The following is a 72,089-nucleotide window of genomic DNA, read 5'->3' on the forward strand; positions in this document are numbered from 1 at the left end:
CTGCACTGCTGGGGGGTGGGGGTGCAAGGGGACATGAGTTGGTGTTCATTAGTTCAAGGAGACATGTGCCTTTGCTGGGGGGCATGCCCATGGTGGGTGGGCTGCCTGCGGGACATGACCAGGGATGCAGGGTAGTCCCCTGTGGTGTGGGCTGCCTGCAGGGGCCGTGGAGGGTGTACAGGGTACACCTGGGAGGACCCACACTGTCAAATCACATGTGGAACTTCCCGCGCACCCCTGAAATACACGCGCCCAGGCTATTCGCGTGTGGGACTTCCCGCGCACCCCTGAAATACACGCGCCCAGGCTATTCGCGTGTGGAACTTCCCGCGCACCCCTGAAATACACGCGCCCCCAGGCTATTCGCGTGTGGAACTTCCCACGCACCCCTGAAATACACGCGCCCCCAGGCTATTCGCGTGTGGAACTTCACGCGCACCCCTGAAATACACGCGCCCAGGCTATTCGCGTGTGGGACTTCCCGCGCACCCCTGAAATACACGCGCCCAGGCTATTCGCGTGTGGAACTTCCCGCGCACCCCTGAAATACACGCGCCCCCAGGCTATTCGCGTGTGGAACTTCCCGCGCACCCCTGAAATACACACGCCCAGGCTATTCGCGTGTGGAACTTCCCGCGCACCCCTGAAATACACGCGCCCAGGCTATTCGCGTGTGGGACTTCCCGCGCACCCCTGAAATACACGCGCCCAGGCTATTCGCGTGTGGAACTTCCCGCGCACCCCTGAAATACACGTAGCCCGCTCCCCCAGACCCGATCGCGTGTGAAACTTCACGCGAACCCCTGAAATACACGTAGCCCGCTCCCCCAGGCCCGATCGCGTGAGGAACTTCACGCGAACCCCTGTAATACACGTAGCCCGCTCCCCCAGACCCGATCGCGTGTGAAACTTCACGCGAACCCCTGAAATACACGTAGCCCGCTCCCCCAGGCCCGATCGCGTGAGGAACTTCACGCGAACCCCTGTAATACACGTAGCCCGCTCCCCCAGACCCGATCGCGTGTGAAACTTCACGCAAACCCCTGAAATACACGTAGCCCGCTCCCCCAGGCCCGATAGACGTGAGGAACTTCACGCGAACCCCTGTGATGCACGTACCCTGCTGAAATCGCGTGTTAGACTTCCCGCGCACCCCGGTATACACGCACACGTATTTTTAGTCAGCGGGTGTCCGTGTTTGTGGGTACCCCTTTGCACGTCATTTTTCCTGGAGGGCCACAGTATGGGACATTCATAATGGCAGTATATAGGTGCTATTTGTTGGCGCACCTTTTGGCGCACATTTCTTACAGCCGCAGAGACGCTACCGCCTGCTTTCTTGTGGCGGTCGTGTTTGTGCCTGTGCGCTGGTTTGAGCGTGCGCTTTTTTGCACTATTCTATTCCATGAATACGTGTTGTAGGCGAGCGTGTGGGCGTTCCGCGCACTTGTGCCCTGTACTTCCCCCGTGACGCCCACGTTTTGGCAAGTTGTTCCCCATTCCGAGTGTTACGCCCGTGTTCCGCCTACATTTGTTGCGTGCGCCGCGCTATGTGCGAATTTCGCTGTGGCCTGTGCGATTTTCGCTGTGACCTGGCGCACGCTGTTAGATGGCCTGTGCGCCAACGTGCGCCGCGCACTTTTTTATCGCACATCCGCTGGTTTTTTCGCGCACGGCCTTCCATGAATCGACGTGCGCTGCTTTTCGTGCGATTTTCGCAATTGCACTGCGATTTTCGCTATTCCACTGCGATTCGCACGTTTTTGCCCACTTGCGCCGCGCTAATTATTCCATGAATAGGCCTCATAGTGTCTTCATGACACCTTCATTTTGGTTAATTACGGACATTCCGGACGCTCGTGCAGTCCACGGACACCTTAACTGCCTTTTTAAAAAAAATAAGACACAAAGGACTAAATTAAAACACACATATTATTTTTTTATTATATACAGATATACAATTTATGAAAGAGACAGGGAAGCAGAAACTGACACAAACACAGGGGAGTTAGGGATTTGGAGAGGATGGATGGGAGGGGATGAAGGGATGGATGTCTCATCAAAACGTTTTTCTTGGTGTTGAGGGTTTGGGGATAGTTGACTGGGACATGAAGAGGGGGAACAGGTGCATGTGAGACAATGATATTTATTTTTTTTCTTTTATGTGGTCCTCCACAAAATGTTTCAAAACATTTAAATGTTCCATAAGCATGTCCATTTTTTGTTCAATGCGCTGCAGAGTATTTTCTAATGTCTCTTTTGGTGTATTATTTTCAATGTTTGTATGGTATGTTAAAATATATATATATGTTAAGTACACATAAATTAATGGTTATTAATTTGCTTATATAGAGAAGTGTCTACCATTACTATCACCAAATACAGAAAGTTTAGAAATATATAAGAAAAATGAAGTTTACTTACTAGTTTCTGGTAAGTTGTGTTCTTACAGTTGTGTAGGTCTGCTGTTGCTCCAAGGTGTGCAGTTTATGTCAGGTAATTATGTTGGAGGCATATCTTTTTTGTTGTGGTATATTTCATTTTAGTACATATGGTATTTAAATGGATGGTTGATGTATTACATATATAGGTTCCATTTTTTATTTATTATTAAAAATAATGTGTTTATGTGCTGCTTTTTGAACTTTTTTAGTGCTTATATAGCATGATAGAACAATCTAAGATACCCCCTGAGTTTTTGGATAGGGTTGATGTTGTCTGCTTCCGTCCGTGGACATTCGCATGGCCCGCTCACATCAAAATCACTAGGATGGGGTTCAGCATGTTATATGTATTTAAAGTAAGGGAATCCTAGTAAACATCTATCAAATTCACACTATGTATATGTGTATGCAGGAAAAAAAAAAACTTTGATAAAGGGACATTAAGTTGTGTTACTAAAAACCCATGAAATTCAGTAAAAAAACTTTGTTAAAGGGACGTTATTGTAAAGTTGCACTACTAAAAACCTATGCAATTCAGTAAAAAAATGCTGTTAGTTTTAGCAATACATGGTGGTGGCACGAGTTATGGTTGCATAGCTTACCATAACTGGCGAATTTCAGGGGTTTCTCAGTTTTACTTGGAACCATAACGTCCCTTTAACAAAGATTTTTTACTGAGTTTCATCAGTTTTTAGTAGCACAACTTAACCATAACGTCCCTTTAACAAAGTATTTTTACTGAATACTATTTAAACATACGCCAACTAATTATTAAAGACACATCTGATCTGTATCACACACATGTCAATGCAGCGAGCCAAGGCCAGCCAGGGGCTGACTGTTTGTATTCACCATAGATCAGGTGTCTATGCTGCAATAGCAGGGGAATAGCCAATGGAAGCACCTCTCTTGTTATCCTTTTTGAGGGTGGGTAAAACCTCTCTCAAGTCGATAAAGCTCTCATAAGGAACGGCCTGAGAAGAAGGCATTTAGACGGCACAACCGAAAAAAAGGACTATCCGCACACCAGGGTGGTGCATGCCAAAGAGAATATGATGCTATTGACCTGAGAAGGGGAAGTGGTTCCGGTAGCTAGAAGGAGCTCAGCATAGTTGGGAAAAGATTCCACCATCTTGCTTTTCTCTTCACCTCTCCTTCCTACCAGTTCCCTATGTGTCCTTTAGCAAAAAGTACTCTGGGTATGATGCATTAAGGTAAAGACAAACTTGTCACAAGGATGCACATTGGACCCCTTGATGCATGCTTGTTTTCCTCTAAACCTGTGTGTTCTTTTGCCTATATTAGAGGATGTCCCACCTCACCTTGATTCATTTGTGGACTGAAAGAATCATTCATTTGGACTTCCTCTGGTAGACTTGTCCTTTCCAAACCCCTCAGCTATGAAGGTGAAGCAATGTTTCAAGACAGAGGGAAGCTTTATTCTCTACCATTTCCCAGGATACATCAGGGTGTACTGCTGCTGGAGCACAACCTGCCTCTTTGCTAGCTACACTGGTACCTGGGACCACACTAAAGGTGCAAGTCTCTCACAAGTTTAGCCAATTACCCCGGGTTTGGGAGAAATCGAACAAGGACGTATCTTGTCATGGGGATGGTGTACGACGGGAGGATCACCTGGGAGGAGACATGACCAAGTAGACACAGTATTTGTGCTGTCAAAGGGTGAGACTTTCAAGGTTACCAAAACAGGAAATGGGTTGTTTTCTTTATAATGTCCCTGAAACACATATAAGATCTGTGGCTCTAGACACAAGTACTATACCATCTGAACAAGCCTCACCAACAGAAATACCCTTCACGTTATTTCAAGATAAACACCCTCCTTACTCCCAAAGGTATAGTGTAAAGAATACTAGAAATATTGTCTTAAGTAACTTGTCTTTCCTTGTAACAACAAATTCTGATGGTTAATTCTTAAATGATGTTGAGGGAAGTAAATATACCCTTAAAATCGAACAGTCACTTAAAACAACTACATTTGTTGTTGGGGACTACAAGTCACATAATCCCTTGAGTTCTGGGACAAGGAAGAGGACTGGAGAGATTAAGCCTAACAGCCAACACCTAAAGGAACCTTGGAGGCATAAAAGGCCCCCTCAGTTGCAGGCAGTTAGGAGGAGCTGGAAATGTGGCTGGAGTGCGTGCTGTAGTGGCAGAAGTAGAAAGAAGAAGACACAGCGAGCCGACGTGGCGAAACTAGAGGAATGCTGAAACATGAAAGCAGCAGATTTCACCTGATTCTTCTGAGAGCGCCCTGTTCCCCAAACTCTGAGGTGCAGTGGTTGCGCAGTGGAAGACATGCAGAGAGGCTATCTTTCACCATGTGAGCCTGATTGCAGTGGTTGCTGTGCAGGAAACGTGTCAGGGACTGAGTCAAGGAGCTTTGGGCGAGCCGTGCGTCTCAAGAGCAAAAGGGGCCCTTAATTGAGTGGCTGGACCAGAGACACATACAGAGAGCAAGGGTGTGGGTCCCTGTGCAGCCCGAAGCAGGAACATTTGTGCCCAAATTTGTGTCAGTCAAGCAACCTGCAGAATAAGGATCGCAAAAGCCAGTGATTCAAACCTGGCATTCAGATTCCTTGCGCAAACACTTCCAGCAACAGTATCCAGTCCAATCTTCACTTGCGTAGAAACAGAAGCAAGCTGAAGTTGTTTGTTACCTTTTTTACAAGGGAACAATGGAAAGTTGCACTCACGTTTGATTGGAAAAATCTATTTTGCTTGCGTAAAAGCAAACAGCACCGAAAACCATTGTTAAACCCTTCAACTTAATGCAGTTGTGTGCCTCCCATTAAGCAGAACAAACTTTGTGGAAACTCATTGTTCAACACATAAACCATGTAACTTGAACTTTACCTTTTTTCAAACAAACAACCATTGTTCCTAAAAGAAGCCAAGTGTTTAACATTGTATGTGCAGTGAGAGCGTAAGTATTGGCCAAGACAAGAGTATTCCCTTTTTAAAATTGAAAGCATCCTTTCTCAAAGCCATAAAATATTCCAACAATCACTGTGAGCCCAAAAGAAGTTCAACCATTATGGAGTTACAAGCGTGCAAGCATTACCTAAAGCGAAGAGAGTGGCACAAAGGCTTCTGGTTAATTATTTGGCTAACAGCAGGCAGAGAGGTGAAGGCAAAGTTTAGGAAGGTAAACCTGCTGCTTATGAATATTAGGAAGAGAGAAGTGGGTCCTAAAGGCAATCTTAGGGTTTTGTTGTTGTAACGGGTAGACATGGAAGACAAAGAAGCTACCTGCCTTTTCAGAGGAAGAGTGCCTTGTCTACTTAAAGGAGTTGATGTGCCCGAAAGGAAATCTTGTTCTGCCTGAAATAAAATATTGAAGTTTTTGTGGTTGTATAAAGACAAGAGAGGCAAATAGGCTGTCCCTTTTGAACAGAGATATGCAAAAGAAGAGTTTTTTGGCTATATGAAGGTGCTGAAGTACCTTAAAGTGAATCTTGTCAATATCTGTCTTGAATTACAAAGTATTGAAACTCTGGTGTTATAGTTGGTTGTCAGTAGATGCAAGACTTAAGTATTCCAAATAAGTGGAATACTATGAGGCAAAAGATAAGTTCCTCATAGCAAACTCTAGTAGAAGTGAAGTTGTTAAAGTAGAAGCAGAAGCACTGTGAAGGCATCCTGACAAATGCACCTGATGTGAATTCTGACCTTGTGAAGGGATATAGTAACTGTTAACCAAGACTGGTTGTTTCACTAACATTTATAGATAAGTATTTATTTTGAACTGTGTCAAGTCTTCTTGGATAACCGGAGGTGGTGGCAGGGAATGAAAGTTATGCTATTCTGAGGAAGTGGAAAGTTATTATTTCACCAAGAAGAAGACCTTTTGTTGTTGCTCGAACTTTGGTTAAAAAAAACAGTACCTTGAAATTTGAAATTTCAATAACTGAATTGAGACTTTGCTACCTATGCGGATTTATTTCTTTCTTTTGATGAACATTGAAGTTGAATATACCCTGAATCCTGGTGAAGGGAATTCTCCCTGGTTAGTAAAAGGGTATCAAGAAATTGTAAATATCATTGTTGATGTTAATTGAATTGCCATATATTTTCTTTTGTATTTTGAAGTTTAGTGTGAGGGCCTGACCTCCCTGTGTTAGAGTGTTTCTCCTTAGTTTTGTTAGTCAGGTAAATCCTCATCAGAGTAGGGACAGTGAGCCATTTGATATAATTTTACCTTAATAAAATGGCATATTTTGACCAAACATCAAACAGTTGTCCGTCTTGCATTGCTGACCCCTCACACATCACACAGTGCAAGCTAAGCATGGAATTGCCTCAGCTTGAACCAGAAGCTCACTGCTGCAATAGTCTTTGAACCGTTGTCTCTCAAGAGAGCACCTCGAGCCTCCAGCATCTTTGACTTTGGCCCAAAATCAACCATCAAGCTAACCTCTGTGACCCCATCGACCCAATTCATTAGAATCCTGCATTGCACGACAAGCCTCATTCTGAACCAAACTTGATGAATGCCATCTGGGCCAGCTGCCCTCTTCAAACCTGATTTTAAACTCTCAGACCACAAGAAGAAGCCTGTTTCTATGCTGTCAAACAGCCAAGAAATTAATACGGTACTGTTGGAAGGCTCCGGCCCCCATGGCCCATTTGTTGGGATCCTAGAGACTAGTTAAGACCTATTTTGTATCTTCTTCCTCAAGAAACATATCCTTTTTGAAAATTGGGATGATTTATTGTCGTTTTCTCCCTACTAAGCATCCAGAGTGTTTGCATCATTACATTCTGTATTTCTCTGTTTTCCTTTACAGGGTTTTGTTTTTGGGTTTGTTCTATTGCAATTAGTGTGCTTGTATTGCACTTGATGTGCTTAATAGATGTACATGTACTTTTATAGGACCTTGATTGGATAGTCCTTTATGGTGGACTGTTGTACACTTGATGTTTGGGTCACTACTGTATCACATTCACACCACTCTTAGTATCCATTTCACCATGTAAGGCTGAGGAGGTATAGCTCTTCTCTGTGTCTGTTTAACCTGTGTGATTGTCATCACTGTTGTTTTGTAGGTGTGTGAGATTTGAGTAGGCGATTTAGCTGCTCCTCTTTCTTGTACTCCTGAGGGTCAGAAGTCATTTTGTCACACTTGCAGCATCTCCAGGGTAGCAAGGGACCGAAAAGACTTGAATCAGGCAACTTGGGCAGCAGTGAAGCATAAAGCAGATTTTCCAAATATGGAGAGAGGCAGACACAAAACATCACACTGAAAAAAGGAGTGCCACCCTTGAAAGAATTGCAAATGAAATCTTGTTGATGCTGCAAGGACAAGTAGAGTGCAACCAGGGGCACTGCAAACAGCCTCAAGACGAAACATTATTCCCAGGTGTGTGCATTAAGTGTGACCAGTTTTTGTGAAGTTTGTCTCATGGCATGGAGCTAAAAAATAAAGGACACACAGATGGCAGTCTTGTTATTCTCCAACGTGTGGAGTCCATTTGAGCATAATAGTGGACTTTTCTCGAAAAGTCATAATGGCGCATTATAAACTTTATGTGCTTGAGCACATGTATGTATGCATACATGGGCTTAGCGGGGGTCAAGTACAGTTATATTACAGATGTATTACGGTGCCTGTTCTCTACCTGAGCTTGTCACAAACATGAGTGGACATGTAGAAATAAATGGAAAAAGTAGCCTGAGTGCAAGAATGGGGTGATGTGGAGGTGTAAGAGTTGGGCACCGGAGTGGAAGATGTCCTGCATGCCAAACACCTGTTTATTAGGGAGCAGCACTGAGAACCTTCATCTACTTCACCAGCATCTCGAAAGGCAGTCACAATTGGAGTGGTGTGTGAGTGGTTGCATAAAATACCACCTGCATGTTACAAGAGGTTAATAATTGAGAATTGTCAATCGTCAATTTAGACTAAAATGTAATTAGTGGCTCACTGGTGTCAGACTGTTTCAGAAGTAAAGGCTCACCACTGAGAACATTGCCCATTGTGTTTGGAACAAGGTACTTGGAACATCTGGCCATATGTACAGCACAAATAGTTATTATCATTTTCTGTGAATTTTGATCAACACACATTCATGACCAAGTCACAGAGAGCCTAATTTACAAAAAAAGGTGCTCACTTTGTGCAAAGTAGTTAGTGCGAGAAAGAACATTGTGTGGATCAAAAGAATAGCACTGCAGCAGATTAATTGAGTCAAATGGGTAGAGAAACCTGCAGCGCAAAAAAAAAGAAAAAACAGAGTGATGTCAAACAAAATTGTCTACGGACCCATGGAAAAAGGTAATCAAGGATTACTTACAAATACACTAATAAGAGACCCCAGGGAAGTATGCACTTGGGTACCTCTGTATCAATATCTTAAACAACATAACAACCGGTGCGTACAATTTAGCAGAACTGCAAAGTCATTAATACATTAATGTAATAATTGTCATGTATCGAGTACAAAGGAATATCAACACCATAATTCATCATATACAAAACTTAGATTCTTCATTTAAACAACATAATTTCATCATATAAAAAATGTTTCTAGTATAAAGACCCTATCTGTGTATTAGAAACCAATGTGTACAGCAACAATAGTATAAAAGATACAAAATTAAAAAATCACAACTCCACACTACAATCACGCTCATCCATTCATTAGTAAAGTGCTTTGTGCAATCTTACATACAATGTTAAGATATCATATATTACCACAGTCAAAACTGCATGTCATTGGTAACACTATATTTCTTACTATTCATACCAAAGAAGGTCTAAACACTGTTGTACAAAGTTATAAAAGTAAACACATAATTTGCAATTCCAATATCAGCCTGCCCAACATAATATGTTCCTCATTGGCTTAGATGTTTATCTTGTACACAGTCGAGTGTTTTCTATTCTACAATTCTACTAGCATACCAAAACCATCATTGTATGGTGTTGATAATATGACTCAAAATTACAATAGTCATTTCTCAATCAAACAGCAATAGTGACGCCTATGTAGTCTTGTCATCTTTTAAGGACAACCACTTGTCGCCTAACAGAGTCCCTCAGTCAATTCCCTGTAAACGAATAATGACATCCATTTGTACCTTAGAGCTTATAAATCACTCTACACGTGTCAATTATTTTCATGCCAAATTGTGTTACCATAGTGTGGCATGCAAAATAATTTTGAGGATCACACCCCTAACTATCGGTTGTTCATTTTTCACTCAGCCTCACCACGCCCTCACAAAGCATGAGTCTGGCTTATGTCACTGTGAATCTTCCATGCACCGTGCTGTATAGTGTATGCTTCAACATGCACTGGGATTACTGTAATTTTATTGCTGAAATATAAGTGACGTACAATTACAAAGTGCAATAAATATTGCAAGAAAAAATATCAACATGCCTTTTACATGGGCCACTGCAAAAGTGCCTTTTTTGGGGGTGGGGGACACCCACCCCCTCTTAGCTCTCCTACTCCTAAACTCTCCTTATCTCGCTCCCATTTATCCCAATTTGAACCTAAATCTGTTTTTTTTACAGCTGAAACGCACTCCTTCCATTACACATCTTGTCTTTATTTCAATATGTTTTCTGCTGGTCAGTATTGTTTACCCACTATTAATTCTAGCAATATTTTTTCATCTTTGTAAATTCAGTCATTAGTATTTCCTGCAATATAATCACTGGATACGAAGTCGCACTGGTATAAATCATGTGACACCTAGAGAGCGTCTCTTCATGTCCTGCTGGCATTTGTATGTTGAGACGCATGCCCAAATTGCGTACTCATATATTCGATCCATGAGCTGTCCTGAGAAGGGAAGTGCAGACTCATCTGCAATGTGCTGCAATTAATCACCTCATTTCCTGCTGTCACAGGCACACACATAGCGTGATTAAGATCTTCAATTACTGGCATGCACTATTATATAAACATAATAGCTGTAAGAGCACTCACCCACAGGTCACGTATGATGTCATCCTTTCCATAGTATAACAATTAATCCTTCAATTTCGTTTTCATGCCGCAAATCTTCATGAATTTCTTCAACAGCTCTGTACAATGGACCAATGGACGCTGTTATTAACAAATCGCTCATACTTAAAACGCCTCTATAGTCAATGTTGTTACACTGTCATATCTCCAATCCTCTGGCGTCCGGTTGTTTTACTACTGTATCACCCATTGCAGTTCTGTTTTAGGGTAACAGATAAACACCACCGAATAATGGAATTTGGAACTTTTCCTTCAGGATGTTTACAAATAAGCTATGTTCTATGTTCATTGGAGTTGCATTGAGCTTTTATACGTAAACTTTCATTTCACTTTGGGCTTTAGAACGTGTAACTGTTGCCAGTAAGATTGTGAGATGTGCGTTCTCCTTTGGACGCCTGACAATTGCATGATAGCTTCTGTGAATAAGGTTTCCTTTGTGCATGTTGGGGCATGTGTGTTGTTTGGATGCTACCTCCCTCCCAACGCCCATGTTCTTCTTCATTTTCCTCCATGATTGGCGTTTTTGCATGTTCTGTCCCATATTCATTTCTTTGCACTCGCCCTTCCTGACCCTTGTGCTCTGTGTTGCGCAAATAGCTCCTGCACAGAGCAAAGAGAGAAGGGCCTGCGCAAACTCTAATCTCTGGATCGGGATTGTATTTTTGCGAGGTGCAAAGTGTCCTTGTATGGTGCAAATTCACTTTGCGCTGCACAAAACATTATGTAAATTAGGCCTAGGAATTCCTCTACATGAAATGTAACACGATTTCCATGCATAGATTATTTATCTTTTGTAGGAATGCTGCTTTTATGAAAGCCATGTTTTTCACCTCTAGAAGTAACCTGTGGGCACAGGTTTGTCGACACTTATTGGCGGCAAGGCACCGATATTGCAGCCATATTTTTTAAAGCTGGGAAAATGTTTTTCACCAGAATATATAAGTTTTAATAAGAAAAGGCAAAGCAAAGAAGAAATGTGCAGCTGTTCTCGTTCCAGTGTCCGACATGATTACTTGCAAACGGCGATTTGTTCTTTATTACAGGGGACATTTTTGCTAGCTTTGTGAAAAAGTAAAGCGCTGATTAGAGCTGGCCTCCTGTAAATGTCTTCCTGATCAATTTCTTTGTTCCAGGCCCATGTGTTGTAAAGTATTTTAATTAGCGACTGCCACCAAGCTTACCCTTTCCTCGTTTGCAGACTTCTGCCCTCGCCCGATTCTTGGCTCATCCTGCAGTACTTGCAGTTTTGGGACAGTGAGAAAGCATCTTTGTTGGTAAAAATGCCTTGTTCTCTTCTGCTGCAGTGATGAATATGAAAGGTTAGACGCGCTTCTTCTGTTTCTTTAGTGGGCATACACCAGACTCTCAGACTAGCAGGATAACTCAGTGCGTCATTGTCTGGAAAAGGAAACGACTGCTATTTGCCAATTGTACAATTTGACGTCTCTGAACAAGCACTAGCTTGAATATATTGGTCAAGAGAGGGACAGCATGTCATTTTGCCCACGTTACGCATTAACAATTCAGTGAACAAAACGTATAGCTTGGCAGAGGTATGCAAATTAATGTTCGTGACCACCAGGCTTCCCAGAAAAATATTCATAAAGGATAATGGGACATTCACAGTAAAAGTGAGTTTGAGGAATTTCTAAACTTCCTGCCAGAACTTAAATACATATGAACAGTCAAAAAACATTTGTTTATAGGAGGCATTGGCAGCACCGCAAGACCAACATTTATCATCTGCATCTTTCTTGGTTCTGGACAAATTCAAAGGAGTAAACACATCTTTGGATGAAGAAGAACAAATCTTGTGTTATGTTGGCTGAAGCAGATATGTCCCTGTTCATGGAGTATAACAGAGACCACGTGTGGTCATTCAGAGTGTCATGATGCCTACCCCCGGGGATCCAGATCAAGTCCAGCAGCCCCGGAAGCAGGCATCAAGTTATTCCAAGCAAGCACAACAACCCCTGCTACGGGCCATTTGGGTGCAGTCCTGGCATCTATGGAGCCAGGCTCATATGGAGAGTCAGTCCTGGTGCCATAGGCACCAGGATCATAGATTAAAACTTACCTGATGCAGACCATGCTGCAAACTTACCTGATGCAGACCATGCTGCAAGAGCTCCAAGCCAAAAGAGGCTTGGAAGGGACTACTTTACCTTGGGACTATTTTTTACTCGGGTGGGGTCGGGAAGGAATACTTACCTGGGACTACTTTGAAGGCTATTTAAATCACGCCCGAAGAGCAGAACACGCTTCGCGTTATTCTGCATCCAGCAGCGTAACGCTCACCGTGCCTGCAAGTCTGCATCCAGTCTTCTGCCACGCCCGCCTCGAGTCTGGAGCTCCTAGAAAAAGGGAGAAAGAAGGAGAAAAGGTTAGAACAAGAGCAATACCTTTGATCCTTACCTGAATTCCTGATCCACCGCGCATTCAAGCTGGAAGAAAGAAGTTATTTTATGTGCCTCGCCTCGCCTGCTGCAGCGCCGCGCTGAACTCACCGGCCTTCGCAACATCTTCACTATTCACCGCATCTTTCTGCACGTTCCCGCCACACTCCGGCAAGGGAAACACAAGAACAGCAAGGTGAGCCAAGGGAATAAACAGAGGCAATATTAGTTACCCCCCATAGACTTACCTGATTTTACCGCTGGGGGTACTATTCCTCTTCACGGGTTGGCACAGCCTCCACCGCATCTTTGCCGTACCCCGGCCCCTAAGGGGAACAAAAGGACAGCAAGGTGAAACAAAGGCGACAAACAAGCGGAAACCTCCTCACCGCAACAGACTTACCTAATTTTACCGCTGGAGGCATTATTCCCCGAGACTTCATACTTTCTCTCAGCACCTGAATAAGGGAGAAAGCAACAGGTTAAATACTGACATTATTTTATCGAACTGTGTTGGATAATACAAATCCTTACCTGAATGTTGCCGGTTGCCACGAGGAACTCTTCGCTAGGGTCAAGCTGCAACCTGCAAGGAATTGGACAAGAGTGAAAGTCAGACATTTGAACTCTTACGAACTATATACTTACGGCGTCGTGCCGGAAATCTCAGAGTCAATATTGTTCTGGAACTCACAAATTCCTTCGAACCAGTGAAACGACTGGTCATCTACGCGCCCCTTTGCTCAATGCAGGATGCAGAGCTCATCTTTCCAAACCATCAGGTGAGACTATAAGAGAGGATATTAAAGGTGATCAGTGGGGAGAACAGCGGGGGTGGGGGGTTTACGCTCAACTCCACGGGTGGTTAATTCCCTTTCTCCATTTGCAGAAGAATATTCCTACAGGCCTAGCAAATGAAGCTAGGTGGGCCAGTCCAGTCCGTCATCTCGGCACTACGCATCACATTGGTGGAGACCGCAGCTGTCCAGTTCAGATCGACACCCCTGTGGGCGCCAGGTGAGCGTAACAGAACGCGAAGCGACCCACAAATTCCCACCGGGCATTATGGATACCTCAGAAACTGACTGCAAAGGTTAACGCTCTCACCTTAGGTAAGTGAATGCCGAGCTCTCCATCTGCCTCAGGGCAGGGTGCTGTAACCAGTTTCTTCACTGGATAGGTAGCGCAGGCCTCTTGACTTCAGAGGACTGCTGTCCGTCGTTTACTGCACGAACGGTAAGTTTCGAGTCATTCAAATGTCTTTAAAGTCTTTAGTAATGATGTCTCTTGTTTTGCAGGGTTCCGGCGATGGCCGATGACGGGCTGAAGTGAGTTGAAGATGGAGCCCGTGTGATGAATAGAAGCGCCTGGAAGCACGTAAGTAAGCGCTTGTTGCCTGCTTCACTATGCGCTCTAACTGTCTTTTTATTTTGCAGGTACGAGTTCGGAGTGGCTGCAGGGTGCCGGAATACCCACTGGATTAGATGTGGAAAGGAGTAATGGCACGTGAGTATTAAAGTTCCCCAATGTCTTTAAACGCACCTTGTTTTGTCTTTCAGATGCGGGATGCAGCGCCGAAGGCCTCCGGAGCGTGCGAAGAGTTGGTAAACTTTTGTCTTTCAGATGCCGGAATGCAGTGTGAAGACCTCCGGAGCGCACGAAGAGTAGGTAAGCCTTTGCCTTTCAGATGCCGGAATGCTAACCTGTTCTTTCTTGTCTTTATAGGTGTTGCTGAAGACTGGATTCAGGATGGTAAGCCTTTGCCTTTCAGATGCCGGAATGCTAACCTGTTCTTTCTTGTCTTTATAGGTGTTGCTGAAGACTGGATTCAGGATGGTAAGCCTTTTTCCTTAGGCCCAGGACCGGATGCAGAAGACACGATGAGCGTTCTGCTGCAGAGGTTGCAGAATAACGCAAAGCAAGATTCATCCACCGGGTGTGGTTTAAATAGCCTCCTGTAGTGCTTAGGTACTCCTTCCACAGCCACGCCCAAGTAAGAAAAGAATTCCTTGTAAGAAAAGAGTTCCTGCCTTCCAGAAGAGTTCCAGTGTTCTGAATCTAGGGAGTGGCTCCAGCCCCACCCAAAAGGAAAAGTAGTTCCAAACAGAAGAGGATCAGAGGCTCAACTGGCAGGCAAGTAAGCAGCATGGTCTGCTGAAGGTAAGTCCACCCAAGCATTATGAGCCCGGCGCTTCCAGCGCTGGGACTGGGCATATTTATGAGCCTGGTGCCACTGGCGCCAGGACTGGGTCCAAAAGGTCCCAATTGGGACTGGTTGGCACTCGGAACCTGGGTTATGGATCTGCTTCCAAGGGAGTTGGGAAAACCCTGACCTTTTGGAAGCAGAGATCATGACACTGACCAATTGGCCCAATTATTAGGGGAACTGAGGGCTGAAGTGCATTCCGCCCGTCAAGAAACCAATGCTCTTAGGAGAGAACTGATTTTGTCAAAGGAGCAAACTGATGACCTTGCTAGGCAACTACTGCAAAGCCAGGCTGGACAAACACCCCTACCAGGACTCCGGGGAAATCCAGCTCCTGTGTCATCGAGTAACCCTGTGCAAATAAACCTACCAGGAACTATTCCATTAGTTCCGCCCGAACGCTTTGCCGGAGACCCCAAAAGGTTCGCTGTGTTTATGAACCAATGCCGCTTGCACTTTTTATGCAGACCTGGAGCCTTCCCAAATGATCAAGCCAAGGTAGCCTTTGTATTGTCATATCTCAGCGGCAGTGCAGCTGATTGATCAATCCCACTAGTTACTCAGGATGACCCAATTCTTTGGGATTTTCAGGGCTTTCAAATGAGCATGGAAAGACTATTTGCTGGGCATTCCCAAGGACAGGCCCTGGATAACAAACTTTTGTCCCTACGACAGGGTAACCAGGACCTTCTATCCTATATCACAACCTTTAATAGGTTGATAGTGGAAACTGGATGGCCCGAGGTAAAATGAATCACGTTATTTCATCGAGGGCTTCGAGGAGAACTCAAGGATGTCTTGGCTCAAGTTGTGAACCCACCTCAAGACTGTGCTGAATATATAGACTTAGTGGTCCAGTTAGATCACAGACTTCAGAACAGAAAGGCTGATCGAGCCAAGTTTGAGAATCGGGTGTTGGTCAAAACCCACGCTAACCCCAAAGGAGCAGATGCTTCAGAACCCATGCAAATCGGAGGGGTTAAAGGACCCTTAACCCAGAAGGAAAGAGAAAGGAGACAGCAAATGCAATTGTGTCTATATTGCAGAACTTCTGGGCATTTTCTACGGGATTGCCCTGTAAAACCACCCAAGAAGGTGGTAGGAGCTGCTGTTAAAAGCCATATGAAGTCAGACTCGGGAAACGACCACGCCCGACAAGCGTAGAGGTCCGCTTGCCGAGCTTGAAGAAGGATACTCAGACCTCGCATTTCATCATAGCAATGGTCCTCGTAGATCCAAGGCACCCATCACGTATGCACGCAGTAAGGGCATACATTGATAGCGGGGCCATAGGAAACTATGTGGACTACGAATTGGCTTCCAGGATGAATCTACCTCTCTGCCGAAAGACCACCTCAGATGTCATCACCACAGTCGATGGAACTGAAATTGCCTCTGGGCCGGTAACTCATTCCACCGCAGAGATGACACTATTGGGTCTGGATGGGCATCGAGAGACTATTGTGTTTGATCTAATCAAAGCCCCACAGTTCCAAATAATACTGAGGATACCTTGGTTGGAAACACATAATCCTTGTATTGATTGGCGAGAGAAAGAATAACCCTCCTGGATTGTGCACAAACCTGTTACCCAAAGGAAAACTTGAACGCAGGCCTGGCCAAAGTCAGCACATCAGTCGTGCAATTACCTCCAGAATATCAAGAATTCCAGGATGTCTTCCAAAAAGAACAGACACCTTACCACCTCACTGATCGCACGATTGTCAAATCGATCTCATACCCGGTGCACAACCCCCTTGTAGCAGGATCTACACCCTTCCAGAACCTGAGAAACTTCACCTACGGCAATATCTAGACCAGTACCTTGCTAATGGCTTCATTCGCCCATCCAAGTCCCCTGCATCTTCAGCTTTGTTCTTCGTGCCCAAAAAGGAAGGTGACCTCAGAACGTGCATAGACTACCGCGCATTGAACCAGATCACTGTTAAGAACCGATACCAATTGCCTCTGATCCCCGAACTACTAGACCAAGTAAAGGACGCATGCATATACACTAAGTTGGATCTCCGGGGGGCATACCATCTGGTACGTGTGAAAGAGGGCGACGAATGGAAGACTGCTTTTCGCACTAAGTACGGGTTATTCGAATACCAGTTGATGCCCTTCGGGTTGTGCAATGCACCAGCAGCCTTCCAATACTTTATGAACAATGTCCTTCGTGAACTCATTGACGTTTGTGTTGTCGTATATATCGATGATATTCTAGTTTACTCCTCTTCAGAATCTGACCATGTGAAGCACGTCCGAGCAGTCCTTGAGAAATTGCGCCAGCACAAACTATATGCAAAACTGGAAAAATGTGTTTTTCATGCCACAGAAGTTGAATTCCTTGGGTTTATCCTGAGTCCAAAAGGAGTCCGAATGGACTCACGAAAGGTGGACGCAATTCTTAAGTGGCCATCACCGAGTTCAGTTAAAGGAGTACAAAGCATGCTCGGCTTTGCCAATTTCTACCGCAGATTCATCCCAGATTTCTCACGTTGTACATCCCTTCACAGCACTCTTGCGAAAAAACAAACGCTTTATGTGGACTGAAGAAGCTGAAAATGCCTTCCAAGAGCTGAAAGCGAAATTCACATCTGCACCTGTACTAAAGCACCCACGCCCTGATCTTCCATACATAGAGAAAACTGATGCGTCCAGTTTAGCCATGGGAGCTGTCCTGTCCCAAAAGGACCCTGAAACTGGCCAGCTTCACCGAGTAGGATTTTGGTCCAGAAAGTTCTCGGCACCCGGGTTAAACTATGCTGTTACCGACAAGGAGTTATTAGCCATTAAATCCGCCTTCAAGGCTTTGCGGCACTATCTTCTCGGTGCCAGGCATACCATTACTGTGATCACCGATCACCGGAACTTGCAATATTTAAAGACAGCCAAGGCCCAATCATCACACCAGCTCCAATGGGCATTATTCTTTGCCGAGTTCGATTTTGTGATAACCTATCGACCAGGTTGCAAGAACGGTAAAGCAGACGCCTTATATTGAATAGGGATGGGAGAGGCAGAAGTGAACCCAGAACCAGTTCCTATAATTTCCGAACAAAGGATTCCTGGCATGACTACTCGACAGTCACTAGAGGACATTCAGGTAAAGATCCAGCAACTCTTTGATTTCACAGCCCTGCCGGAATGGGTAAAGAAAGGCCCGGACTACTCTGTCACCAATGACCTGCCTTATTACCAAGGGCGGCTATTTCTGCCACACAAGGAACTACAAGAGCTAGTCATTTCCCATTATCATGACACCCTAATGGAGGGGCACCCAGGTATCGCAAAGACTGAAGCTAAAATTAAGAAACAATTCTGGTGGCCCACCTGGCGAAAGGATATTAAATCATTTGTGATGTCTTGTGGCATGTGCGCCCAAAACAAAAGTCAGAAGAAAAAACCAGCTGGACTCTTACAACCTTTAGACATTCCGCCTACACCACGGCACACCTTATCGTTAGACTTTATTACTGATCTACCTCCATGCAATGGATTTAACACCATTCTAGTTATTTTGGATCTTTTTTCCAAGATGGCCCACTTTATTCCTTTAAAGGGATTACCTTCAGCTTCAATCCTGGCCAAGGAGTTCCTCGAAAACATTGTTCGCATACATGGATTTCCGTCCGTATTGGTCTCTGACCGGGGCAGTCAATTCATTTCACATTTTTGGAAGAAATGTTGTCAATTGGCGCAAATCGATGTGAGGTTATCGACCAGTCACCACCCCCAAACCGATGGTCAAACGGAGAGGACCAACCAGACTCTTGAACAATACCTGCGTTGTATGTTACATCAGACTGAGAGTAATTGGAAAGACATTCTTTGGATCGCCGAATATGCATACAATAATTCAGTACATTCTGGAACTGGACAAAGCACCTTTTATACCTTATATGGGCACCATCCTAGAACCTCAGACCTTGACTCACCCCAACACTCAGAAATGCCCGCAGTGGACCATCTGCACGCTATGATTACACAAGCCTGTAAGGAAGCAACTGCACATTTAAAACAAGCGAAAGAAAAATACAAGAAAAATGCTGATCAGCATAGAAGTGACACTCCACAATACCAAATAGGGGACCAAGTATGGTTGGCCACAAAACACATACCTCTAAAGGAACACGGACCTTTAACCCCAGATATTCGGGACCTTACTCTATTAAGGCCATTATCAACCCAGTGGCCGTCAAGTTGGACTTACCTGCTAATATGCGAATTCACCCCGTCTTTCACGTGTCACTTTTGAAACCAGTGCACCCAGGGACAAGACTAACCAAACCACCAGACCCCATCCTTATAGACGGGGAACCCGAATTTTAGGTTAAGAACATCCTGGACTCCAAGCTGGTGAAGTCAAAGCTTTTTTATTTAATCGACTGGAAAGGTTACGGACCACAGGAAAGGTCATGGGAACCTAGTGACCACGTTCATGCACCCCGATTGGTGAAAAAATTCCACCGAAATTTCCCAGACAAACCAAAACCACGGAGGAAGAACGACTTTAGGAGGGGTCTTGGAGGGGAGTGCTGTCATGATGCCTACCCCAGGGATCCAGATCAAGTCCAGCAGCCCCAGAAGCAGGCATCAAGTTATTCCAAGCAAGTCCAACAACCCCTGCTAGGGGCCATTTGGGTACAGTCCTGGCGTCTATGGCGCCACGCTCATATGGAGAGTCAGTCCTGGCGCCATAGGTGCCAGGCTCATATATTAAAACTTACCTGATGCAGACCATGCTGCAAACTTACCTGATACAGACCATGCTGCAAGCGCTCCAAGCCAAAAGAGGTTTGGAAGGGACTACTTTACCTTGGGACTATTTCTTACTCGGGTGGGGTCAGAGAGAAATACTTACCTGGGACTACTTTGAAGGCTATTTAAACCACGCCCGAAGAGCAGAACACGCTTCGCGTTATTCTGCATCCAGCAGCGTAACGCTCACCGTGCCTGCAAGTCTGCATCCAGTCTTCTGCCACGCCCGCCTCGAGTCTGGAGCTCCTAGAAAAAGGGAGAAAGAAGGAGAAAAGGTTAGAACAAGAGCAATACCTTTGATCCTTACCTGAATTTCCGATCCACCGCGCCTTCGAGCTGGAAGAAAGAAGTTACTTTATGTGCCTCGCCTGCTGCAGCGCCGCGCTGAACTCACCGGCCTTCGCAACATCTTCACCATTCACTGCATCCTTCTGCACATTCCCGCCGCACTCCGGCACCTACGGGAAACACAAGAACAGCAAAGAGAGCCAAGGGAATAAACAGAGGCAATATTAGTTACCCCCATAGACTTACCTGATTTTACCGCCGGGGGTACTATTCCTCTTCACGGGTCGGCGCAGCCTCCACCGCATCTTCGCCGTACCCTGGCCCCTAAGGGGAACAAAAGGACAGCAAGGTGAAACAAAGGGGACAAACAAGCGGAAACCTCCTCACCGCAATAGACTTACCTAATTTTACCGCCGGAGGCATTATTCCCCGAGACTTCATACTTTCTCTCAGCACCTCAATAAGGGAGAAAGCAACATGTTACATACGGACATTATTTTATTGAACTGTGTTGGATAATACAAATCCTTACCTGAATGTTACCGGTTGCCACAAGGAACTCTTCGCTAGGGTCAAGCTGCAACCTGCAAGGAATCGGACAAGAGTGAAAGTCAGACATTTGAACTCTTATGAACTACATACTTACGGCGTCTTGTCGGAAATCTCAGAGTCAATATTGTTCTGGAACTCACCAATTCCTTCAAACCAGTGAAGCAACTGGTTATCTACGCGCCCCTGCGCTCAATGCAGGATGGAGAGCTCATCTTTCCAAACCATCAGGTGAGACTATAAGAGGGGACATTAAAGGTGATCAGTGGGGAGAACAGCGGGGCTGGGGGGTTTACGCTCAACTCCACGGGTGGTTAATTCCCTTTCTCCATTTGCAGAAGAATACTCCTAAGGGCCAAGCAAACGAAGCTAGGTGGGCCAGTCCATCATCTCGGCACTACGCGTCACATTGGTGGAGACCGCAGCTGTCCAGTTCAGATCGACGCCCCTGTGGGAGCCAGGTGAGCGTAACACAGAGCACTGCCCAGGCCATTTCCCCATGTCAAGCGCACAGGCCATACAACATTCTCGGAAGTCAGAGCATTGTAAAATATTGCACCCTTTATTTTGGAAACCATGGTCAGCAACATCCGTCTAGAGGTATCAGCCAAAAGGATGATGCTGTTAAGGATTTCAATCAGGCGACACACACCTTGGCCTTGGCCTAGTATGTAGCACACAACTGAGATGCTTTTCTCCTTAGTTTACGCAGATTAAATTTGAGATGGTACACAACTCATATCAGACCCCCTTTTCAAATACCCCGGGTCACAATGGGCCATGAACCAGGCTGGTTGGTAAAATGCAATATTTATTTATTTCTTTTAAAATTCAAAATAATTCATACAATTTTTAATATGGGGCAGCAATCACCAATGGGATGATAATTACAATGAGAATGTAAGCAATACACTTGGTTTAACCTTCTAGTGGAACCTGTACAAAACACCAGGGAATAGGAGCACTTTTGGATGTAAGAAAGATAGCAGCCAAGTTTAGGTTTCCCCCTGCAATGTTCCCTCTACCCACAAATAGAATAAAAATCTGACCTTTCTTCACAGAATAAGAGGCAAAAACGGACTTTAATACCCTTGCAATGTTATGAAATGACACTCGAAAATGGACAAATAAATACTGAATGTGCGGTTAAAACTTTAAGGTAAATACAATTTCTCACTAAAGCAACAATGCATAGACACTAACAATCACAAGCAATGAATTACCAAGAGCATACAGTTGAAATCTGAGTGGAAAGTTTAAAACATGTTGCAGCAAAATGACTCGTGTAAAAGTTGCGTTTCCTTTCAATTCCGTGTAAATTCACCCAAACGGTTTTTAATAGAAACGGGTGAAATCCTCTGATTTCTGGGTTGGCGGTAGATATATATGACAGGTACACTCAGGAGTTGAAAATAGGTCTCTAGCTATGGAACTGGATGAGTTATGCAAGATACAAAAAGGTGAGCTTTGAGTAAAATGAAGCAGTGAAATAGGAAGGAAATCAGTTGTGACAAGAACAGTTTTACTTTAAACTAGAGTATTCAGGCTAGAACACCAAAGATGGACACACTAAGATCCAGGGTTGACTCGCAACTTCAACCATGTCACCCCAATGACCAACCCTGGCGGAAACTAGTCCGATCACTCGAAATATGACTAATGGCTTAGGATTTACACAAGACAAAATCACTAAAGAGATGATGCTAGCACTACAAATCAAGGGCAAGATTGCACGGATAATTCTGACAGTTTTAACAAGTTACCAGGATAAGGATAGGATGGCTTAGAAAGTGGGATAAGGACACATGCAAGACAAGGTAGGCTATGGATTTCTATGGGGTAGGGATTATACTTACAGTCCACTTCTAGTTTGGGATTTTTGAACCATCAAAAGGTTGTGGTCACCACACGGCTGCACGTCTGGCAAAAGAAAATAGCTGGGTCGTTCTGGTCACTGGATGGCAAGGACAGAGGAATGGCAATTCAGGTCACTGGATACTAAAGGCCAGCTCGATGGCAGGATTGCAGCGGGCATGCAGTTAGTGGACAAGCTGGTTTGGTTCCGGATGCAAAAGGTAACACTGGATGCAGTTAGTGCGCAGCAGTTAGTGGGCAGCAATGCGTGCGTATCAGGATGCTTCCCAAAAACCACAGCTTCTCCCTTTGGGTTTTGGGATTTTTAGAATTGAGGCCTTGCTGTTAGTGGGCAGCAATTAGGCCTTGTAGTTGCAGTGAAAATCTGGAATCTGCAGGAAGAATGGAACAGATCAGGAACACCAGTGCAGGAAATCAGGAAGAGTGTCTGTCTAGAGTCTCGTCAGGGACTCTTATTTATAATACATAGTGATATCATTGCGCTATATGGCTGGGTACGGTCTGCTAAACATGCCCCTACCAACTTGATTGTGCAATCATTGTTGACTGCCTCCCCTAGCATGTGACTCAGTTTAGGGGTTGTACTTTTATGAGGTGAAAAGACTTCCAACAGACCTTTTTGCCAAAAATCAGTCATAACAGAATTTACACATTAAAGGAGTTGATGTGCCTGAAAAGAAATCTTGTTCTGCCTGAAATAAAATACTGAAGTTGTGGTTGTATAAAGACAAGAGAGGCAAATAGGATGTCCCTTTTGAACAGAGATATGCAGAAGAAGAGTGCTTTGCTTATATGAAGGTGTTGACGTTGTTAGGCAGAATCCTGTGCAGTTCCCTTAGGGAGCACTACAGAAGATTAGGAATACAGGTGAGAGCAATAAATCCCCCTTGGTATCAGTCTGTACCACAAAGATTTAGTTGGTAACTGTGGCTAAGCAGTCAGACTTATCTCAAGAGGGAGATGAGCAGTATTAAGGATTTACACAATAGGCCTTCAGTACTATGGCACAAGGAAACACTGACCAACGCTTTGTATTAAAAAGAATATATTTATTTTACACACTTCTAGTTAAATACATTTATCACAGTTTTTAAGCAAGTTAAAGTCAGTCAAAGAAAGTATACACAACTCCCTAGTTAAATTGTAGACAAGTTTGAGCAAGAGTGAAAACTGAGTCAAACGGCATGGTGAAAACCAAACACAAATGTCACTCTGACAATTTCTCACAAGGGAGGGAAAGCACAACTTATACAGAAATATCTTCTTACACACCCCAGCAACACTTCCCATACGTTTGTGAACAACTTTAGGCAAGGCAGTACTTTTGCATAAAGAATACTGAAATGAAAACCGAGCAAAATGGCACTTCACAGGTTATAAAAGTGGGAAGGAAAAGGTGGTTGCAAGAGGTAGGTGCACCAACACAGTTATAGTTGAGAAACAATCTAGAGAAGGCAGTTCTAACAAGTTTAGCCAGAGTCAATAGGCCTGTGCCAGATTCAGTGGTACAGGGCAAGGGCCCAGGAGCAAAATGTTCTTGTAGCTGCAGTCAAGTCTTTGGTTAACGATTTAAAAAGGCGGATGCAGAAGATGAAAGACAATGTTAAGAAAGAGGGGAGGCCAACCCAACAGGTAGGTAAAGAATTTAAAACACCTTTAGCACTACCACGCAGAAAGATGGCCTGGTGGAACAATGTACCTTATAAATGAAGAAGTGGCTCCTGCGGTGGCGGTTGTTCCTGGTAGTTCCAGCAGTTTGGGGGATCCAGCAGAGAAAGAGAGGCTCTCGTCATGGAGGAATGTTCGAGTAACTGCACTACCCAGGGATGAAACTAGCCGTGGTGCTGCCCGACGAATAAAAGGTATGCTCCTTTAAATCGCGGTCCGCGTGGACTGGTGGCTATCCGGTCTCCGAGTGCAGGGTACTGGCGATTTGACCAAGGCAGGTCCAGGAAGGCAATTGACAAACTGGTTGGCCCCACCAGCTCAAGGGAAGAAGGCTCTTACAGATGAAGATCTTCTCTTGTCGTGTGGAGAAAAGTGGTGAGACGCTGCAGCAGGGCTTCACCGGTGGTTCAGTCATTGCAGATGTCGTTGGCTTCTCTCCTCTTCGGCTTCTTAGTTCCAGTGGCAACGTCTTGCTCTTCCAGCCCCCAGGACCCTGCTTTTATGCAAAAAGATCCCCATTCATGCAGCCTAGCTGTCACTCACACAGTGGAGTGGTCATCTTGGCGGGAGACCCTCCAGTCTACCAGGATTGAGTGCAACATGGGTTGCTAAGGAAACCCTGTCAAGGGGTCGTACTCCCCCTCCCGCACAATGGACCCAACCCAGACTCAGTGGTGCCGAAAGGAGGGCTTCTCGGCAGAAGCCCACCAAAAGGACGAACAAAGGATCCCCGACCTGGGTTAGGAGTTTAGAGAAAGACACAAGAAAGAAGTTGTATTAATGTTCTGGCAAATAAAACCTACCGAAGTAAAGTTAATATTAGAATACACCATCAGTATGTTAGAGGCTGTCAGAAAATGTTGTAGCCTCAAACAATGGGAAAATCCCACAGGAAAATATTTGCGGTCGAATATTTATGGTAGTAACCACTGCCACCAGCCAGAAACTTTTGAGAGAGGGACTGTACGGTACCCTCTCGAAAATGAACATAAGGGAAAAACTATTAACCCTTCCCAGTACCTCCATAGTAAGATGGGTTGTACTGGTTTAGTTCACAAAAATTGACTAGTAAAGTCAATGGGGACTTTACATGCCCTGGGAGACATTAGTCAGTCCCAGGGTATGGAGTCTATGTTTGGGGGTCGCTACGACACCCCTGTGTCACTGCACGGGTCTTTTCTATTCTACAATTCTACTAGCATACCAAAACCATCAATGTATGGTGTTGATAATATGACTCAAAATTACAATAGTCGCTTCTCAATCAAACAGCAATACTGACTCCTATGTAGTCTTCTCATCTTTTAGGGACAATGACTTGTCGGCTAACAGAATCCCTCAGTCAGTTCCCTGTAAACAAATAATGATATCCCTTTGTACCATAGAGCTTATAAATCACTCTACACATGTCAATAACTTTCATGCCAAATTGTGCTACCATACCCCTAACTATTGGTTGTTCATTCTTGAATCAGCCTCACCACACCCTCACAAAGCATGTGTCTGACTTATGTCACTGTGAATCTTCTATGCACCATTCTTTATAGTGTATGCTTTAACATGCACTGGGATTACTGGGATTTTATTGCTGAAATATAAGTGACGTACAATTACAAAGTGCAATAAATATTGCAAGAAAAAATATCAACATGCTTTTTACATGGGCCACTGTAAACATGCCTTTTTTGGGGGAGGGAGGACACCCACCCCTTTTAGCTCTCCTACTCCTAAACTCTCCTTAGCTCTCTCCCCTTTATCCCAATTTGACCTAAAACTGTTTTTTTACACCTGAAACGCACCCCTTTCATTACACTTTCTCGTCTTTATTTCAATATGTTTTCTGCTGGTCAATATTTTTTACCCACTTTATTAATTCTAGCAATATTTTTTCATCTTTGTAAATTCAGTCATTATTATTTCCTGCAATATAATCACTGGATACGAAGTCGCACTGGTATAAATCATGTGACACCTAGAGAGCGCCTCTTCATGTCCTGCTGGCATTTGTATGTTGAGACGCATGCCCAAATCGCGTACTCATATATTCGATCCATGAGCTGTCCTGAGAAGGGAAGTGCAGACTCGTCTGCAATGTGCTGCAATGAATCACCTCATTTCCTGCTGTCACAGGCACACACATAGCGTGGTTAAGATCTTCAATACTGACATGCACTATTATATAAACAAATTGCTGTAAGAGCACTCACCCTCAGGTCACGTATGATGTCATCCTTTTCATAGTATAACAGTTAATCCTTCAATTTCGTTTTCATTCCGCAGATCTTCATGAATTTCTTCAACAGCTCTGTAGAATGGGCCAATGGAAGCTGTTATTAACAAATCGCTCATACTTAAAACGCCTCTATAGTCAATGTAGTTACACTGTCATATCTCCAATCCTCTGGCGTCCGGTTGTTTTACTACTGTATCACCCATTGCAGTACCATGAATTTTCTTGTAGAAGTGATCTCAGAACATAAAATAGTTCTGTTTTAGGGTAACAGATAAACACCACCGAATAAAGGAATTTGGGACTTTTCCTTCAGGACGTTTACAAATAAGCTATGTTCTATATTCATTGGAGTTGCATTGAGCTTTTATACATAAGCTTTCATTTCACTTTGGGCTTTAGAACGTGTAACTGTTGCCAGTAAGATTGTGAGATGTGCGTTCTCCTTTGGACGCCTGACAATTGCATGATAGCTTCTGTGAATAAGGTTTCCTTTGCGCATGTTGGGGCATGTGTGTTGTTTGGATGGTACCTCCCTCCCAACGCCCATGTTCTTCCTCATTTTCCTCCATGATTGGCGTTTTTGCATGTTCTGCCCCATATTCATTTCTTTGCACTCGCCCTTCCTGGCCCTTGTTCTCTGTGTTGCGCAAATAGGTCCTGCACAGAGCAAAGTGAGAAGGGCCTGCGCAAACCAGGGACGTCATTTGGGGGTCGCCAGAGGTCGCAACTGCGACCTCTGAGGTCCCCCTTGCGACCTCTGTGGTCACCCTTGCGACCTCTAGAAAAAAAAAGAAAAAAAAATGTTTTTTTTAAACTATTTTTTTTTTTACTTTTTTTTTTTTGTAATGCAAGCTCATGGGCTGTGGCCAGCACCACATGGCTCTTTAGTTTTGGAGTGGCTGGCTTTCTTGTTAAAGCCCCTTAAAAAAAGAAGAAAAAGAAGAAAAGGAGTGACACAAGTCTAACACTCTCAGCACTGACCCTAAATAAGAAAGATTAGGAATACCAAATAAAGTGTCTTTATGGAATTCTATACAATAATTGATACTCATTAAAGGTTTATTTCAGGCACACTTCAGGGGGTGAGTCACTGAATTAGTCTGTTCTTAAATGCCTCAAATCAGCCTTTCATCCTTCTGAGGTCGATACATGAGTACCAACACAGGTTGGGTGATATTGGGTGTATATTTTTTCTATATAAAGCGCTTAAGCGTAAGTGCTATATAACAACACATCATCATTTGGTCATGGTGCTTGCATTTACAGTAATTTGGTAATATGGGCCTATACACACTGATCTTAACGATACATATGGCGATCCATTCTTGTATGAAATGTACATCACATTATAGTGATATCGTAACCATATTTTTTGTAGTGTACAATGCTATGCGATAGCACTTCCTGTTTTATCAACGGTTGAAAGATTGCGTTCCATCACATCCCACGATATCACTTCGGGGTGGGATCAAATGACATCACTTCCTGTGATGTCACCAGGGAGTCAAGGGTCGTGTGATGTCACTTCCGCTACCTCTGGCATTTTGGTGAAATGACGTCCCTGGCGCAAACTCTAATCTCTGGATCGGGATTGTATTTTTGCGAGGTGCAAAGTGTCCTTGTATGGTGTAAATTCACTTTGCGCTGCACAAAACATTATTTAAATTAGGCCCAGGGATTCCTCTACATGATATGTAACACGTTTTCCATGCATAGATTATTTATCTTTTGTAGGAATGCTTCTTTGATGAAAGCCATGGTTTTCACCTCTAGAAGTAACATGTGGGCAAGGGTTTGTCGACACTTATTGGCGGCAAGGCACCGATATTGCAGCCATATTTTGTAAAGCTGGGAAACTGTTTTTCAATAGAATATATACGTTTTAATAAGAAAAGGCAAAGAAGAAATGTGCAGCTGTTCTCGTTCCAGTGTCCGACATGATTACTTGCAAACGGCGATTTGTTCTTTATTACAGGGGACATTTTTGCTAGCTTTGTGAAAAAGTAAAGCGCTGATTAGAGCTGGCCTCCTGTAAATGTCTTCCTGATCAATTTCTTTGTTCCAGGCCCATGTGTTGTAAAGTATTTTAATTAGCGACTGCCACCAAGCTTACCCTTTCCTCGTTTGCAGACTTCTGCCCTCCCCCGATTCTTGGCTCACCCTACAGTACTTGCAGTTTTGGGACAGTGAGAAAGCATCTTTGTTGGCAAAAATGCCTTGTTCTCTTCTGCTGCAGTGATGAATATGAAAGGTTAGACACACTTCTACTGTTTCTTTAGTGGGCATACTTCAGACTCTAAGACCAGCAGGAGAACTCAGTGGGTCATTGTCTGGAAAAGGAAACGACTGCTATTTACCAATTGTACAATTTGACCTCTCTGAATTGTTATTGTGTAACGTGGGCAGAATTGACATTCTGTCCATCTCTTGGCCAATATATTCAAGCTAGTGCTTGTTCACATTCACTGTTAGAAATATGATAGTGTGGAGATAGCACTAGAAATGTAAGGACATATGAAGGAAAATGAAACAATTAATGATTGCATATTCAATTCAGTGATGGCCTTCGCGTGCCAGGTTGACATGTAGACTTACCCCAGAATTCTGTTCCATGGAAGTCTGATACAATATCTTTACGAAACACAGACTCAATTAATTTCTTGCTATTCATCTCCATACACCAGAATATCATTATTCAAAAATGGAATCATATGTGAGACCGACCAATGTTCTGAGTGAATGGTTGCTGAAACTATCTTACACCCGGAAATATTTGTTTACTGTACGTACTAGCAATCACCAACTTACACCACTCTTTAAACATAATTCCATAGAATCAAACAGTAAACACATGTAAATATTCTGATTTACATGTAAACACATTAAATTACCGTAAACACATGTAAATATCTGGCACCGGGTTGAGCCTGTCCTGGGTGGGGTGGCGTTGCGTCAACATGCCATGTGAGCTGACCTGCAGTCTTTTCATGAGGGGACTGCACGTCTTCTCGCATGGCTCGTTGACCGCGTTGACCCACTGGGACAGCTCATCAGGGCCGGATTCCTCCGTTTTCTGGACCTTGTTCCGACCCCCTCCTCAACTGAACCCCCTATGCGCCAGTCGTCCTCCGTGCCATCTTCCCACCCATGTGTCACCTGGGTGCCCTGTGGAGCTGCCTCTGACCCTGCTGCCAGGCTGGTGGAGGACACATACCTGCCACAGTCGGGAGTCGGACATCCAGCAGGGGTGGCCACCTCAACAAATGCACCCCAGCTGGAGGAGGATGTGCAGGCAGCAGGAGCCAGGGCACAGGCAGCGGAACAGCAGCAGCAGCAACAAGGTGGGAGCCATGATGGCTCGGGGCCTTGTTAGGGAGAATTCTCTGTTTAGGCTGAATGTCCTAACCTAGTGAGTCCCCCAGCAGCTTTGCTGGATTTTTGGGGTTTATTTTTTTCTCTTGCCAAGAGTGAGACTCTTTTTACCCTCACTCTTGGACATTATTTGAGTGTGTTTCTTTGACTCTAGATGTGTTTAATGGGCTATGGGGTCTTTTATTCCATAGGGCTTCATGTGTTTTTGTGATGTGTGTTACACAGCACCCTCAGTGCAGTAACACAGGGGTGTCATAGTGACCCCCCAGTATAGACTCCATACCCTGGGACTGACTACTGTCTCCCAGGGCATGTAAAATCACCATTGACTTTACTAGTCTTGAATTCTGAACAGAACCAGTACAAACCATCATATTGTGGATGTACTGGCTGGGGCAATTTGATTGCCCCGGGGTCTGTTAGTCGAGGGGGAACGTCTCCATCCCCCCTGATCGAGCTTTGTCTGGTGGCAGTGGATACTACTTTTTATATTCAACTGCAAATATTTCTCTATGGGATTTTCCCATTGTTCGAGGCTACTATCTTTATTTATTTAATTACGTTAGCCTCGAACATACCGCCGGTTTATTTATTTATTATTAATTCTCCGGTTGGTATTTTTTGCCAAAACTCGGTTCTAAAATGGTGTTTGTGTTCTCTTCTGTGACTCCAGCCCAAGTCGAGCCCTTTCTTCCACTTTTTTGGCGGGCTTCTCCACAGAAGCCCTCCAAAGTGGTGCCACTCTGTCTGGGGTACTTAGGAGGGGTAGAGGGGGATTTAGGCACCCTGGACTGAGTTGCCTAGGCAACTCAAGTCGCACTCCGTCCAATTGGCCCAAGTGGTGAGCTAGCCGGCTCACCACTTAGCATGTTTGAGTGACAGCTAGGCTGAGTGAATGGGGGTTTTCTGCATAAAAGCAGGGCTTTGGGGACTGGAACTTCAGAAGTCGCCACAGGACCTAAGAATCTGACGAGGGAGAAGCTGAGCCGACCTACCACGACGACACCATCGGTGGAGCCCTGCTGGACCGTCTCACCACTTTTTCCCGACAACAGAGGAGATCTCCCGCCGGAGAGTCTTCTTCCTTTGACTGGTGGGGATAACCAGTTTCACCGTCTTTTCACCTTCCCGATGCATCTCGTGGTCGCCTTGCCTGTGCCAAGCACCCCGGCAACCGGAATACCACGTTTTACCACGACCGCGAAATAAAGGCTAATACCTTTGACCGGAAAACTCTGCGGCTGGTTTCTTCCCTGGCAGTGCAACGACCTTCATTTTTCCTCCAAGTCGAGATCTTCTCTTCCCCTGGACGACGCCGAGACTTGCACCCGCTGCCAGGAACAACTGCCACCGCTGCAGGATCCTTCCCACTTAAGGTACTGTGTTCCGCCTGGCTTCCCTTGCCACTGACTGTACGGGGTAGATTTAGCCCCCGGCTTTCGAGCCTGGGTTAGCCTGGGACACCCTGGCTAAACTTTTCTGAGCCTCTCTAAACTCTTTTCGAACTCTCGGCAAGACTTTCAAAGCCTAGTGTAACTGTGTGATCTTGGGCGCATTTGTGCTCTGCTCTCTCTAAGACTGGTCCCATCCTATGGACTTTGGCTCACAAGTGACTGTTGCTCTTCTGCCTTGCTAAAAGTGTTCCTAAATCTTAGAGTGGTGTATCTTCACATATTCTGCCTTTTTCCCTCCCTTTTTCATGAACTTATTGGAGTGCCATCTATAGTTAAGCGCTCACCTCTGTCTGGAAATAAGTGGTGTTAACTAAGACTTGTCTGATAAGGAATAAGGGTTGTATATATCATAATAGTAACTGTGTTTAGAGTGTTTTACAATAAGAGTGCTACAGTGTTTCAAACAGTGTGTTTTTAAATAAATAATTATATACTTTGATACCAAAGCTCTGGTCAGTGTTTGCTTGTACTATTGTGTCTGAGTGCCTATTGTGTATACTTTGCATACTGCCTAACTCTTCTTGAGGGAAGTCTGACTGCTCAGCCACAGCTACCAGGTAAATCTGGGTGGTACAGACTGCTACCAAGTGGGTTTACTGCTAACACCTGTAGTCCTAAATCTTTTGCAGTGTTCCCAAAGGGAACTGCACAGGTTTCTGCCTAACACTGGTGTACAACGGTCGGATTTGTATTGAGTATACATTTTAGTGTGCTTTAGGATACCCTAGTGCAACTAACCACCTTTCTAACATGTTAACTATGGAAAGTTATAGTCAAGAGTCCCTTGCTACAAAAACTGCTGATTGTTTAAGAGTTCTCTGTAAGCATAAGAATCTCCTGACTAGAGGCAAGGAAATGGAGCTAATGGAAAGGTTGTTAGCTAACCAAAGCCTGGATGATGGTTCAGAGGAACCTACCACTCCAGCAACTGTAGATAACAGTATTGAGATTGAAACTGAACAAAATGTTGATGATCTTGAGGAAGAGTCAGAAGAGCAGGTTGAGGCTGCTGTGACTGTGCCCCCCTAGGCCTCTGTCTGTTCTACCTGCTGTACCTACTGGACCTTTACCAGGTCCCACATTTAGTCCTCAATACTTTGAACTGGAGATAATTAAACTAGAATTGGAGTATAAGAAAATTAATGCTCAAACTGAAAAAGAACTAAGGCTAAGGGAAATGGAGCTCAAGCATGAGCTAGAAATGAAGAAATTGTCTGTTGAAAATGCTTCTTTCTCTGGCTCCTCTAGAAGTTCCAGTCCTAAAAGACCCCGGATGCCTAAAGAATTGGTTGGTATGTATGAGCCTAAGTTGGATGTGTTGGATTGGTTGTCTCTGTTTGAATATAATCATGGGCTCCAGAACATCACAGGAAATGACTTACTCACCTGGTTGTTCTCTAGGCTTCCCCCTGTTGTAACTGATGTGGTAATGGAGTTGGGGAAGGAGGATAGGAAAGAGTATGCATGTGTGAAACTAGCTCTGATAGCTAGATTTGGGAAGACCCCTTCCCAGTATCTTAAGAGGTTTAGAACCCTCAAAAAGCATGATGGTACCCCTTGGGCTACCTGGGTGAGTGAAGGGTTGAAAAACTTAGAGGGATGGATTAAGGGTTGCAAAGTGAACACTTATGAGGGTATGAGGAATCTTTTTATGTTGGAGTCTTTTTATGATGCCTGTTCTCCTGAGCTCAGACAGCACTTGGCTGATTCAAAGGAATTAGATTCCAGAAAGCTAGCTAAGGCTGCTGACTTGTGGGTTGCCAACAGGGCCACTCACAAGGATTCTGGGGTAACTCAGAAGAAGGATGAGGGGAAACAGCCTAAAAAGGACTCCAAAGAGAATTCTAATACTGCAAATTCCAAAGAGGGCCCCAAACAAAACCATAAGGGTAAGCCACAAGGGAAACCAACTCAGGCTAGTGTACCTTCTGGGTCAGAACAAGCCTCCATTCCAGTGAGCCTTTGGCTCATGCTATGTTTGTAAGGCCACTGACCATGTGAAAGGAGATCCCAGATGCAAAGGTAAACTTCCAGGGATCCAGCTTGCCTCCTTAGCCTTTGCTCCAGAAGGGGAAGTCCCAATGGCAAGTGGAAACTTTCTACTGCTGGCTGTGGTTGTGGGAACAACAGAATTTAGATGTGTATAATTCTATCCCAGATAATACTAAAGAGAATTATAAAGACAGTGTCCAGGTGAATGGTCAGGAGACTCCTGCCATTAGGGACACTGGGGCCAGCATAACTGTGGTGGATGAATCATTTTTCAAGGCAGAGGATGTTGCTAAGGCACCCAAATGCCTCACCAAGTTAGCTGCAGGGCCTGTGCAGATGTGTCCCCAGTTACCAGTTCTCATCCAGTGTAATGATATGGCTGTAAAGATACCTGTCAGTATACAATGTGAAGTACCAGGTAGGGTTCTGTTGGGTAATGACCTAAAAGCTCTTGGAGTTGTGTCACATACCCCCAGACCTCCTAGTAAAAGGCTACAGGAGCTCACAAAACCTGCAAGAGAGAAAACCCTGCGAGGGTTATCTCAGGAGATGATGACAGAGATCACTCCTCTCCCACTGGAGGAACTTACTACAGTAACTACCAGATCAGGAGCAAAGGGGCAACCCAAGACTCCTAGAAAAAAGCCAGCAGCAAGCACTCCAGTGCTTCCAACAAGGACTTCCCCTCGGTTGTCCACAGTTACATCTGTAACTCCACCTCCAGCTGTGTAACGCTCACCTGATTCCCGTAGAGGCGCCGGTCTTGACTGGGCGTATACCGTATCTTCAAAGGTGATGTGTAACACACGGCTGGCTCTTTGGGCTGGACCTCTGTGCACTGTATGTCTGACTCGAAGGGTAAGATGTCTGCAGATAGAAAATATGGGATTAATGAACTGGGTTATTGAATGTCTCTCTCTTCTTCCCTTTCTCTTCTCCTGTAGAACCCCCAAGGTTAACGCTCTCACCTTAGGTAAGTGAACGCCGTGCTCTCCATCTGCCTCGGGGCAGGGTGCTGTAACCAGTTTCTTCACTGGATAAGGGGAGCAGGCCTCTTGACTTCAGAGGACTGCTGTCCGTCGTTTACTGCACGAACGGTAAGTTTCGAGTAATTCTAATGTCTTTAAAAGTCTTTAGTAATGATGTCTCTTGTTTTTGCAGGGTTCCGGCGATGGCGGATGACGGGCTGAAGTGAGTTGAAGATGGAGCCCGTGTGATGAATGGAAGCGCCTGGAAGCACGTAAGTAAGCGCTTGTTGCCTGCTTCACGATGCGCTCTAACTGTCTTTTTATTTTGCAGGTACAAGTTCGGAGCGGCTGCAGGGTGCCAGAATACCCACTGGGTTAGATGTGGAAAGGAGTAATGGCACGTGAGTATTAAAGTTCTCCAATGTCTTTAAACGCACCTTGTTTTGTCTTTCAGATGCGGGATGCAGCGCCGAAGGCCTCCGGAGCGTGCGAAGAGCTGGTAAGCTTTTGTCTTTCAGATGCCGGAATGCAGTGCGAAGACCTCCGGAGCGCACGAAGAGTAGGTAAGCCTTTGTCTTTCAGATGCCGGAATGCAGCGCGAGGCGTTGGTGACAGCCGATGGACCAGGTAAGTGAAGCGCTGTCACTGAAGACCGTAATGCTAACCTGTTCTTTCTTGTCTTTATAGGTGTTGCTGAAGACTGGATTCAGGATGGTAAGCCTTTTTCCTTAGGCCCAGGATCAGATGCAGAAGACACGAAGAGCGTTCTGCTGCAGAAGATGCAGAATAACGCAAAGCAAGATTCATCCATCGGGTGTGGTTTAAATAGCCTCCTGTAGTGCTTAGGTGTCTCCTTCCACAGCCACGCCTAGGTAAGAAAAGAGTTCCTGCTTTCCAGAAGAGTTCCAGTGTTCTGAACCTAGGGAGTGGCTCCTGCCCCACCCAACAGGAAAAGTAGTTCCAAACAGAAGAGGATCAGAGGCTCAACTGGCAGGCAAGTAAGCAGCATGGTCTGCTGCAGGTAAGTCCACCCAAGCATTATGAGCCCGGCGCTTCCAGCGCTGGGACTGGGCATATTTATGAGCCTGTTGCCACTGGCGCCAGGACTGGGTCCAAAAGGTCCCAATTGGGACTGGTTGGCACTCGGAACCTGGGTTATGGATCTGCTTCCAAGGGAGTTGGGAAAACCCTGACCTTTTGGAAGCAGAGATCATGACAAGCTGAGGCTGAGAGGGAGGTCCAACCCTGTGTGGTTGAACTAGACTCTGAAGAAGAGCTAGTAGGAGGCCAAGAACTTATTGGAGATCTGGACCCTGAGGACCATCCTGAGCTGCAGTCTTTACTGGCAGAAGGTGGGCCCAGCAGGGCCTCCGCCACCAGGCAGCTTCTCAAGCTGATGGGCAAGAGCCTGGGAAGTATAGGTTGCACTGGGAAGATGGCCTCTTCTACAGTGAACCAACTGAGTCTGAACCTGGAGACTACAAGCGCCTTGTAGTACCTCAAGAAAACAGACAACAGTTCTTGCACTTAGCCCACGAGATTCCTTTGGCTGGTCACTTGAGTTTCAAGAAGACCAAGGAAAGGCTCCCACTCTACTTCTATTGGCCAAAAATGAGGGATGAAGTAGATAAGTTTTGCAAGAGCTGCCATACCTGCCAAACTTCTGGTAAGGTTGGCTCCAAGAATGTGGCACCTTTAGTGCCTCTCCCAGTTGTGGGAGTCCCATTTGAGAGGGTAGGGATTGACATTGTTGGTCCCCTTGATCCCCCAACCTCCTCAGGCAATAAGTTTATCCTTGTTGTAGTAGACCATGCTACTAGGTACCCTGAGGCAATTCCTATGAGGACTGTTACAGCTCCGGCTGTGGCTAAGGCCCTCCTTGGTATTTTTACCAGGGTTGGGTTTCCTAAGGAAGTAATATCCGACAGGGGGTCAAACTTTATGTCCTCTACATGAAAGCCATGTGGAAAACCTGTGGAGTTACTTACAAGTTCTCAACCGCATACTACCCCCAGACAAATGGATTGGTAGAAAGGTTTACCAGAACCATGAAGAGCATGATAGGTGCTTTAGAGGAACCCCTGAAAAGAAAGTGGGACCTTCTACTGCCATGCCTTCTCTTTGCTTATAGAGAAGTCCCTCAGGAGGGAGTAGGTTATTCTCCCTTAGAACTTCTCTATGGCCATCCAGTCAGAGGTTTGTTGGCCCTGATTAAGGAGGGATTGGAAGGTGCTCCTCCCCTCAAGCCAGTCAGAGTGACTGACTATGTGATAGGTCTCCGGAGGAGAATGTCACACATGATGGCAGAAGCTAGTGATAACCTGAAAGCTGGACAAGCTTTGGTCAAGCATTGGCATGATCAAAAGGCTAACATGGTTGAGTTCACTCAAGACCAGCTAGTTCTCGTTATGCTCCCAACAAGGCAGAGGGCCTTGCAAGACAAATGGATGGGACCCTTCAAAGTTGTGGGAAAACTTGGGGAGGTCAACTATCTGGTGGATCTGGGCAGACCCAGGGAAGCTCCTAGAGTCTTCCACACCAACCGACTGAAAGCGTACATCTCCAGACCTGAAGTAGGAGCCTTGCTTCTAGCTTCAGCAGCAGAGGAAGAAGAGAGTGAATCTCTCCCTGATCTCCTCAGAGGTGTACCTTTAGATGAGATCTGACACCTGAGCAACAAGAGGAGTGCAAATCCATGTTAAATCAGTTTGCCTCCCTGTTCTCACTTTCACCAGGCTTGACCCCTTGGGGACAGCATGAGATTCTCACTGGTGACTGTCTGCCAGTCAAAAACAGAGGATACAGAATGTCAGAAAATGTAAGAACCCATATCAAAGGGGAGGTCAAGAAGAAGCTTGATCTCAGGGTAATAGAGCCCTCTACTAGTCCATGGTCTAGCCCAGTTGTGTTAGTACCAAAGGCAGGATCCAAAGACGTGAGATTCTGTGTGGACTATAGAGCTCTTAATGCAGTCACTAAGACTGATGCCCACCCTTTGCCAAGGACAGATGAGTTGGTGGATAAACTTGGTGCAGCCAAGTACCTCAGCACATTTGACCTTACGTCAGGCTATTGGCAAATCGCCTTGACAGACCATGCCATGGAGAAAACTGCATTTTCAACCCCATTTGGCTTGTACCAGTTTAAGGTCATGCCTTTTGGATTAAAAAATGCACCTGCTACATTCCAAAGGATGGGGAATCAAGTTCTAGCTGGGATGGAGGACTTCTGCATGGCATACTTGGATGACATTGCAGTCTTCAGCCACTCCTGGGAGGAACATGTGAACCACCTAGGGCATGTTTTGCAGGCTCTTGAGCAGGCCAATTTGACAATCAAGGCAAGTAAATGCCAGATTGGTCAAAGTAAAGTGGTCAACCTTGGGCATGTAGGATTGTTTAGCGTGTTTTGGGAGCACAGAACGCAGCACCACTGCACAGGATCAATATTGAGCATTTTTTTTTATGCAGCGCCACTGCATGGGTTTAATGCAATTGCTTCAAGCTATGTGTTGCCAGTGCAACATATGGATATGTAAATGAAGACAGGCTACACAGGTTAAAAACAAACCATTTTCTCATTTAAAAGCGCATTTTATTTTTCATATTCAAAATGAACACATTTTTTTTTTCTTTTCATCTGAAATGCCTATGTTGCAAGAGACACATTTGAAGATTAATGAACTAATATAATTAACCGTACTAACATGATTCTAACTTCTTAATAATATAATGTGTTCTTCACTGCAAAATGAGGCAGGCTGAAACTCATTTCAGACTGTGTGCAGATTTTTTTTTCTTCTTGTTTTTTTCTGTGCTGCTTTGTCCACAGTATTTTGCAGGAAGCAAGGATTTGAATAGCAGGAAATCAGTTTTGTTACAGTTGCTTACTGTAAAATATTTCTATTGTGCGCAGAGGGTGGATAGGGCATGATAGAATTTCATTGGTTAGGATCCTTTGGTAGGAGGTAACCAGAGTTTTCTTGTATAATCTCGGGGAAGAAGCTGGAGAGACGACATCTTGACACAGCTCGGAGAAGGACGGGGTTGATAGCTGGGGATGCCTGATTCCTAGAGCAGATTCAATACTGCTACAGAGACTGGGATTTCCAGTCAACAAGCCCCAGTTTGAGCGACAGCAAATGCTTGTCCTTGCTGGGTGAACCCCTCCAGAAGGCGAACAGCCAAAGAAGTTACATGCTGAACTAGCCTGGTAATTATCTTGCTGAAGTGTGGGAGCTGTGCGTATGTGTGGGAAAATATTCAGTCAGAGTAGGAGTGGAGATTCCTGTGTTTTAACCACATGTTAATGTTGCAAATTGAATTCTTGTTCCTCGCCACTCTCCTTTCATTGTGTTACAGATAATGTTGTTACTGTGAGCTTTCCATTTATTTCTGTAAAAAAAGAGTAAGCCCGTGTTGAAATACAAGTTTTATAATACAAAAAAAAATTATCTGAAAGCAGGCGGGAAGTGTGTTTCATTTTATCTTGTCCTTTGTGCATCTATCATTATAACACTGGTAATATGGGAAGATCCTTGCACAGTGCAATTGTCATTTTTAAAAGTTGCTAATAGATAAGACATGGCAGTAGCTGTGTGTGTGTTTTCTGAATGGAACATAATAATAACAAGATGAATAAATTGGTGATAAATACCACATATAGCTTGCTGTCGTAGATAAGTCAGTGAGAACAGCCCATGGTGGCACTCCAATTGGAAATGTGGTGTTTCTGAAATGCAAGTTGAGGTCTCTCTAGTGATCACACGAACAAACTAAACAAAAATAAGGGGTTCTGGATATTGTGGTCACATATATAAAACAAAGGATTTATGCTCACCCATAAATACCACCAAAAACGCATACCAACATAATGTATACCACTAAATGTATCAGTGTGCTGAAATAATGTATGTATATATACCAAATCTAATCTGAATGCAAAGAGTGATTATTACTGAATTATTTTCATTTTGGCAGTAAGAAAATACTGCTAGGCCCCAGATCTATAAAAAATACCCTACATATTTATGGTGCGTTGCAGGCCGGGAAAGTGATCACAGAGCACCTACTGGGCGTGGCAAGTGTGTCTCACACTGCCATCTGTACATTAAGGGAACCCATTTTATAATAACGGCGTGTTACTAAAAACGAATTTCAGAATGTCACAAAGGGAAACCACATTCTCAGACCTAGTGCAATATTTAGAGGCAAAGTTGTTTGCACATGGGACGTGGTCATCGAACACTACCTTAGAATGGCATGACCGCATTCAGGGTGAGGTGCAGAAAGAAAAACTAGACAATATTTTTGCAGAAGGCAGCATAATTCAGGTCTGCCTTACAAGGTTATTGAATGCAGCCGATAAAACTGCAGAGAAAGACTGTTTAATACGGCAATGCGCCAAGATCTGGTTTATTTTGAATAGGTCCCTGCGAATGCAAGAAAATGATAACCAGCTAATTAACAGGTTAAAGACTGATTTAGATGGGGCAAGCAAAAAAGATGAGGAGATGCTAAGAGCAGAATTGGATGTATGCCAAAAAGACATGCAATTAAAATGCAGAGATTTTGATGCCCAGTTGTCCAAAAGCAAGAAACAATTTGAGGACAGTGAGCAAGAATTGGTACACTTAAAAGCCTTAGTGGATCACATTAGACAGGATAAAGATGAAATTGTTTCAGAAATGCAGATTTTACAAAAAGAACATTTTGAAAAAGAAAGTGATCTCCAAGGTGCAGAGCAAGAAATGGTTAAAATGATTCATGCAGGAGGTAATAAATAAGATGAGTGATGAAAACAACTATCTGCAAAATGAAGCACGCAGGCTCCTTAAAAAGTGCAAAGACTTAGAACAACAAATGTGCATTCCCAGGTCCCAGGAGAGGCGGCAGGGTACTACATTCAATGGAGTGGAGGTGAATTCTAGTTCTGCCCAAAGAGCTAGTGCTCCAGTGACTGGGCCGGTGACTGAACTTGGTTGCAGCGCCCTTGGGGGATTTGATACTCCCATTGGGGGCAGCCACCAATCCCATACACCTGAAACCAGGATTGAATCACAAAGTGGTGCAATTCCATGTATTGCAGCAAGTAGCCCCATAAAGATAATGAAATCCATTAAAGCCCTGATCAAACCATTTAAAAAAGGAGGGGAATGCTGCATTGAGGATCACTTAGAAACGATTCATGACATTTTTAAAGCACTCCAGATACCTAAGGAACAGTACAGACAATATTTTCATTTAACCTTAGATGCCCCGACGGCCAGCATCATAAGGGGATTAAATGAACAGCAGAATATGACATGGGTGGAGTTTGAAAAGGAAATTAGACGTCATTTTTCTCCTTTTCAGTCATTGCAGGAGGCCAAGAAAGTCGCTTACACAATCACTGCTGGGCCTAACACATCCCCTCGCCAATTTTTACAGGACTTAAAAAGGGCATTTTCTCGCTTTGATGTATCTTTTGACCCCAATTCCAATGAGTTTAAAACTGCCTACTTCTATGGGCTACAGAAAGACATCATATCACAATTGGTCGGTGAATTTGACCGTGACAAGTCCCTTGAATGGATTGTACATCAAAGCACAAAACTATATGAGGTACTCTATTGTCAGGGTAGAGAAAGTGATAAAATGAAAGATATTAGACCTAAATCTAAAGAACTCTCAGCCACAGTGATGGAAATCAGGTCAGCCAAAATGTCCCTTGAGTCTGCTCAAAGTCCAGGCAAAAATAATTCGGCACCTGAACAAAGGGTTAATCAACAAAGGTCATCACACTCTGCACCAATGTTCCAATCACATGATCCTAGTAATAGGGAGAGCTACATCAGCCCTAGGTATTTAGGGGATAGACCCCGGCAGGATATCGGCCTGATATGTCAGGTATGAATAATAACCAAAGACAAAATCAAGATCAAAGAAATGATGGTCCCTACCAGACATTGGGGACACAGAGCAGATTTGATCCCAACACCATGATATATGGTAATCAGGATAGACCCCGATATGTGGATCGATTTGCTGATAATGGGAATCAACATAGGGGTCAGTACCCACAACATGAGAGACAGGACATGAGACAGAACATGAATTATACTCCACGTCAGTACAATGATTCCCCACCAGGGGACTACAACCAAAGGATGAGTGCACCCTGCTCCTCTCCACAAATGAATCAAGAGTTCAGGAACCATCCCAATAGAAATCACTCACCTGAGAGGTATCAGAATAGATCCAATCAGGGGGAAAACAACCAATATCGACCTAGGCCACAGAAAGAGGATTCTAGAGAGATGGAAAGGTTCCAGTGCCTCGAGGCCCAAGTGAAAATGTTAGCTGAGCAAATAGGGAAGCTCTATACAGCGCAAAAACAACCATCCAAAGAGGGGGCTGATGGCCATAGCAATGACGCAATGACCGGGGTGCTTCTTCTGAAAAGTGACTAAGTACTCATGATACCTACAACGCCGAAAAAACAGATTGCCCTAATGTAATTTTGCATAATGACTCTGAGATGCCTAATGATGTAAAAGTGAAAGCACCAATGAATGAACATGTAATAGAAAGTGCAAATAATTCTAAAAGAGAGGTACGGTTTAACCTAGAGCTAAATCAAACATTGGAAATTTGTACAAATGAAATAAGAAAACCTGAAACTTCAAGAGAACAAAGAGACAGATTTAAGAAAAATGACTCATGCATGGAGAATATCAGTGAACAGGGAGTAAGTGGGGATGCTATAGCTCCTTCCCTGGACAGTCAAAATGGTGAACAAACACAGACAGAAAAAGGAAATACTCAAAAGGAGGGTACAAATCAATCACCTGAAGAATTCTTTGAGCCACATATTTTTGAAGAAACTGAAAGGGCTGGTAAAACACTAAATGATCACAAATGCACAGAATTAAACAATGACAAATTACTAAATGATGTTGTTACACATGTTCAGTTGGAAGGTTGTAATGTGGTCCCTGATGATACCCAGATGGGTGGACGAACAGTGGCCACACTCCAAAAAACCTCTGAACATGGAGAAATGAATAAAGTCTCTCGCGCAGAAATGGGTAAAAAGGAAGGAAAAATGTGCTTAGCCAAAAGTGAAAAAGGCCTGAGAAAGGTGAGCCCTGAAATCAGTAAGAATTCACACGTCTTATGTGTATTAGAGGAAGTTGAGGACAGATATTATGCACCCATCACTGTAGAAGAAAAATGCCAAACATTTGCTATGATTGACACTGGCGCACAGGCCACAATTATGTCCAAGGAGCTGGTAAAGAGTATCAATTAAGGGAGACCCCCACAGAATCAGATCACAGTGAAGGAAAATCAAGGTCCAGTGCATAACTTTAATGGGGAGGAGGTGCCCATCATAGGTGTAACTGAGGTTGACATAAAAATAGGAAAGCACAGAATGAAACAAGAGGTATTGATCACATCTATTTGTGAAATTCCATTTCTGATGGGGACAGATTGCCTGAAAAGATTGTCTCCTCTCATAGATGGGGTGAATGGGGTGCTGTGGTCCTTAACCAAAAAAGCATTGAGACCTAAGAAACTAAAATCACAAAACAGCAACATAAATGAATGTCACACCGTTGCCAAAACAAATGATGCTGTGGAGGTATATCTGCAGAATAGTTGCATACCTAGTGTCACGGTTATATTAATGTGTCAAGACAAAATGCAGAGCGACAATGAAAAACTACCTGTACAAATATACTTGGACCCAAGGAAAAATTGGCAGACTGCCATAGATGAGCACACATTACGTTTTTATTTAAAAGCGAAAATAATCAAACAGAATATTGCTCCTAAAACAGATTCAGAAAAACACATTACCACTCTTGCTGAAATACACATGGAAGATGAGCAACCATGGGTTCATGTTGGTATAAATGACTGTTTTAAAACAATAAAAGCCACTTTAGCGCTTGAACAGGCGAGGAGCTTAATTAGTGAGAAATTGTTGCAAAAGATAATGGAGAGGGAAGAGATCCTGAAATTTAGGATTAAAAACCAATATGTTTCTGGGTTAGATAGTCCAGACTTTGAAAACCGAATTGCAGGCAGATGCATGCTTAAAATTAGCATTGGGCAGAAAACAATTTACCATAATGTATGGATAGTGAGTAGAGCACAAAATGACTTTTACATGGGCAATTTTTACGCTCACCTGACTGCCACGGAGGCGCAGGCCTGGTTTGGAGTAATGTTGCCTCTTCTATGGTGAAGCGCAGGACTCGGAAGATGGACAGGACCGGACCCTCAAATCTGTCTTGTCTGGCTCGCAGAAATATCCTTCTGTGTGTGTAAAGGGAGTATTAACAATCTGCGGGATAATGTGTAAGCCTCCCACTCCCTTCTCACCCTCCACGAAACCCTTCTGCGATTCCCCGTGAAGTCTCACCTTAGGATCTGAAAGGACGAGCTCTCCATCCTGCTTCTGATGCAGGGGCGCGTTGTAATCCAGTTACTTCACTGGATCATGGATTGTAGAGAGTTCAAGTTTGCTTGACCTTCCCGGTAAAGTACTGTGAGAATTCTGTTTATAAGTATGAGCCCGAAATAATAATTGTCCGTTCTCTCTATTTCAGGTGCAGAACAAAGATTCCGAGATGAGCAATGGAACCGACGAAGGAAACTCAGGTGAGTTGTTTGATGAGAGGTTCCTTTAGTGTCCTTGCATTAATGCACTAATGCTTGTGTTTTTTTTCTCCATAGGGGCCGGGGTTCGGAAATGCCGGAGATGTGGCACCGACCCGAAGTGAGAGGTGCATTTCCAGTAGATATCAGGTAAGTCTTTAATGAGCGTTCAGGTAATGTCTTAGCATTCGCTCACTAACGCTGATTTCTCTTTTTTCCCCTTAGGGGCCGGGGTCCGGAAATGCCAGGATGCGGCACCGACCCGAAATGAAGTGGGAATGACCCAACAGGTAAGTCTTAGGATGGCAAATTAAGGTTTTCTTATTCTCTTCCCTAGCTCACCTTTGTTCTTGTCTTTTTCTCCCTAGGCGCTGAAATGTGGCTGCGGATCCAGATGGTCGCTGATGAACATGGAGGCGCCTGGTAAAGGTGAGTGGAATGCGGCGCTGCAGCGATCGATGCAATGTGCTTTTAAAATGAATGTCTTCCTTTTCAGGATCGTCGGCGAAATGTCTCCGGAATGCGGATTTAGCAGGTAAGGACTCTTCTTTCTCCTATTCTCTTCTCTTCTCCCTTTGCAGGTGTTCCAGGATGCTGGCGGGCGTGGCAGAAGTCAAGTTGCAGGAGCAGACACAGTGAGCGTCCAGCTGCTAGATGCAGAACAACGCGAAGCGTGAGTTGCTGCTTGGGCGTGGCTTAAATAGCCTTCAAAGTAGTTCCAGATATGTATCCTTCCTCTCAGGTATGTATTCTTCCTCCGGCCACACCCGTGTGGTTAAGTAGTCCCCAAAGATAAAGTAGTCCGATTCAGGCCTCTAGATGGCCTGGATGTTGCAGCATGGTCTGCATCAGGTAAGTTTACACCAAGCACCTTTAAACACAAAGTCATCTTTTATGAGCCTGGCGCCTATGGCGCCAGGACTGTTGTCCAATATGAGCCTGGCGCCAAAGGCGCCAGAACTGAGTCCAAAGGGCCCCTACTTGGGGCTGCTGAGACTTCCCTCGGGGACATTATGTCTGCCTCTGGGGTAGCTGGGCCTGGTCTGGCTCCTTGGATGTAGGCATCATGACAGCAATGACATCATGCACAGAATGTGTATGGTGTTAGATTTCCTTAATCAAAAAATATGGTCGCGCCTAGGTGGGCCGGCACCTGAATTTGAAAACAAAAGAAGGGCTTATCATTGTGCACAACTGGTTCCTTATGCAATCGAATTACAAATGAGGAAAGATACTATTATTCCTGCATTTACAAAACAGTTTGCAATAACACTGAAATGCAAAAATGGACAGCAGATGAAAGACTCTGATGCATTTGTATGCCTGAATGAATCCATAAAACAGCAAGGCCTGGATTATGAATACATTCCATTAGTAGATATTGGTGAAGGATCTGTAAAAATTATGGTAAATAATAAAGGTTGTCAGTATATTCATTTAGAGGAAAACTCCCCATTAGGAATGGCCATACAAAAATCACATTATACGGCAGATTTAAATAACATGGTGATTGGAAATATCCCTGAAAAGTATGTAGATGCCAAGGGTGAGTTGCCAGAACACCTGGACTCTCAGCCCAAAGGAATATTTAAAATTCATTCTGTGTATCCTTATGATTCAAATGAGACAGTGTGCTGCCATCAAGAGGATTGCATAACATTTAATTTAAATGAAAATAAAACAGAAAATCAGCCCACTGAAGTGGAAGCGGATATGCCAAAATATTTAAAAGTGGCAGCTTTACAACCACACAGTTAGAGGAAAGCGTCGAGATTCCCTTACCAGAAGATTTTCCAGAATTTTCCAAAATGGTAGAAGAGCAGATCTCCTTAGCGGATGCGTGTGACAACGATGAGGATAGGAAGGAACTGAGAAAGATATTTATGGAATTTAAAGATGTATTTGCAAAAGATGCTTATGATTGAGGTTTAACTGATTTACATGTGGCCACACTTCCGGAAGGGTGTAGCAGAAGTCCAGTATTTGTACGCCAGTATAGACTACTGCTGGCATGTTTAGAATCATTAGCAGAGATTATAAAGAATTTGGAAGCTCGGGGAATCATCAGGCCCATTCATAGCACATCCAATACACCTATTTTAGGTGTGTTAAAGCCCAATGGTCGATGGCGGCTATGTGCAGACTTGAGGGAGTTAAATAAAAGAGTGCCAGTATCCAGATGGCCATTGCCATTCATTGATCAGGGCCTAGCTCAGGTACATGGTTCAAAAGTGTTTACCACATTAGATCTCACCTCTGGATATTGGTGCGTGCCATTGGCAGAGGAGATACAGAATTTATTTTCCTTTACATTTGAAAGGACTCAATACGCCTGGCTTAGAGCTCCGTTCGGGTACATCAATAGCGGGAGTGAATTTGGCATATTTTTGAGAAAGGCCATGCCAGATACAGCGGAAAGAGGAACCATAATTTATGTGGATGATGTCCTGATAAAAAATAAAAGCCTGAAAAGCCATTTTGATGAAATAAGACATGTGCTTGGCCAATTGCAGAAAGCAGGCGCCAAAGTGTCTTTACAAAATGCACAATGGTGCAAGAAAAAAGTGAACTTTCTAGGCCATGAAGTGACTGAACATGGGCTAAATCCACAAAAGAAGAAAATAGAGGCCATACAAAAACTAAAGGACCCTAAAAATGTGAAAGAGGTAAAAAGTTTATTACGGATGACAGGCTATAACAGAAAGTTCATTGAAAATTATGCTGAAATCACTCAACCATTGACTAAACTGCTTAAACTGAATACACCCTGGATATGGGAAAAAGAGCAGTCTGAGGCAGTAGTTAAATTGAAGGAATGTCTTGTAAAGGCACCATGTTTAGAATATCCCATAAAGGGTAGGGATTTCTTTATAGAAATAGGGTTCTCTGAACATTGTATGTCAGCAGTGTTATCACAAAAACATGATGTGAATCACAAAACCATTGCATATGCAAGTAAAGCATTTTCCCAAGTTGAAATGAAATTCAATGAATGTGAAAAGGCCCTATTAACCACTGTGTGGGCGGTACAACATTTCCGCCCTATTGTTCAGGGAGAAAAGGTGATTATTGAAAAAAATCATCAACCTTTGCAGTTTTTAGAGAGTAAAAGAATTAGGTCAGGTAATCTAGCGCAGTCCAGAATCACTTCATGGACGCTGGCATTACAAGGTTTTCCTGTAGAAGTGAGATATGGACAAAATAAAAAGAGCCCAATTGCTCAAGGGTTAGCTGACTTACATGACTGTGCAGCTGAACAAGTATCAAACGAAATGGAAGTGGAACCTAGTTTGCAGGAATTTGAACAATCACCACACATAGCTTTTGATGAAAAAAACATGCAAGGATCTGCCAACTGTAGATGTGGATGGTTGTGCTTTTCACATTGAAAATGACAGTAATAAACAATTAGTGTCAGGAATAGGGAATGTCTGGTTGAAATGTGAAGGCGTCCCCAGTGTAGGGATGAGGATTGGAGCTAGAAGCAGTCAAGTGGCGGAATTGGCGGCCATTTATAAAGCAATTGCTACTGCAGTTGATAATAAATTCAGTGAAATTGTCCTGGTGACTGATTCTGACTATGCACAAAATAGCTTTGTGGAGTATTTATCTGGCTGGAAAGCGAGAGGCATGGTTACATACAACAAAAAGCCACTTAAACATGGAAAAATGATACAAGCCATAGACAAATTGGTGTCAGAAAATGATTTGACAATATACTGGAGAAAAAGAGAGGATAAGGAGGGAAATGATAAGGCAGACCACCTGGCTAAAATTGGGGCTGTGATGGGAGAAATTGCTACCTATAGATGATTTACTGGGTGAAATATAAATTGATGCGATAACACGTTCTAAAGCACCAAAGGAGGTAGATCAACCAGTGGTACAGTGGGGTCATGATATGCCAGACCACGATTTGATTGAGGCACAAAAGAATGATCGCATTTTGGGAATCTATTATAATCATTTGATAGATCCTGAACAAAACCCTTTAACAGAAAATGATTGTATGGGAAAAGAAGAGTTGAGGGTGCTATTAAAGAATAAAAAACGAGTTAGACTGCAGGATGGACTCATGATTAGAGAGTCCATAACAGGATAAATACAGTGGGTGGTACCACTTTCATTCAGAGGGCTAATGCTACAACATGCACATGATGCAATAACTGCAGGCCACAGAGGTTCACAAAAAACATTGGAAATACTAAAAGATTATGCTTACTGGCCACATATGTCCCAAGATGTGGAATTATATACTAGAGGATGTCTAGTATGCGCCCAATTTAAACCTGCTTCACCAATGCATAGAGCCCCATTGATGAAAAGAGGCCTAACTCTTCCATGGTCAGATTTGCAAATAGACTATGTAGGCCCTTTAAAAAGGTCGAGCAGAGTAAACCGTTACATTTTAAGTGTGATATGTTTGATGTCGAAGTGGATTGAATGTATTCCTGCACCACATTGTAGTGCGCAAACAGCAGCCACATTGCTGGTGAACCATGTGTTCTCAAGGTTTGGGTTGCCACAAAGAATTGAGTCAGACAGAGGAAGTAATTTCACAAGTACTCTAATGAGTAAGGTATGGCAAATACTGGGTGTGAAAAGGAAACTACACATCGCATATCGGGCAGCCTCTTCAGGTGGACTTGAACGGAGCAATAGGTCTGTTGTGGACATATTAAAGAAATTTGTGGCAGAAGCAGGTTCCAGCTGGGATTTACGTTTACCGTTGGTTTTGATGGCAAACAGATCAACTCCTGCCAAAGCAACAGGTATTAGTCCACATGAAGTCTTAACAGGTAGGAAAATGGTGCTACCACAACACCTACTATACAGAACACATGAGCAGACACTTGTGAGTGCATCCACAGTTCATGAGTACATTGATGAATTGAGGAAGCATTTGCAACATGCATTTGCTTTTGTGCAGAGAAGTCTAGAAAGAGCTGCTGACAGCGCAAAGTCATACTACGATAAAAGAACATCAGTGAGAGAATACAGTGTAGGGGATCAGGTGTATAAGTTTAATTTTGGAAAAAGTAAACAGAAAAATTCTAAATTTCTAGCAGCCTGGCAGGGGCCATTTCGAATTATAGATAAGGTTTCTCCTGTAGTTTATAAAATTTTAAAGACTGAAGGTGAAACAGTAACTGAACAGTTTGTGCATGTAAATCAGATTAAGCCATGCCATCCCAGACACGAGATCAGGCAGCTTGAGCATGTAGAAACAGATAAAGTCCCTTGAACATAAAAAGGTGGAGTGACTATGTCTAGTCAGGAGGCAGTGACAGAGAAGTTAAAAAAAAGATGGTTGAAATGGTACATAAACACTGTAATATATGTAAATATATATAAAGTATAAATAATATAAAAAGTAAATAAATAAAAAAAATATATATAATGGAAGCTCGGGTCGGTGTGCAGAATGAAAATGTATTAAACATTGAATGTTGTTTTATGTATGCTTGTTCTCTAGAACCTGTGTTTAATTTCAGAAGGCGAAAGAAAAAGAGCGAAATATTTTACAGGGCGTGTTTTATTTTGGCAAAAGGGTGAAATTAGTATTGTGCTATATACTTAATCTGTTTCTTTTCTATTTGATTTAGAATATTAACATATTTGTACCGGAGGTCACGGGAGACGATGGAGTCCTGGAGCCCACGTGGACGGATTCCGGAATAGCCCCAAAGGAGGGCGAAGACCAAGGCTGCAAAGCGATCAGCATTGAAGATGACACCAACAATATGGTTAATGATGATGATATTCGGAGGGATCTTAAAAAATTCAGAAGCACAGGTTGTCATTGAACCTGGATCGGCATCTGGTATCACGGTAGAAGAGGCACCAGGATTCATCATGAGTGATAGAAGGATGATTTTCCAAAATATCTACATACCATTGAATCTGGGGATTTTGATTGAAAAACATTTGAACAATACCGGAATTAAGATTGAACAGACTAAAGAGTGGCTGGAAATAAGAAAAGAGGACTCTAAGCAGTCAATAAGAGATATATTGATGCAATTGGAGAAAACATTTGTGAATCCAGCAGACATTAAGAAGAGGAGAGGAAAGAGAGGAGCCGTGATGCTGGCGATCTCATTGGTAATGTCTATAATTGGAGCCATAATAGGTACCACGATATCAACAGCCAATGCCATTTCAGTAGGGAAACTAAGCACTAAAGCACAACAACTGAGTGTTGACCTAGAAATAATACAAAAAACATTAGATGGAATCCGAGCGGGATTGGATGAACAAGTAAGGTTCATCCCATATGTGGCTCCTGAACTTATTTATCAGACCAAGTGGGTACACAATGTGGGATTTTGGCAAGAGGACAAATGTATTAACATTAAGACTCCAGAAGTAGTGGCATTTCAATCGTGGGAACCTGAAGTTTACTTAATACCAAACTTGGAAACGTGTGTCAAATGTAAAGAACAAAACTATATGTGCCTGGTTAAACCGTTTGTTCCTGATGCCACAGACGCTATTTGTGGTTTGAGATCTGACCCAAGTTTATCAGAAGGATGTGAAGTGATCATTAGCAATATGGGGAGTGAAGAATTGGCACAGGCTAAAATGGTCAGAGGTAAATGTTTAGTCAGCACCTATTTAAAGAACATGACAATAATACATTTGAATCATGGAACATATGTGGTTAAAGAGGTGAAATATAATGTTTTTTACTTGCAGGCTCCGAAGGATACAATTGTGTCAATTGGAGGGTTAACATTGTTTCATGTAACAAACGATATTTGGGAAAGCCAAGTGGAAAACATCGATTTTTTTCAAAGGGACACATTTCCAATAGATCCGGATGTGGAGTTTTTATTGAATCACAAAGAAAACATGTAATGAGAATGAATTTAAAAAAAAAACAATATTACAGTTAGTAACCTGGGTATAATAGAAGTGGAAAGATTTAATTGGGGAACCTGGAGAGAACGCTCTATAGTGGGTTTGGCTGTCCTGGTGATAATGATGGGTGGATGGTTGATTGTACTATCAATAAAAATGAAAATGTTGCTAATTTTAGTAGCTACGTCAGGAAGAGAAAGATTTCCTAATACACATACATTTTGAAAAGAAGAAAAGAAGCAGGTTGTTTTTTTAAAATTGGCTTGGATCGTAGCCAAGTTCTAAAAAAAAGGAGGGTATATTTAGGATTGTTTAGCGTGTTTTGGGAGCACAGAGCGCAGCACCACTGCACAGGATCAATATTGAGCATTTTTTTTTTATGCAGCGCCACTGCATGGTTTTAATGCAATTGCTTCAAGCTATGTGTTGCCAATGCAACATATGGATATGTAAATGAAGACAGGCTACATAGGTTAAAAACAAACCATTTTCTCATTTAAAAGCGCATTTTATTTTTCATATTCAAAATGCACACACATTTTTTTTCTTTTCATCTGAAATGCCTATGTTGCAAGAGACACATTTGAAGATTAATGAACTAATATAATTAACCGTACTAACATGATTCTAACTTCTTAATAATATAATGTGTTCTTCACTGCAAAATGAGGCAGGCTGAAACTCATTTCAGACTGTGTGCAGATTTTTTTTTCTTCTTGTTTTTTCTGTGCTGCTTTGTCCACAGTATTTTGCAGGAAGCAAGGATTTGAATAGCAGGAAATCAGTTTTGTTACAGTTGCTTACTGTAAAAGATTTCTATTGTGCGCAGAGGGTAGATAGGGCATGATAGAATTTCATTGGTTAGGATCCTTTGGTAGGAGGTAACCAGAGTTTTCTTGTGTAATCTCGGGGAAGAAGCTGGAGAGACGACATCTTGACACAGCTCGGAGAAGGACGGGGTTTATAGCTGGGGATGCCTGATTCCTAGAGCAGATTCAATACTGCTACAGAGACTGGGATTTCCAGTCAACAAGCCCCAGTTTGAGCAACAGCAAATGCTTGTCCTTGCTGGGTGAACCCCTCCAGAAGGCGAACAGCCAAAGAAATTACATGCTGAACAAGCCTGGTAATTATCTTGCTGAAGTGTGGGAGCTGTGCGTATGTGTGGGAAAATATTCAGTCAGAGTAGGAGTGGAGATTCCTGTGTTTTAACCACATGTTAATGTTGCAAATTGAATTCTTGTTCCTCGCCACTCTCCTTTCATTGTGTTACAGATAATGTTGTTACTGTGAGCTTTCCATTTATTTCTGTAAAAAAAGAGTAAGCCCGTGTTGAAATACAAGTTTTATAATACAAAAAAAAATTATCTGAAAGCAGGCGGGAAGTGTGTTTCATTTTATCTTGTCCTTTGTGCATCTATCATTATAACACTGGTAATATGGGAAGATCCATGCACAGTGCAATTGTCATTTTTAAAAGTTGCTAAAAGATAAGACATGGCAGTAGCTGTGTGTGTGTTTTCTGAATGGAACATAATAATAACAAGATGAAATAGCCGGCTGCCGAAGATCTATGAGTCGGCAGGAAGAGAGGCCTTGGACATAGATCACCAAACGTAAATAAGTTGGTGATAAATACCACATGTAGCTTGCTGTCATAGATAAGTCAGTGAGAACAGCCCATGGTGGCACTCCAATTGGAAATGTGGTGTTTCTGAAATGCAAGCCTGAGGTCTCTCTAGTGATCACACGAACAAACTAAACAAAAATAAGGGGTTCTGGATATTGTGGTCACATATATAAAACAAAGGATTTATGCTCACCCATAAATACCACCAATAATGCATACCAACATAATGTATACCACTAAATGTATCAGTGTGCTGAAATAATGTATGTATATATACCAAATCTAATCTGAATGCAAAGAGTGATTATTACTGAATTATTTTCAATTTGGCGGTAAGAAAATACCGCTAGGCCCCAGATCTATACAAAATACCCTACAGGCATGAGGTAGGAGGTGGAGAAATAAGGCCTTTGCTCAGCGAAATTGAAGCTGTGCAAAATTGGACAACACCTACTACTCAAACCCAGGTGAGAGCCTTCCTAGGCCTCACTGGGTATTACAGGAATTTCATTGAGAACTATGGGACCATAGCTTCTCCACTGAATGTAATCTCCTCTCCGAAATTCCCTAAAAAGGTCAAATGGAATGAGGAATGCAATCAGGCCTTTGAAAAACTGAAGAAAGCTCTTTGCCAAGCTCCAGTACTGAGAGCTCCTGACTACCACCAAACTTTCATTGTACAAACTGATGCTTCCAATGTAGGTATAGGTGCAGTTCTAAGCCAACTGGATGAGAAGGGTAGGGAGCACCCCATTTGCTTCATCAGCCGTAAGCTGAAGGATCCTGAGACAAGGTGGGCAACAATCGAAAGAGAATACTTTGCTATTGTGTGGGCACTGAAGAAGTTTAGGCCATACTTGTATGGTTCTACTTTTGTCATTCAGACTGACCACCAACCCTTGAGATGGTTAATACAAATGAAGGGAGAAAATCCCAAACTATTGAGATGGTCAATCTGCCTGCAAGGGTTTGATTTCACCATTGAGCACAGGTCAGGGTGTCACCATCAAAATGCTGATGGACTCTCTAGGATGTATGTCATCGACTAGAGGTATGAGGTTCATCCAGGAGTGGATTAAATCCTCCTGTCCCTTAGTCTGGGGGGGGGGGGGGGCAAGTGTTAGGGAGAATTCTCTGTTTAGGCTGAATTTCCTAACCTAGTGAGTCCCCCAGCAGCTTTGCTGGATTTCTGGAGTTAGTTTTTTTCCATCCTGCCAAGAGTGAGACTCTTTTCTCCCACTCTTGGACATGAATGTGGTTAAGTCCTGTGAATGTCAATGTGTTCTATGGGCTATGGGGTCTTTTACTCCATAGGGTCTCATGTGTTTTACTATGTGTGTTACACCGCACCCTCCGTGCCGTAACACTGGGGTGTCCTAGAAGATCCCCACCATAGACTCCATACCCTGGGACAGACTACTGTCTCCCAGGGCATGTAAAGTCACCATTGGCTTTACTAGACCTAAATTTACTAACAGAACTAGTACAAACCATCCTATTGTGGACGTACCGTTAGGGGTAATTCGATTACCCCTGGGTCTGTTATTCGAGGGGGCACTGTCCCGTCCCACCTCGCCGAGTTTTGGCTGGTGGCATTGGAAACTACTTTGTATATTCGACCCCGAATATATTCCTATGGGATTCTTCCCATTGTTGGAGGCTAATACTTTTCCCCGTTAGTCTCTAACATACCACCGGTTTATTTGTCTTAAATAAATCTACCGGTCGGTATTTTCTGCCAGAACTCAGTTTTTAAAATGGCGTCTGTGTTCCCCTCTGTAACTGCGAACCAAAGGTTGAGCCCTTTGTCCCACTTTTGGCGGGCTTCTACACAGAAGCCCTCCAAAGTGGTGCCATTCTGTCTGGGTACCACAGGGGGTGTGGGAGGGGGTTTAGGCACCCTGGACTGAGTTGCCTTGCCAACTCAAGTCACACTCTGGTGTGATTGGCCCAAGTGGTGAGCCACCCCGCCCACCACTTAGCGTGTTTTGATTGACAGCTAGGCTGAATGAATGGGGGTTTGCTGCATAAAAGCAGGGCTTTTGGGACTGGATCTTCAGAAGTCGCCACAGGACCTAAGAATCCGACGAGGGTAAAGCTGAGCCGACCTGCAACGACGACACCTCCGGTGGAGCCCTGCTGAACCGACTCACCACTTCCCAACGACAGAGAAGATCTCCCTGCTGGAGAGTCTTCTCCCCCTGACTGGTGGGAACAACCAGTCCCTTTGCTTTTTCTTTGCTTCCAGGGTGTAGTGGTCGAATTGCCCGTGCTGAGCACCCCAGCAACCGGATAGCCACTAGCCCATACCGCGACCAAAAGGTGGTGCCTTGTGACGGAGCACTCCGCGGCTGGTCTCTTCCCTGGTGGTGCAACGAGCTTCAACTTTCCTTCGACGACGAGATCATCTCATCTCTTGTCAAAGCCCCGACTTGCATCCACCACCAAGAACAACTGCCTGCGCCGGAACTGTCTCTTCACTTACAAGGTACTGTGTCCGCATGGCTTCCCTTGTGACGGTTAGCGTGAGGTGTCTTAAATCCTTACCTTTCCATTGGGTCGCCTCCAGACCTTCTTAACTTTTTTGTTGTACACTGGTCCAACCTTTCTGTGACAATTTGCTACAACGACTCGAAGTGCATTTCCACTGTGATACTTTTTGGGACATATCGCCTTGCCTCTCTCCGAGTGGGCCTGGCCTCAGAACTTTGTGATCTACAGTAGACCCTGCCTTACTTGCCTTGCATTTGCTTCGTAAAAGTGTTGGTACCGAGTTGGTTGCATACCCTGCCTTTTCTCTCCCGTTCTAACGAATATTAGAGTGCCATCTAGGTTAAAGCATTCACCTCTGTCTGCAAATAAGTGGTGCCGTTGAACCTAGACTTGTCGAAATATTGTTAGGGGATTGATATACTTATAGTAATTGCTATTGAAGTTGTTTGCCGTATTAGTGCCAGTGTGTTTTCATAGATGTGTCCTTAAAATAAATATTTTTTTTTTTTTTTTTTTGATTGAACTGTTTATCACAGTTTTTACAAAATGATTCTTCATTTTATCCTAAACAAATGCTTCTTCATTTGATCCTTTGTTTCCATTGGTGCGGTTTGTTTTTCAGGTTGTTGTCAGGTTGTTTCTTCTCTCGTCAAGTTTATGTTCTGAAAGAACTGTCCGACCGCAGTTACTGTTTTGGTGTTTTCACCCGACATCAGAATGTTCCACCAGTAATCTTCTTCCATACACCATCTGTTTTTGAACAAGTGTCCCATATGGGTCATTCTTTTTGAGGGCAGTTCAGGGCATGACAGCAAAAGATGCCTTAGGGTTTCCACTGTGTCTGTTTTATTACAGAATCTGCAAAGGTTGTTGGAGGCAGAGCCTCTGATGAATAGAATTTCTTTGGTGTGTAGAAGGTTCAGCCTGGCCCTTAGGTATGTCTTTCTAATTTGCTTGCTGGGACCTTTTAGCAAGTAGCTCATAGGCTCGTTTTGTTTTTGAAGGTTGACCGGTAGGTCCAAGGCCGATTTGTATTTCGCGGCGTCTTATAAATAATTATATATCTTTACAACCAAGCTCTGTTCCGTGTCTGCTTGTTCTACGGTGTAAATTGCCCTATCTTGTATCTTGTATACTCCACATACTGCCTAACTTTTCTTGAGAGAAGTCTGACTGCTCAACCACAGCTACCAAGTGAATCTGTGTGGTACAGATTGCTACCAAGTGGGTTTACTGCCAAACACCTGTAGGCCTAAATCTTTTGCATTGGTCCCAGAGGGAACTGCACAGGTTTCTGCTTAACACCCACGCACCCCAGTCATACACGTACCCTGCTGAAATTGCGTGTTAAACTTCCCTGCACCCCAGAAATACACGTACCCTGCTGAAATCGCGTGTGGAACTTCCCGCGCACCCCAGTAATACACGTACCCTGCTGAAATTGCGTGTTAAACTTCCCCGCACCCCAGAAATACACGTACCCTGCTGAAATCGCGTGTGGAACTTCCCGCGCACCCCAGTAATACAGGTACCCTGCTGAAATCGCATGTTAAACTTCCCTGCACCCTAGAAATACACGTACCCTGCTGAAATCGCGTGTGGAACTTCCTGCGCACCCCAGTAATACACGTTCCCCGCTTGGCGTTTGCTGTTTGGCAGCCCTGTATACTGGTCCAGGGTTAGCGCAGCCCTTTGCGCTGAATTGGGAATTTTGATGGCTTTTCCTTGCGCGAGGGCGTTCTTGGGGGCGTAACTGGCGCTGCTGCAGGGTCGCTGCGCCACTCTGCGCCACAGCTGGTTTTGGAGGCTAAAATCCATGAATACGCTGTGCGCGGAAATCGATTTTAGCGCACGCGGCTGGCGCAGACATTCGCACGCGCACACTGTGCACCAGCCGCGTGTGCCACTTTTGTGCGAAATTCTATGAATTACCCTGAAAATCACTTTTAAACTGCAAGATTTTTACATTTGTACAAAGTCTTGCTGCAGAGATAAAAGTCTTTCAAGTTTATTTATAAAATAGTCTTTGGAAGCAAATGGCAGTCCTTTGTCCTGCCCTGGACAATGTTTTTTTCCTTTTCAGCTACCACCAACTGTCACTTCCCCCAAAGGGAGGATGGGTTTTTCCAGATTGATTGAGGTTTATTGCCCCTTATCCACTTCACACTTTGATGTCCCAGAATTTCTATTGAAAGAGGCCCCAGCCCAGACTGAAGTCTGATTAGTATGTGAAGCTTCTTTTTCCAACATAGTAATTATCACTTTCGTGTCCTGGAAGTTTATGGTGGCTCCCTTTCTTGGGGGAAGCCTTAGCTCTGCCAACTAGAATAACTTATTTTTGGAAGCTTGCAAAATCTAGCCAAGTCAGTTTAAAACCTTTTTTTTTTTTTCCCTTTGGTCCTGAATTAAAAAAAAAAAAACAAGCCTGCGGAATAAAAATAGCCCATATGTGTTTCCCAGCAGCCACCCCTTCTCATTGCTAGGCACAGACAAGCTTTCATTCAACATATTACTTTTCCTTTAACACAGGCATTTATTTTTCTTTGGTTTGCAAAGCCCATTTTACACATGTGGTGAAAACTGCTAGCATTTCCTTTCAAATTTGATTTTGCCGTCTGACTTCCCAGTATTGTCTTGCAGCCATAGTTAGTTTCTTGTATACAACAGTCTGTACAAGGCAGAGGTCTCCTGGAATTGACATGTGCACAGAGCTATGATTTATTTTGCAGGGTTCGTTCCTTTGACACTTTGTAGCACAAAATAAAGTGTTTCCCATGCACAGCAGAAAATTAATTTTCTTTGGCCTTTTTTTCAGATTTGGCTACACAGGGCCTGTCATTCAGAAATCATGCCTGGTTTTGCTGAGGCATAATGAGATATACTTGGCATGGCAGGGAATTATTGATCCCAATGGTTTAAGAAAGAAAAGATGTAATTAGCATCAAAGCAGCATTTTTAAAGGTGAAAAGTTTCCTTTTTAATGGGGATTTTGGGGTTTCAGCAAAGCAGTGCTGCCTTTTCAGTTTATTCCACTTGTATGTGCCAGAACACACTGGCACGCTCATTCAGTGTGTCCCCTTGTTCCATCCTGCCTGATATGTACGTGGTAGGACGATGCAGCCATCTTTTTGTTGCTGCAAAACACAGTTTTGCGGCCATGGCGCTCAAAAGAGCCAGCACAGCCATTTTGCTGTATCTGCGCAAATGCAGCTTGGTGATGTGGAGAAATACTGTTGAGTGGGTCAATGTATCCCACATACCCCCCGACTTCTTATGAGATTCCAAGTCGAGGGAGAATCGGGCAAGTGGGATTCCTCAATGAGGAAAGGCAGGATCAGTCAATATGAGTCCTTCTTCCATCTAATAGTGGTGCATCACGCTCCTCTCGTTGTCTCTGTTTGGAATGTGGACCGACACCCACAGCTTTCTCTGAGGTCTTCCATTATGGTGTTGAGCGGCACCCCAGATTTCTTTTGGTTTTTCCTTTCCTGGTCCCCAGGGAGGTCCTCCTTGCTACTGAAAATGCAACGAGTACGAAACTATGAAATAAACACAAACCGGTTACTACAATTTCCCACTACTGCCCTCCAATAGCGTTGACAGCAGTGGTATACGCATATGTTCAATACTGACAATTGACAATGAAGAAACATACTCCCTGTTACATAATTATATTTATAAATCATATTGGTTCCCTTCTGGTTCTTCTTTTTCTTATTCTCACGTTTCAGAAATCTCCTCTATTTGATTCTCTTTGGGGTGCTCAATTTGTTGCAAAGTATGACAACTCTTTAACTGATTAACATGGACCCATTTTTCTTCTGTCATTTTGCCTTTGGGGATGCGGATTATGTAAGCCACAGGTGAAATTGTATTTCAAAAGGACCACGCCAACTGGGCAAAAATGTGCGCTCTTTGGTTTGGGTCCTTTGGAAATTGTAAAAGTAGACCCTGTCTTCTACTTGGTATTCCTTTTTGGGTGTTTTTAGATCATATTGAGTCTTCATATCCTCTGCAGATCGTTCTAGATTCTGCTGAGAGTACTCAAAAGCAAGGTGTTTTCTTAGATTCTCAACATACTCATGAGTTGTGGAGGAATGTATCATTGTCTGCTCCTGTGTTCTATAGAGCAAATGCTGAGGTAACACCATCCTTCGTCCAGTCATCAGCTCAAATGGAGACATCTTAGTTGCAGAAAAAGGTGTAGATCTGATGGCCAGCAGGACAAGCAGTAATCGGATGTCCAAACTTGGCCCAGAATCTGCACAAACTTATTTAGAATGCTCACAATGGTTTTATTGTACCTCTCAACTCCACCACCAGAAGCTACGATATGCAATGTGAACTTTCCTTTTTACCCCAAGTATTTCCCGCATCTTTGTCATCACTTTGCTGATGAAGTGACTACCTCGGGCTGACTCAATCCTTTAGGGTAGGTCAAAATGTGAGAAGATGTGATTGATCATCAGGGCAGCTGCAGTGTCTGCCTTGCAATTTGGGGCCGGGAGACATTCCACCCATTTGCTAAACAAGTATGTTATGGTTAACATGTACTTGTTCCACCTAGAGGAACGAATCACGGGCCCGATGAAATCTACTTGTAAATCTGACCAAGGCAGTGTCATCCCCTTCTTCTGGAGGGAAGCTCGGTGCATGAGTGATGTTGACTGTAATTGTGCACATGCAAGACATCCCTTCAAGTATTGGTCGAGGTCCTGCCCCATGTGTGGCCGGTATGCAACCTCTCACAAGATTTCCAAAGTAGTGTGAAAACCCTGATGACCGACTCTGGCTGTGTCATGGGCGTGGCTTAGCATCAGTCTTCAGAATGAGGTAGAGACCACCAACTGGTCAGAGTCAGATATGGATCTCCTTACCAACACACCGTCTTGGATTCTGAACATTTTTGGCCATTTCATCAACACCCTGAGGTCCTCTTTCCCAATGTAATTGGTATTCATCAGGGTACATTTCTCAGGGTCCTCAATGTGTTGATAACATTTACCAGTAATTGGATCCCCTTTTTATGCCGTGATTAAATCAGCATCTGGGGTCGCCTTACTCCATTGGGCAGTTGAGAGTTCATTGTGAGCATTTGTCTGGGACCTAGTGATAGCAGTGACCTGGATTTCCCCCAAAAGGGACTCGATCTCGAGGAGATCCCCCTATATGGCTCTGGTTTTGGCCAGCTGATTGGCTAGGTTGTTTCCAGTTTTTTCTGGCCCCTCTATATTGGAATGACCCTTGATCTTCTTCCAATAGATGGTCATTCCAGTAGAGGTGAACAGATCATCAATATTTTTGATAAGCTTGCCATGTTTAAGCTGTTTGTTGTTAGCACATAGCATGCCTCTGGTTTTCCAATTAATCAGGTGCTCCACGAACCCGTTCCGGACATAATCTGAATCAGTGATTATGACCAGTCATGGAGTTGATGTTGGACGGCAATGAGGATGGCCTGATGAACTGCCACCAACTCTGCCACCTGACTAATATGGGGACCGATTTTGTACCTAGCGGAGGGTTCCGGGGCATCATTCACCCAGGCATTCCCAACGTCGGCCACCAGTTCCTTTTCCCCGTTGTTGTCAACAAGGTAGGAGCACCTGTCCAAATAAACTGTGGGCAATCCCTTGCACTTGTCTTCTTCATAGACTATGTGCGGGGAATTCAGGTACGCCTCCATGTTGTCCTGGGTTTTAAGACTTTTGTCCTCGAGACAGTTTTCTCTGGCACAATCATTCATGTCAGCCAGACCTTGCACGAGGGGATTCTTCTTGTTTTGGCCATATCTGACCTCCACAAGAAAGCCTTGCATTGACAGAATCCAGGAAATAATTCTTGAATTACTCTCATTTTGGGCCCGGATTCTGTCACTTTGGAGGTATTGCAAAGGCTACTGTTGAGTCTCCATTATGATGTGTTCCCCCTGGATGAACGGGCAATAATTTTTCAATGCCAACACCGTTGCCAGGAGTGCTTTCTCACAATCGGTGAATTGTTCTTCCACAGATAAAGTCTTGCTTGCATAGGAGATGACTTTATTGATCTAGTCATGCTTTTGATAAAATACTGCTGTCAGGCATGTATTTGAAAACCCTGTCTCCAAGAAGAACTCCTTGTTTTTGACGGGGTAAGCTAGACAAGGCACTTGTGAGAGGCTTCTTTTGAGTTGGTTTACTGCCTCAGCTTTTTCTGGTCCCCACTCCCACTTGACCCCCCCTTCAACAGATGGATCAGGGGTCTTGTGATCTCTGTGTAATCCTCAATGTACTTCCTACTGGAGTTAGTCAGTCCAAGGAGGCTTCTTAGCTCCCACAGAGTTGTGGGGTCTTTACGTTTTAGGAGTGCTTCCACTTTCTTAACCTGGGGGCAGAGACCCTCAGGAGTTATCTCATGTCCCAAGAAGTTGACACAGGTTCTACACCACTGTGCCTTTTGGAAGGATAGTTTTGCTCTGGTAACCCTCAACTGTGTCAGAACATAAGGGATTTCCGCTATGTGTTCCTCCACAGTTGAGATTGTGATCAGGACATCATCCACATAGGCCAGATAACCCCTTTCACCCAAGTCGGGCAAGGCTTTATGTAGGAAGATGTTGAATTTGTTGCCGGAGTTGATGTATCCGAAGGGAGTCCGGGTCCATGTGTACTGCTGCCCCCCAAAGGTAAAGGCCAGCTTGTATTGGTCCTCCCTTCTGACAGGCATGGTCCAGTACCCATTGGTCAGGTCAATGGCAGTGAATACCATTGACCCATGGATCTGGACCAGCCCCTAGTCAATGTAGGGGAGAGGCCATCGGGACATGTGGACCCTTTTATTGAGCTCCCTCAGGTCCTCACAGAGTCTCCACTGGCCATTTGGTTTTAAGATCCCCAGCATCGGATTATTAAAGGTGCTATGGAATGGACAAATTATCCCACGGGACTCAAGGTTTTTGATGATTTCCATGAGGGACTCCATGGATGTGAGAGGAAAGCGATATTGCTTCACAATGACTGGAGTCATCCCTGGGTCAGTGGGAATTGTTGTGGTGTGGATTTCTGTGCGATCACAGTCATACAAGTCCACAGCAAAGAGATCTTGAGAATTTAAGAACACCTGTTTCATATTTTGCTTTTGCTCCGGAGTCTCACAGGCATCAGCTAGGTTAACTCGCTCTTCAACCATTTGCCTGAATCCTGGAAAGACTTACGGTTTTGCTATATCAGCAGCCTCCTCCAGCTGGGTGGAGAGGTCCCTGGTTAGAGTATTGACCTGGACAGAGGGTTTCAGGTAGGGGAGGCTGTCATTTTGGACCTGGAAGATCACCTCATTCTGCCTGATGTCACAGGTCACCTCTTCCTCACCGTAAGGGCAGGAAGAGTACACCAGGAAATTCCCCCCTTGCCGGGTGACGATCCTGTCTAGTGGTAAGTCATTGTCACTATCACTGTCAAAGCAGTCATTGGTGATTGGTCCTACCAGTTCATTACCTAGATCCATGGAAAAATGTCAGTCATCAACCGCCATTTCAATAATGGTGCCTGCGCCCAGAGTGATATTCCTAGGGTTGCTGTTATCCATCAATATTGGAATGGTGTTGTGTTCTATATTGACTAATGGTGTTGGGTTTAACCCCAACCCCTGCTGTTGGAGATGGGCATTGAGGTGTACATATGTGTCAGGATTTTGCAGTTTCTGTCCTCTTTTAATTTTTAATTCAAGTGGGAATAGTCGTGTCCATCCTGGGATGGTGACCTCTCCAATTTGAACTTCAGCTACATACGGCAGCAATTGGGCTGACCAAATTGCTTTTTCTGACTCATCAAAGTCCATGGAATCACCCCCTAGTCAGGACCAGGCTTTGCAATTGATCAAGTCCAAATTAATGGCAAACTGATTGAGAATGTCACTGCCTAAATAGAATGCAGCAGGGACATCTCACACGACCCAACAGTTATGTACTATGCTTTTGTTTCCTATAGAAATTTTGAGCACACTCCTGCTAGGCAGGAGATGTTTGGAACTTGGGGTTTCCAGGCCCATTTCCCACTTATCAATCAATTTAAATGTGGGAATGGCTGGATCTTTTGGGAGCTTTCGGAACACTGCTTCACTGATGAAGCTCATACTGTTGTTCACACACACTTGGGCAAGAACAGATTCATTTCCCTCATTTAACTGAATATGGATGAATAACTGTTCTCTAATTTTCTGAATATCAGCTAAATTTTGAGCTGGTTTCTCATCACTTTTGGCTATGGAATTGGACATTTCAGATTGTTAATTGGTATAAAATTTCAGAGTATTTCAATCCAGTGTGGAATGCCACTTGAGACTGGAAGGAAGGTTGATTTTCAGGAGTGGAGAGTTCCCATCACCAGTTTGTTGTTTTACAGCAATTACTGTCATATCAGGTATTTGATTGTTCTGGAAATTAAACTCAATATGATCAGGTCTTTGTTCAACCATGTGGCATGTGCCATTTAAACTAATACGGTTGACACTCTACTTCAATGTTATTTTATCCAGAGGACCTTGTTCACACAGTCAATTAGGGGGGACAACCTACACAGGATGTCATTCCCTACTAGACAGGGTATGCTCTCTGGAGTCACGACTATGACCGTGTGTTTCACTTTTTGTCACCCAATTTTTATTTCCAAATCTGCAGTGCCCCTTGACAGGAATTTCATTCCCATCGAAGTTCTGAAGTTGTCCAGGAAGAGGAGTGAGAGGGTTCTGGTATCTCTCCCCCCTTCCTGAATTTAGCTGATCAAAGGCGCTTTTTGACAGAAGAGTGGCTTGGGATCCAGTGTCCACCAGCGCTGGAAATGTACATTGCCCTTGCACTTGGACCGGGGCATGAAATCTATCCTCTTTCTCCTCCAATGGGCAAAGGTAATGTGCATTTTGGGCCAGCTGGGTGGTCAATTTCCTTATTTTTGTCTCCGACACAGGGGTAGGTTGGGCATAATTCTGTAGGGGAGTTTGGGAATCTGAAAGATAAATGTTACATTGTGAGATTTGGGGAGTTTTGGGCTCCCATTTTTCTGATTCTGTGCTGCCCCCCCTTGTTGGAGGCAGTCATCAGAATTGATTTGTGAGGTTTTGGATCACTCTGTTTCTATTGGGTTTCCTGGATGCTCATTCTGGGGTTCAAGGATTGGTGATTCTGACTCAGTCCCCACATCCATCCAGTCTTCATTTAGATCTCTTGGGACCTATTTTTCTTTGGGAGGAGTTCCCCCATCCCTGAAGGAGAAGATATTTTTCCCAGAATCCTCTAAGGATTCTTCCCCTTCAAATTGGAGCACACTTTTGAGTTCTTTATTTCTCCTACCCACCCTCTGTTCCTTGGGTTGCCGATTTTCAGGGGCAGGACATTGTTGTTCCAGTTCCTGGGTGTCCAGGGGATTTTCACAAGTGAGGAAGGAAGCTTCCTCTAGGGCTTTACACCTCCCTTCCCCCATGCCTCCTCCTCTGAAACCGGTGAGTTGTCAGGGTTCTCTCCCCGTCTTTTTTCTGGGGTACCAGACCCGTGGTTTGTGGGGTTCTGAGCTGCCTGAGTTCTGTTGAGCCCTCAACATGCGATCCAGATCCTGGGTGAGGTTTTGGACCTGGTGCTCCAGTTGGGACACCCGTTCCAGCTGGTACGGGGGTCTCTGGTCAACTCTAGGTGGATTGCGGGAAGGGTAACTATGCCTTCTCCCTTAGTACCCTGGATATGGTGAATTTTGGTAACCCTCCACCCGTGGCCTCCCCTTTCCCGGATTGGGTTGTCTGGGTTCCTGAAATCGGGGAATGAAAGGAGGGTTGTCCTGCAGGTTGGGGTTTTGTGAGTATCGGGGAAAGAAACTTAACGCAGCATTTGGGGGATTACTGCCCTCCTGGGGGAAGTTAGGAGAGAAGTTTCTTGGGGTGGTACTTACCTGATTAGACCCCCCCTGGAGCTTGAGGAGTCCATGCATACCTCAAAATTGGTTGGGTGCCCTTGTATCGGAGACTGATATAATCAGGGGAGTTAGGGGTCCCATTAGTGGGATTACCTCCCTGAATGCCACCTGTTAGTGACTGGCCTGTAGGCCTTCTGGGTCTCTTATTTTGCTGATTGTGTGTAGGTACATTTTTAGGCTCCCCCATTTCTAGGTCTAAAATGGGGGCAACCTTCACCTCTGCCACCTTAGCAGCAGCAGGGGTGTTGGCTGGTTTGGGGTTATTGGCCAAATTTTTGTTTTCTGTATGTTTTTGGACCTCTTAAATGCGGGTCGCCTGCTCTTTGACCCAGTCCAGAGATCTTTTGTCATGGAAATCCCTCACCAGCTGGGTCATGATATACTTGGGGAGTGCATGAAAGAAGGAGATAACAAACTCCCTGCTATTTGTGCGCACCCTCCTAGTGGTTTGTGCAAAGGTGCATATGAGCTCCTGCACAAATTCACGTGGGGCCTGATCTTCCCTGCGCTGCAGATTGTAAGCCGCTTTGCGAGCATCTTGGGTGTTTCTGTGGGCGGAAAAGTGTTTCAAGATGGCCCTCTAGGTGGACCATTTTGAATGGTTATGGTTCTCCAGTCCAGCAAAGAAGCTGGAGTGCTCAGGGAAGAAGGTCCATTTTGCATACTTTATGCGGAACTGGTTGTCTTTCAGATGAAAAGTGTCCATCATCTGCTCATGGAGTTCCCCTTTCCTACTTTAAATGGCTGGTGGCAGTGGTTTAGATCAAACTACCATGACGACCAAGACCTATCTGTAAAAACAGACTCTGGTCATTTCTTTTTGCCATTTATTTTAGGAAAGGTCCTTCTTGTGTTTGTCTCTGCGCACCAAACCAGGTTTGGTCCCTTTGTTCGTTGGCCTTTGGCGGGCTTCAGTGCTTAGTCTCCTAGCAGACCTGAATGCACTCTAGTGTGATTGGCCGGCTGGTTGTCCTGCAAGGACAGCCACCCTGCTGTGTGAGTGACAGCCAGGCTGGAATGAATGGGGGAAAACTGTTTAAAAGCAGGTCTCTGGGACTTGGAAAGCAGAGTCGACCACTGGAAGGAAAGAACCGAAGACGAGCTGAAGGAAGAGGACTGCTGCAACTCCTGGACGACCGTTGAATCCCTGCTGCAGGTCCGAATTGCCTGAAACTCCATCGACAGAGAAGCCCTTCAAGGTTAACTTCTTCCCTTGAGTTTGGTGGGAACAATCAACTCGCAAGCCACCTGGACACCGTACCCATCTGGTCGAATTTTCATCAGAGTGCTGTTGAAAAACAGATAGCCAGGGGAAGGAAACCATCTCGTGGACTTTAAGGCACTCGCACCTTAAACCAAAGTCTTTCTAAAGATTTTGGCCTCATCCTTGGGCAGTGCAGGAACCTCCCAATGTCCTCCTTCTTGTCCCCACGACTGAAGCACAGAACAGCGAGATCTGCTTGAACTGCCAGGAACAACTGCCTCAGCTACTGCTTTCTTCATTAACAAGGACTGTGCAAACGCGGTCCATAAATCTTTTTGGCCATCGATAAAGTGTATGAAACTTTCCTCAACTACGAAGGCTTGTCCTTCCCTTAACATTCATCAAACCTTTTGTCTAGCCAAATTCTTCTAATCTCCATGACAAAGACTTAACCGTTATCTACCAGAACTGTGCTACCCTATACAAAAGACTCTGAAACATTGACTTTGGCCCAGGCCTATTGAGAAGAATTGCTGGTTGTATTTAACTGAAACCCCTTTCCCTGCCTATGAATGTATTTGGGCTGACTATTTGTATAATCTTGTCTTTTTACTCCTTTAAGAAGTATCTAAAGTGCCATTTTGCTCCCACTTCATTGGCGCTAAACTTGTTCATTTACTTGCCGTTTGTATTTTTGTGGTTTATTAGTGTGTGATATTGAGCTGCTTATGCTAGGGTTTTCTAACTGACTGATTAAATAAATGTATATTCTTTTACCAAGAAAACTTGAATAAGTGTATATTTGAATCACTGTATTTGTTGGTCCTTTGTGTAACTTGTTCTACTGCTCACTTAAACTCTTGAGATAAGTCTGGCTGCTCAGCCATCGCTACCGCTTTACTGTGTAGTACAGGCTTGTACCAAAGGTGAAATTGTGCTTACACTTGTAGTCCTAATTGCCAGTAGTGTTCGCAAAGGGTACTGCAGGTGATTCTGCCTAACAGTTTCTGGCTCATGTGAACCAGTAGCCATGAAGTCAGCAGTGCCCAAAGTGTTAAATGGGTTTGAGTCCCTTAATACAGAGGTCCTTATACTATGTTGCCCTGTCCCTCTCTACGTGTTCAGGGTTAAAAACAGTTAGGATTACCCTCTTTCTCTAACCCCGCTAGTTTCTCCTTCGCAGCCCCTACTTCTTAATAATAGGCAAAGGTCTTAGACTTTTGCTCAGCTATCAAGGCTTTACTGGCTTCTATGACCCGCTCTTGTGCTGCCACTTGTTTGTGGAGCTCATCATTCTTTTCACAGAGGGCCTCTCTGCGCTTCCTGTATGGTTTGGGAATAATGAGACAATTTCTGTTGCTGGAGACTCAACTCCTGAATTTTTGCATCTTTGGTCCGGGCGTTCTCTTCCAGAGCACCTTCTACCCGTCTGGCATGCTCCAGTAGATTCCCATACTCTGTTTTGAGTTCATTTAGTTTCTGGAGGGCTAACTCTATTTTTAATTTGCTTACTTCCTGGCCTGGGTGTCTCTCTCCTGATTTAGGGTACCTCTCTGTTCAGCCAGGTCATCCCTTTGTTTCCTGATGGTATTGATTTTCTGGCACTCTTCATCAAATTCTGTTTGAGAGTGGAGGTCTCTCAAAATTAACTTATTATTTTCCTCTTTCAATTTCTTTATATGATCTTGTAGGGTAACTATCTGCTCTGCACAGATACTGTTATGGGTTGATTGTTGAGTCAGCTTCTGTTGACTCTCTTCTAGAGAGTCAACCATTTCCTGACATTCTAGTCTTACTGCATCTAATTGGGCCTCTTGGTCTACATTATTCTGTTGTTGGAGGACCAAGTCCTCTCTTAATTTTTTATGTAATTGCCAGATTCTACCTCCAACTCTTTGCTCTTGTGTAATTTTTGTTCTGCTGATTTTAGTTCAGCCTGGATTTGATTTAATAGTTCAGATTAATTCTGTGGTAGAGTTTCATTTTTCTCCTGCTTTTTCTGCATCACTCCCATGTGGAGAAACATGTGGATAAACATGTAGGCCGCGATCCTGACAATTTTAATTTGCTCCTCTTTAATTTTTGGGGTGATATATAATTCACTCAAAGCTTGGTGTAATAGGCCACCGTCCTTTCATGTATCCAGGTTCATGGCGGTGACCTGTTGTGTTATTTCTTTTAGCCAGACTTTTTCATCCTGTTCTGGCCACTCACCTTCTGACAAATAGATTGTGCAGAAGGTGCTCCCTAGCCATATTGATTTCTACTACAGTCATTTTGGACATGTTCTTTCTTTATTAATTAATTTATTTATGTAAGGGTAATCTGGATTCTATTGCTTTTCTGTCTCTTTAGGGGTTGATTTTAGTTTTACTTTTAGAAACAGGCCTGGGAAGAGCTTGTACAGTGTAACCCAGTATTCCAACACACAAAGTATTACTACCTTGCAGGTTAGTCTGCTGTGTTACGCTGTCATGGGTGGCAAACAAAAAAAACAAATCCCGGCTAACGAGCCCCCAAGTTTAAGGATTTCAATCAGGCGACACACACCTTGGCCTCGGCCTATTATGTAGCGCACAACTGAGATGCTTTAGTCCTTATTTTATGCAGATTCAATTTGTGATGGTACACAACTCATATCACACCCCCTTTTCAAATACCCCCGGTCACAATGGACCATGAACCAGGCTGATTGGAAAAATGCAATATTTATTTATTTATTGTAAAATTCAAAAGAAATCATACGATTTTTAATATGGGGCAACAATCACCAATGGGGTGATAATTACAATGAGAATGTAACAATACACTTGGTTTAACTTTCTAATGCAACCTGTACAAAACAGCAGGGAATAGGAGCACTTTTGGATTTAGGAAAGATAGCACCCAAGTTAAGGTTTCCCCTGCAATGTTCCCTCAACCCACAAATAATCGGATAGAGAAGAATCAGCAGGTAATCAGGAATAAGAGGCAGAAGACAGAATAAAAATCCGACCTTCCCTCACATAATAAGAGGCAGAAACAGACTTTAAACCCCTTGCAATTTTATGAAATGACATTCGAAAATGGACAAATAAATAATGAATGTGCGGTTAAAACTTCAAGGTACATACAATTTCTCACTAAAGAAACAATGCATAGACACTAACAATCACAAGCAATGGATTACCAAGAGCATACATTTGTAAACAAACTGAGTGGAAAGTTTAAAACATGTTGCAGCAAAATGACACGTGTAAAAGTTGCATTTCCTTTCAAGTCTGTGTAAATTCACCGAAATGGTTTTTAATACAAATGGGTGAACTACTCTGATTTGGAGTGTGGTTGAGCTGAGAGGTAGATATATATCAGAGGTACAATCTAGAGTTGAAAATACGTCTCTAGCTACGAAACTGCTGAGTTCTGCAAGATACAAAAAGGTGCGCTTTGAGTAAAATGAAGCAGTGAAATAGGAAAGGAAATCAGTTGTGACAAGAACAGTTTTACTTTAAACTACAGTATTGAGGCTAGACCACCAAAGATGGACACACTAAGATTCAGGGTTGATTTGCAATTTCAACCCTGTCACCCCAGCACCCAACCCTGGCGGAAACCAGTCCGATTACTCAAAATATGACTAATGGCTTAGGATTTACACAATACAAAATTACTAAAGAGATGGTGCTAGCACAAGAAATCAAAGGCAAGGTTGCACGGATAATTCTGACAGTTTTAACAAGTTACCAGGATAAGGATAGGATGGCTTAGAGAGTGGGATAAGGACACATGCAAGACAAGGTAGGCTATGGATTTAGGCCTTGTCTAAAGTTTGTCTAGGCCTTGTCCTAGTTAGGCCTTGTAGTTGCAGTGAAAATCTGGAATCAGCAAGATGAATGGAACAGGTCAGGAACGCCAGCGCAGGAAATCAGGAAGAGTGTCTGTCTATAGTCTTGTCAGGGACTCTTATTTATAATACATAGTGACATCATAGAAGAATATGACTGAGCAGGGTCTGCTAAACACGCCCCTACCAACTGGATTGGGCAATCAATGTTGGCTGCCTCCCCTAGGATGTGACTCAGTTTAGGGTTTGTACTTTTATGAGGTGAAAAGACTACCCACAGACCTTTTTGCCAAAAATCAGTCATAACAGAATTTGCACATTTGTACAGATGTGGCATACTATCCAATGACATGAGCAGGTAACATATTTTATGAAGACCATTCCACTCCAACTCTGAACTCTGTGAGACATTGTTTCACCCCTCTGATACATTTTGGTAATTTTGAGTCTGAAAGATTTTGCCTAAAATTCCATAACTTTATACACATGTGTGGTTTATCATAAGGGATGTAAGTATAGAGATTTGCATTTGGGTCATGGATACTTTCCTTGTAATCCCTGATCTTTTGCCATTTCTAGTCTGAAGGTGTCAATGACTTCCACAATGTGTCAAATTATAAAACACAAAATCACTTTTAAACTGCGAGATTTGTACCTTTTTACAAAGTCTTGCTGCAGAGATAAAAGTCTTTAAAGTTTATTTATAAAATAGTCTTTGGAAGCAAATGGCGGTCCTTTGTCCTGTTTTGAAAAACTAAGAGACTAGAGGGAATATTTATCTGGATCTCTTTAAGACAACCCTCAAAACGTCAAAACCACTAAACATACCACACTAATGCTTAAAGGGTCCCTTGATTCTCCAGTACCTTCTTCTAACTCAGTCCTGCATGCTGTTTAACTCATTAGATTACAACATACGTATTCCAAACCTGGACCATTTATTTTCTCATTCATTTATATGTCCTGCCCTGGACCATTTATTTTCTCTTTCAGCTACCAGCAACTGTCACTTCCCCCAAAGGGAGCAGGGTTTTTCCAGCTTGATTGAAGTGTATTGCTCCTTATACACTTCACACTTTGATGTCCCAGAATTTCTATTGAAAGAGCCCCATGCCTGGACTGAAGTCTGATTAGTATGTGAAGTTTCTTTGTCCTGGTCAGTCACAGTTTCCCAACCTAGCAATTATCACTTTCATGTCCTGGAAGTTTATGGTGGCTCCCTTCCTTGCTTGGGGAAGCCTTAGCTCTGCCAACTAGAATTCCTTGTTTTTGGAAGGTTGAAAAATCTAGACAAGTCAGTTCAAAACCTTTATTTTATTTTGTTGGTCCTGAATAAAAAAAAAACAAGCCTTCGGAATAAAAATAGCCCATATGTGTTTCCCAGCAATGAACCCCTTCTCATTGCTAGGCACAGACAAGCTTTCATTCAATATATTACTTTTTTGTATAAAACAGGCATTTATTTTTCTTTGGTTTGCAAAGCCCATTTTACACATGTGGTGAAAACTGCTAGCATTTCCTTTCAAATTCCATTTTGCCATCTGACTTGCCAATATTGTCGTGCAGTCATAGTTAGTTTCTGGTACACAACAGTCTATACAAGGCAAAGGTCTCCTGGAATTGACATGTGCACAGAGCTATGATTTATTTTGCAGAGTTCATTCCTTTGACACTTTGTAGAACAAAATAAAGTGTTTCTCGCGCACAGCAACATGTGAAGTTTCTTGGGCCTTTTTTTCAGATTTGGCTTCACAGGGCCTGTCATTCAGAAATCATGCCGGGTTTTGCTGAGGCACAATGAGATATACTGGACATGGCAGGGCCTTATTGATCCCAGTGGTTTAAGAAATAACAGATGGAATTAGCATCAAAGCAGCAATTGTTAAAGGTGAAAAAGTTTCCTTTTCAATGGGGATTTTGGGGTTTCAGCAAAGCAGTGCTGCCTTTTCACTTTATTCCATTTGTAGGTGCCCGAACACACTGGCACTCTCCTTCAGTGTATCCCCTGGTTCCATCCTGCCTGATGTGTGCTTGGCAGGACAGTGCAACCATCTTTTTGTTGCTGCAAAATGCAGTTCAGTTTTGAGGCCATGGAGCTTACAAGAGCCAGCACAGCCATTTTGCTGTATCTGCGCAAATGCAGCTTGGTGATGTGTAGAAATACTTTTGAGTGGGTCAATATGTTCCACAATGCTTGAGAAATGATGGAAAGCATTTAGGAATGCATTTACCAGGTTGTTATAACATCTGAAGTCAGAAACAGGGATGGAAAAGAGA

Source organism: Ambystoma mexicanum, chromosome 11 (assembly GCF_040938575.1).
Source record: "Ambystoma mexicanum isolate Mex_15411 chromosome 11, UKY_AmexF1_1, whole genome shotgun sequence".
NCBI classification, from domain to species: domain Eukaryota; kingdom Metazoa; phylum Chordata; class Amphibia; order Caudata; family Ambystomatidae; genus Ambystoma; species Ambystoma mexicanum.